At 31.2% G+C, this 71,933-nt stretch overlaps 8 protein-coding genes, 1 long non-coding RNA gene, 1 other non-coding gene and 1 pseudogene across 12 annotated transcripts in view; 9 read left to right on the forward strand and 2 right to left on the reverse strand.

Annotated features, from left to right (window-relative positions):
- Positions 1-3,255, forward strand: part of LOC125860505 (5'-adenylylsulfate reductase 3, chloroplastic-like) — a 3,395-nt gene extending 140 nt beyond the window's left edge. Inside the window, exons 1-5 of the mRNA XM_049540482.1 lie at positions 1-28; positions 446-571; positions 667-793; positions 1,903-2,707; positions 2,972-3,255. The exon at positions 1-28 is cut by the window's left edge and continues 140 nt beyond it. Of these exons, the coding sequence (XP_049396439.1) occupies positions 1-28; positions 446-571; positions 667-793; positions 1,903-2,707; positions 2,972-3,202 (1,317 nt within the window). The 3' untranslated portion in view covers positions 3,203-3,255. The remainder of the gene's footprint in view (positions 29-445; positions 572-666; positions 794-1,902; positions 2,708-2,971) is intronic.
- A 4,439-nt stretch (positions 3,256-7,694) lies between these two features.
- Positions 7,695-12,178, forward strand: LOC125860528 (peroxisomal membrane protein PMP22-like). The gene is made up of 7 exons (XM_049540510.1): positions 7,695-7,856; positions 8,665-8,763; positions 10,314-10,415; positions 10,709-10,784; positions 11,482-11,552; positions 11,644-11,729; positions 11,841-12,178. Exons 1-7 carry the CDS (start codon positions 7,785-7,787, stop codon positions 11,890-11,892), a joined length of 558 nt encoding a protein of 185 aa, XP_049396467.1. The 5' UTR covers positions 7,695-7,784; the 3' UTR covers positions 11,893-12,178.
- Positions 12,179-24,294: 12,116 nt separating this feature from the next.
- Positions 24,295-26,328, forward strand: LOC125860512 (S-type anion channel SLAH1-like). Its single transcript, XM_049540491.1, has 2 exons — positions 24,295-25,164; positions 26,065-26,328. The coding sequence occupies exons 1-2, from the start codon at positions 24,295-24,297 to the stop codon at positions 26,326-26,328; spliced, it is 1,134 nt and encodes a 377-aa protein (XP_049396448.1).
- A 4,721-nt stretch (positions 26,329-31,049) lies between these two features.
- On the forward strand, positions 31,050-32,972 carry LOC125859156 (cytochrome b561 and DOMON domain-containing protein At5g35735-like; annotated as a pseudogene).
- Positions 32,973-34,960: 1,988 nt separating this feature from the next.
- Positions 34,961-36,278, forward strand: LOC125860524 (NDR1/HIN1-like protein 26). Its single transcript, XM_049540506.1, has one exon. The coding sequence runs from the start codon at positions 35,177-35,179 to the stop codon at positions 35,858-35,860; it is 684 nt and encodes a 227-aa protein (XP_049396463.1). The 5' UTR covers positions 34,961-35,176; the 3' UTR covers positions 35,861-36,278.
- LOC125860518 (probable UDP-3-O-acylglucosamine N-acyltransferase 2, mitochondrial) lies at positions 35,237-41,278 on the reverse strand. 3 transcript variants are annotated; one of them, XM_049540499.1, is made up of 11 exons: positions 41,018-41,276; positions 40,020-40,260; positions 39,625-39,701; positions 39,230-39,279; positions 38,588-38,652; positions 38,453-38,504; positions 38,312-38,382; positions 38,076-38,142; positions 36,837-36,908; positions 36,679-36,731; positions 35,237-35,450 (listed from the first exon to the last, which is right to left on the reverse strand). In XM_049540499.1, exons 1-11 carry the CDS (start codon positions 41,202-41,204, stop codon positions 35,423-35,425), a joined length of 963 nt encoding a protein of 320 aa, XP_049396456.1. In that variant the 5' UTR covers positions 41,205-41,276; the 3' UTR covers positions 35,237-35,422. The 3 variants fall into 3 exon arrangements, with proteins under 3 accessions (XP_049396456.1, XP_049396455.1, XP_049396457.1); XM_049540498.1 differs by having other exon boundaries at positions 40,020-40,269; positions 41,018-41,275; XM_049540500.1 differs by lacking the exon at positions 35,237-35,450 and having other exon boundaries at positions 36,679-36,758; positions 40,020-40,269; positions 41,018-41,278.
- Positions 41,279-45,603: 4,325 nt separating this feature from the next.
- Positions 45,604-49,275, forward strand: LOC125859157 (cysteine-rich receptor-like protein kinase 10). Its single transcript, XM_049538866.1, has 7 exons — positions 45,604-46,402; positions 46,866-47,003; positions 47,138-47,259; positions 47,581-47,791; positions 47,971-48,208; positions 48,299-48,449; positions 48,640-49,275. The coding sequence occupies exons 1-7, from the start codon at positions 45,604-45,606 to the stop codon at positions 48,964-48,966; spliced, it is 1,986 nt and encodes a 661-aa protein (XP_049394823.1). The 3' UTR covers positions 48,967-49,275.
- Positions 49,276-49,559: 284 nt separating this feature from the next.
- On the reverse strand, positions 49,560-49,631 carry TRNAH-GUG (transfer RNA histidin (anticodon GUG)). The gene has a single exon. It is a non-coding gene; the product is annotated as a tRNA-His (tRNA).
- Positions 49,632-52,636: 3,005 nt separating this feature from the next.
- Positions 52,637-57,452, forward strand: LOC125860504 (sulfite exporter TauE/SafE family protein 2-like). Its single transcript, XM_049540481.1, has 5 exons — positions 52,637-53,020; positions 53,738-54,157; positions 55,289-55,423; positions 55,857-56,009; positions 56,834-57,452. The coding sequence occupies exons 1-5, from the start codon at positions 52,670-52,672 to the stop codon at positions 57,140-57,142; spliced, it is 1,368 nt and encodes a 455-aa protein (XP_049396438.1). The 5' UTR covers positions 52,637-52,669; the 3' UTR covers positions 57,143-57,452.
- A 4,689-nt stretch (positions 57,453-62,141) lies between these two features.
- Positions 62,142-62,892, forward strand: LOC125860540 (uncharacterized). Its single transcript, XR_007445863.1, has 2 exons — positions 62,142-62,243; positions 62,399-62,892. It is a non-coding gene; the product is annotated as an uncharacterized LOC125860540 (long non-coding RNA).
- A 2,631-nt stretch (positions 62,893-65,523) lies between these two features.
- Positions 65,524-66,163, forward strand: LOC125860538 (uncharacterized). Its single transcript, XM_049540523.1, has 2 exons — positions 65,524-65,584; positions 65,942-66,163. Exons 1-2 carry the CDS (start codon positions 65,530-65,532, stop codon positions 66,145-66,147), a joined length of 261 nt encoding a protein of 86 aa, XP_049396480.1. The 5' UTR covers positions 65,524-65,529; the 3' UTR covers positions 66,148-66,163.
- Positions 66,164-71,933: the final 5,770 nt, after the last annotated feature.

A 71,933-nucleotide genomic window follows, 5' to 3' on the forward strand; every position in this document is an offset into this window, starting at 1 on the left:
TCTTCATATGAACAACAACAACCTAAAGGTTACCCATTGCTCTTTTTCTCTCCATTTTTCAGTTTTTGCATTTAATTCTGTAAATGTGGTAGGGAATTTTCTCATCTGGGTTTTTTTTTTTTGTTGCTTTGGTTCTCAAACTTTCAATTTTCACACTTAAACTGTAAATGTAATTAAGATCAGAGAAGTTTAACATCTGGGTTTGTTATATCTTTGTTTTCTTTTTGTTTGGGTTCTTAAAGTTTCAATTTTTACACTTAAAAGTGTTAATGTGATGAAGATCAGAGAATTTTAACATCTGGGTTTGTTATTTCTTTGTTTTTTTTTTGTTTGAGTTCTTAAAGTTTCAATTTTTACACTTAAAAGTGTTAATGTGATAAAGATAAAAGGGAATTTATCATCTGGGTTTCGTTTTTTTGGTCTAATTTGCTGTTTTTTTTTACAGTTTCACAAATGGGTATCACTCAGCCAATGGATCGGTCTCGAATTCCATTGAAAGCAGTGAATTTTACTCAGAGGAGTTTGGCTATGAAGCCATTAGTTCCATTAGCAGCAACTATTGTTGCTCCTGGTGAGTTAATTAGATTTTTAGTAATTTGTGTGATTTACTGCTAATTTTTGTAATGGAAATGATTTTTTATTTTTGTAATTTTTTGTGGGGTTTAGAGGTGGAAGAGAAAGCAGAGACAGATGATTATGAGAAATTGGCAAAGGAGCTAACAAATGCTTCTCCTTTGAAGATTATGGATAAAGCCCTTGAGAAATTTGGAAGTGAAATTGCCATTGCTTTCAGGTATACTTTGTTTTTTGGATTAGGGGTGTGTCCCTTTCCCGAACCCTGCTAATGCGGGATGCATTGTGCACCGGATTACCTATTGGTGTTGATTTTTCTTATGCTGAAGATGCTTGTACTATTTTGTATCCAAATTGATTTAGCCTCTACTGGTAGTAAATAGTTTTGCGTCTTGTCTCTCCTGCTAGTAATACTCGTATGTCTCATTCGTACTATTGCTTATGTCTCCATAAATGTTGTGTTTTTGCTTTTCTTGAGTTGATGGTCTATCAGAAACAATCTCTCTATGGTAGGGATATACTCAAGCCTCCCTAGACCCCACTTGTGGGACTGTTGGTGTTCTTTGGCCAAAGTATTGTCAAATAGAAGACCTATAATTATGTAAAACAACTTTAATTTGGGAAACTAATGTAAAAGAGAAGCAGTAGCTACTTATAATTGGAAATGAGGAATGAGAAAAGCCTAAGGAAGAATGAGTGAGTAGTAGAAGTTTAGCATTGAAACCGAAAATAACAATTTGGGAACTCCAAATTTCAAGATTTTGGTGAAGAAAAATGGTCTGGTTCTGAATAGCTAATCAATAATTTCTTAGTTGCTATAAAATTTGTATGTTTCGAGGCTCTTTTATTGATGAATTACACTGGTTCAGGAATATCTTCGACTGTGATGAATGCTTGAAGAGAATGAAATTTAAGCATGAAAAAATATTATCATGTTTATTTAGTTTATAAAAATTGGTTCATGTTTGTTCCATAGGAGCTACTCAAGGTGGAGTATCATAACTCCTAAATGTGTATGAACATTGCCAACTAGTTTCATTAATATGTTTCTCAATAAAGATAACTTGTGTTGCATTGTAATTTGTTAATTTTACCAAATCAATCATCAGTTAATGCTTTGTGTGATGCAAATGCGATGTGGATTTTAGAGGGTCATCATGCTATTTCGTTTTTTTGGTCATTTAGGATGTTGAGTATTATCCTGATACATCTGCTGTTCTACTTGTTTATCAGAAATGTTGGTTTCCTTTTAGATGTCTCTCTCAAATGAATTTCCAGATTGGTTATCTCGCTTTGGTACATCTCCTAAATGATATCCTTATTTTGCAGTGGTGCTGAAGATGTTGCTTTGCTAGAGTATGCTCGTTTAACTGGTCGTCCATTTAGAGTATTCAGCCTTGATACTGGGAGGTTGAATCCAGAAACCTACCAATTATTTGATGCAGTGGAGAAGCACTATGGGATTCGTATTGAATATATGTTCCCTGATGCTGTTGAAGTTCAGGCTTTAGTAAGGAACAAGGGTCTCTACTCTTTCTATGAAGATGGCCACCAAGAATGCTGCCGCATAAGGAAAGTTAGGCCCTTGAGGAGAGCCCTGAAAGGTTTACGTGCCTGGATCACAGGGCAACGTAAAGATCAGTCCCCTGGTACTCGATCTGAAATTCCCATTGTTCAGGTAGACCCTTCGTTCGAGGGTTTAGATGGTGGAGTAGGCAGCTTGGTGAAGTGGAATCCTGTTGCCAATGTGGATGGCAATGATATTTGGAATTTCTTGCGAGCCATGAATGTTCCAGTGAATTCATTGCATTCACAAGGTTATGTTTCCATCGGATGTGAACCTTGCACACGAGCTGTCCTACCTGGCCAACATGAGCGAGAAGGAAGGTGGTGGTGGGAGGATTCCAATGCCAAGGAGTGTGGCTTACATAAGGCCAACATCAAGGACGAAAGCATGAACGGTAATGGAAAGGGCACTGTCCATGCAAATGGTAGTGCTGCTGTTGCTGATATTTTCGACACCAACGACATTGTAAGCTTGAGTAGGCCTGGAATCGAGAACCTATTGAAGTTGGAAAATCGTAGAGAGCCTTGGATTGTTGTTCTTTATGCACCTTGGTGCCAGTTTTGCCAGGTAATTAATCTTCTCATCAACAACTTTTTCTTTCTCCACCGAGGCATATCCAAGATTTGGATGTGACTAGTTCAACCTTTAAGGTTCTTAGCACCGAGCATAACATACTTTTGACATTATTGTTTAGAATTTAATGAGCCATGGTTCGAAAATACTGGATTCAGTTGAGCCATTGAATATAGGCTGCTGCATATTCGCCTCTACTTCTCCAGGCGGATGATATTAGGGGATCATCTTAAAGATCTTTTTTCTGATTTTGTACAGGCAATGGAAGGATCCTACGTTGAATTGGCGGAGAAGTTGGCGAGTTCAGGTGTGAAAGTAGCAAAATTCAGGGGAGATGGTGAGCAGAAAGCATTTGCACAAAAAGAATTGCAGCTTGGTAGCTTCCCTACAATACTCTTCTTCCCTAGACATACTTCACAGCCCATTAAGTACCCGTCGGAGAAGAGGGATGTAGACTCCTTGCTAGCTTTTGTGAATGCCCTCAGGTGAAAGACATATAATGTGTTTACATATCTTGATGAGAAGCTATTCCGCAATACAAAGTTGCGTGCAAGTTGGCTTGGACACTATGGACTTATACTGTCCTCTTAGTCCTCTCCATTTTTTTTTCCTTTTTAACTCTACTTTTTATATATCCATCTTTGGTGAGAGCTTGATTTCTAGGGATTCAATTTTTTGAAATCAATATAAAGAGCTTGATTATTTTTTGGTTGCTCATTGTATTGTGCTCACTTTTCCTTAAGTGGATAATATTGACTGCAAATTGTCAAATCAATTAAGCCCATGAGTTGTTTCTCTGGATATTTGTTGGCTAGGCTAGCCTACCTTTCGACGTTACCTCCTTGAAAATGGGCAAAAATACTGTTGAATTATTGGAAATTGAGCACTTGTATCCTTGGTCATCTTTTGATATCAAAATTACATGCGCAAGCTGGCACGGACACAATTGATATTCTTCTAGTGAGGATGGACAAGTGCGGTCCTATTTTTAGATGGCAAGGGTACTTTTCATACATAACAGAGGACAATATGCTCGTTTCTAATAATTTAAGGATATTTTGACCTTTCTCTATTTATTTTAATCTTTATTAATGACTCGAAAAAAGGAAATTGGAGAAGAAGAATTGAACATCAAATAAAAATAGTTATTAATTTTTGTAAAATAGAATTAGGTTGATCATGAAGTTGAGATTAATCTTTGAAATTAAGGACTTGTAGTAGGAATTATATAGTTGATAACATGCAATGCATGATCAAGAACTTAACATCTTCCTTACTTTCAACATAATTACAATTCTTAACATCTATATATAATTTCAAATCCCAAAACAAAATTCTCACACACTCCAAAAATACAAATAACAAAACACTAATTTTTGTCTTAATTCAACTCATAAAAAATGGCAACAAAGTTTATTTTCCTCCTCCTTATTGCTAGTACACTTGTTGTTGTATCCACAAATGCTAGAAGCATTGTGGCAAAATCAAGTGATGAAATCTATCCATATTATCCACTCCCTAGACCATTTGGTTTAAGTTTTGGTACTAATTTTGGAAATGGCAATGCTAATGATGAAAGTGTGTTAATTGGTAGTGGAAAAGTTGAAGTAAATGATGGAGCACTTGGACGTCATTAGTGTTAATTACAAACTCTTTTACCTAATGATGGAGTCAGAATTTCTATTAAGAAGTTGTAAAAATAAATCAAGAGAATTTAATAATATTATTTTTTGCTGAAGGGATTCATTATGATACAAATTATGATACTAGTAAAATGTAATGTGTGAATCGAACGACTTCTAATTAAGTGTATGTCTATTATGATTTTCATGTTAAACATAAAAAAAAAAACATTTCTATGCATTATATTACTCATCACAATTTGTCACAATGAATAGTTGAATACTGGAAATTCGCTAATTTTCGACATATAAGATGGAATGAGAAATTTCAATCTTTTATTTGATGTTTGAGTTAGAATCTTGAAAAAAATATTTTTTAATGAGCTCTACACTGTGTGAATTGAATTAGTTGTCACTTGTAAGTATTAACTACTGGATGGTTAAAACAAACAAAAAGTATTTACGTAAAACATATATAGTAGTGCTCCGCCACCTTTAAATCTAGAATCCACCTCTACATTATATATTTTAAGAAATTTCAATCATTTTAAAAAAATTAACTTGATAACATAATTTTATCAAACACTCAAACAACTCATTATCAATTTCAACCACTTCTAGCCGAACACTTTGATAATTAATACTATTAATTATTAGCTATTTTTAATCTGCTAATCCAATCAGGCTCTTAAAAATAACCTTTTCATATGAATTTTCTCAAATAAATAAATAAATATATTGCTATATATGAAAACCAGCCTACAATTACTTATAGTCAAAATAATAAAAAAGAAGAAAACATATCCCAACTAATATAACTATTTCCTCGATCTCAATTTATATGATTCACTTCTCTTTTTAGTCTGTAAAAAAAAAAGATATATTTTATATTTAATAATAATTTAATTTTAAAATATTATTTTACACTTAATTAAATAATTTATAACCACATAAATATTTATTATTTATTTTATACATAAATTTTAAAGATTATTTTTTCTCGTATCAAATCAAATTACATAATCATTCAACTCAATCACAAAAATTTAGGACACCTGAAAATATTCCATTACAAATCATAATGGACAATAAGGGAAAAACATATTCTTAAGCTCCCCAAAGATATATTTACCCAATCATAATCCCAAAATGGAATATTATTTTTTTACCTAATAAAAGTTTAAACACATAAACCGAATGGGTCCCACATGTCATAGTTTATTTTCTCCATTTCAATTTGATTTTTGATAACTTCTTAATTTTAATTTTATTGTTTATGACTATAAAATTTGAAAATATTTTTTACTTTTAAAGTTTGATGCAAAATTGAAATTAGAAAAACAAATTAAATCAACAAGATAAATAAATAATCTGGTAAAAATAATAGCTAACATATTAGGCTTAATATGTAAACATAATCCTTAATTTGACGCCAACTATCAACTATGACCTTTAATTCTAGGTGTACACAAGTAAACACTTAAATTTGTATAAAATTGAACAAACGGACACATTCGTCCTACATGACATCTTATGTGTATTATGCCATGTAGGACACATGCATTTACTTGTTCAATTTTATATAAATTTAAGTGTCTACTTATGCACACTCAAAGTTGGAGGGCCTAGTAGTCCATTGAAACTAAGTTAAGGGTCATACTTATGTATTATGCCAATATATTATCATAGATATAAATTAATAATTTTAGTAAAATTTCTCTACGACAGTCATCGTCTATAACAACGTTTATTTTATTGTAATAACCATGTCTTTTACAATATCGATCTGTCACGTTATGCTCTCTATAACATAATTTTGTTACAATAATTAAAAAAGCATATACATAAATATATCTTTTTTAATTTAACTTCAACTAATATTAAACTCTTTAACTTTGAATACGTATAAATAGACATTTAAACTTATATGAAGTTGCACAAATAAACATGTCATGAATTGCAATTTGTGTGAGACACACTCAAACTGATTTGTATTATGCTATGTAGGTTATAGTTCAATTTTATAAAGTTTAATTCTACTTATGCCCATCTAAAATTAGATGATATAAATATTAACCGAAATTAAATTAAAGGCTTAAGTCATCTGCGGACCCTTAAAGTTATCCGCATATTTCACTTGAACACTTCAACAGAGACTTGTACCTATTGAACACCTCTACGAGTTTGAATTGATACCGCTTGAACACGTTTTGCCTACATGGCACTTTAAGTGTGATTCACCGCTGTTGAGCGCGTGAAAACAGATAATTAGACATTTTCTAAATTTTTTAAAAAAAGTCTCTTTCTTCTTCCTTGGGTTAGTTACCATTACTTTCTCCGGCAGCTGTCATCGCCGCCATCATACACTTTTTTTCTTTCATTTTTTTCTCTAGCCACTTCACTTTCTTTTCCATCGCGATCATTTTATTTTTTCAGATTTTTCATTATCGCCGCCTGCACATTCGTCTGTTCCTCCTCATTTAAGCAGCCACTATTATCTATGCCATTAACGCCGCTGCTTAGTCGTTGTTTTCTCTTCAGATCTAGAATAGCTTGGTCGTGTTTTCTTCTCCAGATTTAGGATGACTTGATCGTGTTTTTTATTCTTTAAATCTAGGACTGAATTAATCTACAGAACATTATTTTACTCTCAAAATTTTATTTCTTTTTTTAAAATAATATTTTTGAATGTAAAACTTCCATGTTGATTTAAGTTAAAGAACAAGGAAAAAAAAAGAATGAGAAAAATGTCGTTGGTGGTCGTCGGCGATTCGATGGGTAGCAGGAAAAGAATTTGAGTGGCTGAAATGTACAACAATGTTTATTTGAATCACAATAAGCAACATTGTTCAATCCAAAGAAGAACAAGAAAATTAGAGAGCAAGAAATAATAGGGTGGATGGTTCCAATGAGCAGCAGCAGGGGAAGAGTGTTTGGTGGGTGGGTGAGTGAGTTGTATAAGGGCTCACATAATAATTATTTTTTAATTTTAAAATATCTTTTTTCTTTTCCTTATTTTTTTAATAATATTTTTGACCCACATGACATATGTCATAATTTAATTTGTTATTGTGCCATGTCATCGAGAGTGTATCTCACTCATTTAATATTTGGGGTTGATTATTAAAAAAATGTCAAATAGGTATCAATCTGAAGTACTAGAGGTGTTCAATAGATACAAGTCTCAGTTGAGGTGTTCAAGTAAAATATGCGGACAGCTTTAAGTGGCTGCATGACTCAAGCCTAAATTAAAAGACACGTTTATTTTTAGGTCTTAAAAGATAAATAACATGGTCCCCAAATAGGTCCTACATGCTATTTAGTGTAGATATTTAGATGTAAACCAGACAGCACAAGACTGAAATTCATCATCATTCATAAGAAGAGTCAACAATTGATGAACTGAAGAAGAAGAAGACGAAAAAGAAGAAGAGCAAAAAAGAACAAAAATGGGATCAATAGCTAAAAAGGGGTTGCAGAATTACTTGATACAACTTCAACAACACCCTTTAAGAACAAAGGTCTCGCCTTTTTCTCACTTTCTTTGATTTTTTCTGTTTTTTTTGACTAATTTTTCTTTCTGTGCTTCAATTTTGTCTGATTTGTGAAGTGGTGTTTGGTTATTTCGAGCTGTTAAGTTCAATTTATGATGTGGGTGTTGCAATTTAAGAACTGAGATCTCATCTCCATTTTTTGAGTTTCATACTTGAACTAACGTGAACTATCACTTATTATTTATCAAAATACACCTCAACAGTCAGTTGTTCACTTTTTTTTTTCTACCTGATATATCACCGAGGTAGGAAAAGGGATCAATTAATTATTGAGTTGTGTTTTGACTTTTAATAGTTGGCGATAGTTTAGTTATAAAACTCGAAAAAAATACTTTAGGTGTGATTTTGACCCTTCCACTCTACTAAAGATATGTAAAACATACAAAAATGTCCATTAATTTTGTTGTGTCAAACATATAATGTGGAAAGTTGAAATTAAACCGTTGTCAAAAAAGAAAGAGACATTCTTTTTGAACGAACTATAAAGGAATGATATGGACTATAACGGAAAGTAAGACTAACAAAATGAAACGGAGGGATTAGTGCGTAGTGAGTAAAGAGGTTTATCACATCTCCATCTGTGTGTGGGGATATTAATGGACTTGAATAGAACAGAATGAATGTAGAAGATTTGTATAGTTGAATTTAATTAGTTTAATCTTGAGACGTAGTTGATCAAGTTGATGGTTCAGGTTGTGTTTAAAGACTTCATTAGCTTGATTGGTATTGTGATTTTATTTTTTTCGTTTCTAAATTTTACAATTTATAATTGCAGGCGATAACAGCTGCAGTTTTATCGGCGATCAGTGATATAGTGGCTCAGAAGATCACTGGCATTAAGAGACTTCAAATGAGACGCCTTCTTCTGAAAGTGGTAACTGTTTGAATTCCTTCCTTGTTTCCCTTCCTTTTGTGTTTATACAGTGAAGTGTAGCTGTCTTTGAGAAATCTGTTTGACTTTACCAACTTCATTGCGCCATAATCTTCTCATACTATGTTGCTCAGACTCTTTAAAGATGCTGATGGATGTGTGTTGGATCATCCCAAAGTGGTGTTGTTTTGGAGGATCTGACACGGGTGCGGCAACATTTTTGGAGAGTCTGAGCAACATAGTTCTCATATGAGCATGGACATAATATGCATACAATATATCACTTTGATGAATCTAAATGAGTTTCCTTTTATCAAATATCTTTAAACACATGATAGTTTGATAACGTCTCTCATTAGTAAGGGCAGTTTCTGGAGTTAGACGGTCCTGCATCAGTTCAACATTTTCTTCTTATTCTGCATCCTCTTTCTTGAAGCAACGCAAAGTGCTACCAGAAGAATACTTTTTTGATTCTGTCCTGATCTTATTCACAAGTTCTTGGTATTCTGATTAATTTGATTAAGATTATCCTGATTCTGTAGCGCACTGTCCTAGTCCCTTATGCTGTATTGTCTGCTATAGATCACTTGTAGCCTAAGTTGTGTGGACTCTTCACTTTCGATGCCGCACCTGTGTTGAATTCTCCAAAAATACTCTACTTTTAGAGAATATGATATGCACCCATTGACATTTTTGAAAAGACCGAGTAACATAGGTTTTAGCCTCTATGTACTTTTTCATTAAAGACATGTAGTAAAGTCCAACTAAGAAAACAAACCTTCTTAGCGTGCTGTTTACCTTTAGTCTAGCCCGCAGTACTCTCATCCAAGCTCATTTTGATAAAGCATTTTCTTGTTCGTATTTCTGGTGGAAACCTCGTCTATAAGAAGTATACTAAAATGTGGAAAACCATCAATCGTATGATTCTTTACAAAGACATTCATTCAATCTTTATACTAATAGGACTGCCATCAATGGTCATCTCATAATTTACTCAAATTTTCTGTAGACTGTCTGAAATTTTTTAACTAAACACAAACTTTCTAGTATGTCTCGGCAAGATGGGATTGTAAAAGCTGGATAACTTCCTTCGCCACACTTAAACTATGTTGGGATCTGGAAAACTGCCGGGTGTGTGTTGGATCATCCAAAATCTATCCAGTTTTGGAGGGTACGACATGGTCGTGACAACATTTTGGAGTGTCCGAGAAACATAGCTTAGGAGTGCACTGTATAAATAAATCAGAAGGATAGGAAAAGGTAACTGAAAGTGATATGAAATGATGCTTGAAAACACTTTCATATATCTTTAGCTGCTCTGAAGTTCTGTTTACGAAAACAGAATAAACAACAGCCAATAAGCATATATTAGGATTTTTCACTTCCGAGACTTAGTCCAGTTGTAGTGCTTTGTCAGGTTTACTTCCATCTCAAGATTCATTTTTGATACGGCACTTATTATCTGAATCATGCATCCTTTGTATGTAATTTCGAGTTGCGCATATAAGTTGCTATCTGGGATTGTTATTGACTTTTAACATAACTACATACAGCTTTTTGGCTTTGCCTATCTTGGACCATTTGGGCATTTTCTTCACTTATTACTGGACAAGCTTTTCAAGGGGAAGAAAGACACAGCAACTGTTGCAAAAAAGGTACCGAAAACCCTTCTTCTTTGGATAATTTACGGTAAGTATCTGAAAAAAAAAGGTTCCAGTTCATCTTGTACTTATTGGCTCTCATAACATCCTTTTGTGTCACATTACACTTCACTCTTTTTTTTTTTTTTCCAGTTAAAAGATTATTTTCAGCATTGATTTATAATGATAGAATTCCTTCGCTATATTACCATTTGGTCAAACTGTATTTCCAGTTGGAGAAAACTCTAAACGAACGAGTAGATTAGTTGTTCATTTTGATAATTCGAGTGGCATTGTAATTGTTTCAGGTGGTTCTGGAACAAGTGACATCTTCTCCTTGGAATAACCTGCTTTTCATGATTTACTATGGATTAGTTATTGAAAGTAAGTTTTTGCCAAGCTACAACTCATCTTTGCAACTTAACTATGTCACAGATTAGATGATGCTTTCACAACTTAGCACGCGAATAGATAGATTGAATTTACAAAAATTCTAACCTAAATTTCTGACTCAGACAGCATAATCATTCCCATCTAACTGTAGTTATAGGAAATAGATGATCAATAATACTGTTGAGAACCATGAGGCCTCAGGTTCAAATCAAATCCCAATGATTCCTCTATCCATTACCCTTCTTTTCACCTTCAAACCAAACATTGCACCAGTTATGGAAGCATACACAAGTTTGACATCATTTCATCGCTAATCGGTATTGTTCTGGTAAAGTGAAGCGGTATTTGTGCAAAACAGATCTATTTTTAGGAACCCATAAAGTACATGTTTAAGTCTTCTTTCCTTCCCTTCTTCAGTTTGAAAAAAAGTACATTACCTAGAGGTATAATTATAAGGTCTCAGGTTCTAATCCTAATAGAAACAAAAAACACTAGGTGATCATATCTGTGTAAGCCTTGGTGGTCAGAGTTATACGGTTATTTGTGTTAGTTGGGGGTAGCAGGTATGTGGAGGGATAGTTGAGGTGTGGACAAGCTGACCTGGATACCACTATCATGAAAAAAAGAGAGTATAATCATATCTTCACACAACAAAGCTTTGGGCTGATGGAACCTTTATTATGTACAGGTAGACCCTGGATCCAGGTGAAGTCTAATATTAAGAGGGAATATCCAAAAGTGCAGTATACGTCTTGGACGGTTTGTCAAATCCCCGCTCCTTCGAGTTAAAAACTGATTTTTTCTGTTCTATAGTGAATTCTAACTGAATTTATCATTCAAAACTACACAGTTTTGGCCCGTCGTGGGTTGGATTAATCACCAGTATGTGCCACTTCAGTTCCGAGTCATCTTTCACAGCATTGTGGCATGTGGATGGTATGCTACATTTACCTATACTTGTTACTGGTTCCAATATGTTCAACTTCATTCCCACCTCAATGATTTCACAATATCATTGATATATCCTTTCTCATTTTCGATTTGTAGGGGGATTTTCTTAAATCTACGTGCAAGATCGATGGCATTAAAGAAAGCTTGAAAGTCTCAAAGTTGCAAACCGGACATGGCAACATGTTCATATGTAGTAAACGTTGCTCGTTCTCTCAGCTACTAGTGGCTTATGTAGTGGTCGGCATTTCCTATGTACCTACTAGTGGCTTGTTGTATTTTTATTTTTTTGGTTATGGTTTTCTTGAATAGTAGAGCTCTTTTATCAAAAAGATAGGTAGTCATAGAACTCCATTTTAGTTGATGATTGGCATATTATGACTACAAAGCTTATTATAAGGGATAATATAATTTATTTCATGTGGCAATTAATGTTGGCTATTTGTCTTGAGTTTCTTATCATGAATGAGTTTTCTTTTTCCTAAAAGGAAAACGTAAAGTCTTCATATTTGGCTAGTCCTTTTCTTGTTGAAAATTGTTAGGACTCTATAAATAGAGGCTCGTTTCTTCTAACTTAATCGGCACTCACAATGTAGTCCTATAGATTTTGAGAGTTTTTTGTTGGACACAAGTGATACGTTGAACCTCTTTGTATTCTCAGTGAATTAGGTAGATTATTTCTCTCTATATGTTATATAGTGAATTGTTCATCTCCTTTGTGGATGTATGTCGGTTGACCGAATCACGTTAAATTTTTGTGTCTTTTGGTATATTTCTCGTTTTTCTTCTTACTCATGGTCTATCGAGGATTGTTTTGCTAGTTTCCGCATGACACCTAATTATTTTGATCTCAACAATTAACATTCTTTGTAATTATGCCTAAAACTTATAGTGATATTGGATTCAATGACAATTAACTAATGCAGACAAAGACTTTACCACTTTTTGTTAAGTTGTTGCTCGATTTGATTTGTGTAACAACGTCCATTAATCAAGTCTTGTTGTTCTTGAATTGATCTTCCTTTTTTGAAAGACGTTGATGATGAAAATGTGGTTGATTGATTCAAGAAAGTTTGAAGATTGAAAAGTTGTCATTGTTTTAGAATGAAAATGTGGTTTTTTTTAAAAGAAAAATGTGTTTGTTTATAGGATTTGAATGTGTTTGTGATTATGAGAAAAGAGGTTGAGTATATGATTTGAATGTGTGTGATTATGGTCTTTCCACGTGAAGTTATGATCATAACTTATAAAACACTATTTGAATACAATTTTTTTTTAGAAATTCATACTTAAAATTTACTATGTACATAACATCAATGATAAATATCATAATATTATACGTAATATATTTTTTACAAAATACTAACTACCAAATGACCCTTTATTTTACGTGACACTTATTTTTTGAAGAGTTAAAGAAGTATTTATTTTATATATAATTTTTAAATATTTTAAATTATTAATTATTATGACTTATTTATAATACTTTTTAATAATCTATATTTTAAAACTAATCCTAAATCCCCCCACCCCACAGCAAATATTGTTCATGTGAAGTGACTCACTTAAGTAGGTCTTTGTCACTTGTTAACCAATGAGATTAGAGAGCTTAAGCAAAGTTTAGCTGTAAAGCTAATCTCCTTTACCATGAGTCTATTCTTTGTGCTTTTTAATATTATTTTATGTTTAGGTGTGTAAGTAAATTTTTATGATTTCATAATCCGATATTCGATAATTATAATGCGATTCAATAGAATTAATTTAAGTACCTAGCACTCTACTACACTTCTTTAAGATTAGTGTTTAGTATATATCACTTTGTTCTTAGGTGAATGTCTTATACAATTAAGGTGATTAAGTTAGTTACAAGTCAATTTTGATGTCAAATATTAAATAATATATTAGGTAAAAATAAAAAAAATGTTATTACATGCTAAACTCTATTAATAGTTTCTTTAAAAATGTACAAACATATATATATATATAGTGGCGGACCCAGGATTTTCGTTCAGGGGGTTCGAAAAATAAAAGTATAAGCGTGTATATATAAGCCAACAAAACAAAATTTCAAGAAAGTAGTAGTATTTAGTTTTAGTGGCGGACCCTTGAATTTTTTTGGGTTTAAAACCACACTTTTAGCATGTTTTATAAAATAAAAAACTAAAAAAAACGTGAAAACGGAAATAAAACGCTAATGTAGGGATACGAATCCTCAACATGAGACTTAATTTTCAAGGAACCTGCCACTAGGCTATCTCTTTCTCCTTGTCATTGAGGGGGTTCAACATATATATATATATCCACATAAATACAGAAAATTACCTTCTATATACAGTGTAATTTTTTGCTGAGTTCGGGTGAACCCCCTGGAACCAACGTGGGTCCGCCCCTATATATATATATTAAAATTCATTATTTTATCATCCATTTGGAATTAGTCTTTTCCCCCCTATTAAGTAATCGCCCTCTTTGACTTTTGAAATATATAATTGCTGAAAGAAGTATTAGATATAAAATATCAGCCACCAATAAGAGTCATATATGGTAATAGAGAACTATTTCTTCATTATTAATTAAAAATTTCAAAATCAAGCTCTATANTATAGTAATATATAAATTAAAATTCATTATTTTATCATCCATTTGGAATTAGTCTTTCCCCCCCCTATTAAGTAATCGCCCTCTTTGACTTTTGAAATATATAATTGCTGAAAGAAGTATTAGATATAAAATCTCAGCCACCAATAAGAGTCATATATGGTAATAGAGAACTATTTCTTCATTATTAATTAAAAATTTCAAAATCAAGCTCTATATATAATTTATTGTCTTCGTTAAGAATTACTTTACCCTTAATATGAAACTTTCAAACTTTAAAATTACATGCATTAAATGCACTAAGACCTGCACTAAGACCTAAGTCATAACAATTAATAATCAAAATGTTTAAGAAGTGTGTAGGTTCTTAATCATTATCAAAGGTTTTAAATTCAAATTTTGCTTAACAAGTTATCTTCTTTATTAGTCCTTATTAGTGAGTGTTTTATCTCTTCAATTTACAAATTTCTAACACAACTTTAAATTAATCAAGCCTTAGTAAAATATTAAACACTCAATGGAAAAAAATAATCTCTGTCAATTAGAGTCGATTCTCCAGCTTGTGAATAGGTGGTGCAAATCTTAACGCATAGAAAAACTATATTGAGGATTAAGGAAAGAGCTAGGAACAATGGAAATAATATTCTTTGTATGATAAAATCATAATATTAATCAAATCATACATAGTGGGCAACTCAAAAAGTAGAGTCGTCAATATGGGTTAAGCCCGTTATGCCGGTCTGGCTTAATCCATGATTTGATAGGGTTTGTGCTAAGATATTTGGAGTCCATTTTGAAAAAGAGTTTTTAATCCGGTCTGAATAAGCCTACTGATTTGTGGGACTTGAGAAATATGGATAGAACCAGCCCGTCGGTCAAATAAAAATTAATAAAAAAATAAAATAAAATAGAGTATTAAAAATAACAAGAAACCAAACCAAAATCTAAAAAAAAATAATCTTAAATATTAAAATTTAAATACAAATTATGTTTATAAAATATGTACTACATAAAATAAAAATTCCCTAAAATTTCTAGAAAATCACTATGTACGTAGGCCGTAGCCTATGGAATATTGTCATATTTTTGTGTTTTATTATGATCATTGGAAAACAATTAAGTTAATATTTCTATTTAGCTATTTATACTTTTACTTGAAATCAAACTTAATAAATATTATAAAGATAATTTTTTTTTGGATTTGATCAACAAGTAGTAACACTCACACCATGTAATATGTCTTGTCGATATTTATGATAATATTTTTAAATTATAATTTGATCTAAAAGATTATAAAAAAATATACTTTTAAAAAAGTTGGGCTAGCCCGGCACAACCCGTACTTGTGGGTTGAACTGACCGTTTTTTGCCCCCAAAAAAATGGGTTAGCCCGACCTGATTCATCAAATTTTAAAATCTATATAAAATAAGCCAGATAGAATAGATCAACTTATATTGACAGCTCTATAAATATATATATATATATACTTAGCTTTCTTCGACTTTACCTTTTCCACTAACATCATGATCCATTTTAATTTTAAAAAATTGGGTATACATAAAATTTTAATAATTAATATAATTACATACTATAGCAAACATTAGGTTATAGCAAATGAGATTAGAGAGTTTAAACAAAGTTTATTTGTACGTAAAGCTAATCTCCTTTTACCAAATGAGTCTATTCTTTGTGCTTCTTAATATTGTTTTTTGACATTTTTCCGATTTCATATAATAATTTGATATTTGATATTTATGATGTGGTTCAATTAAATTTAATTCGAGACGGAAAGTATCAGATAGGAGTAAAGTGCTTCTTATGAAAGATGATGTCGTATTTAGCATTCCACTACATACAATTCTTGACGGTTCTTGTTTGGTATATATATCAGTTTGATGGCATATATATTTTAATTAAGTGAATGTCTTATATAATTAAGGTGATTAAATTAATTACATGTAATTAACTCTTTTTTCCCCTCTTAAGTGATCGTCCTTTTTGACTTGTCAAACAGTAATATTTCCACATAATTTCTAAAAGAAGTGTTGGCTATAAAATCTCATCTATCAATAAAGTTATGATAAAGTGATAAGTTCTTCTACATTTTTTAAGTTTGAATTTAGGTTCTGGATATAAAATTGATATCTTTATTAAAGATTATTTTATCTCTAATGTAAAATTTTTGGACTTGAAAATTACATGCATAAAATGCACTAAAGTCATAACAATAGTACTACTAATCAAAATAAGTAGGCAAAAATAATTTCTTTTGACCCTCCAAATACTAAATATTGCCACAGAAATTACCAAAGGAAGCATAGAATATTTATAATAAATAAAATCTTAGTCGATTATAAATATTTATATTCATTATTGTTATCGTAAACTTTTTTATGTCGTACCGATAGTAGTAATATTCTTTGTATGATAAATTCATGGATAATGTTAATCATCATATACAGTGGGTGACTCAAAAAGATATATCCTTATTTTAAAAAAAAAAAACTTTAGGTTCTTTTCCACTAAAAATATCATATGGTCCACTTTAATATTTTGTTTTTGGGTATACATACCATTTTAATAATTAATTACTATAGCAAACATCAGGTTATTAGGTTTGAATTAGGTTGTTGTCATTATCATTCTTTGTTTGTAACATTGTAGTACACAAGGGCCCTCAATTGGTTTTTGTACTTGCCAATTTTTAAATTTTTTTAACTCATTGTAAAATTTGTAGAAATCTCAGTAAGTACGAAGAAATCAAGGATCGTATTGATAAAAATAATATTGAGTTACAAGCTCCTTATATAGGAGAAAAGTCTTATTCTAGTTATTCTAGTAATCCTACTACAACACAATTATTTACATGAGTAGTATTGTATTATAACTCTAATACCTTATCCTCAGGGGCAGATCTATTAAGGCCCATGAGGGTGCTACGCCACCCACAAACGTCGACGGAAACTCTATAGTAGACATATATACTACATACATATATATTGTAAACTTGCCACCCAATGAACCAAATCACTTCGTGGTGCTGGTGGCAGAGGGCCATCATTCCTATGAGGAGGTTACGGGATCGAATCCCGCTGATTGACTTTTTTTTAAAAAAAAATTGCACGAGAGTCGAGACAATACAGTTAGACACCGTCAGCACTAACAAAGAAACCTTTTTTTGTTGTTTTTAATTGTTATTGATTTATTATTAAGTTTTAATAAACAATTATTTTTGACTAATTTAATTTACTAATCATTGACTTTTCTTTTATTTTTTATTAGTTACTTAATATTTATTTAAATATTTAAAAGTTAAAAATACTTTTTTTGTTCTTTCTCTTTAAATTGAAAATTATGTCCGTCTTCTTCTCCAAATATCAACCTCCCTTGCCCAATCGCTCCGATTCATCTATTTTCTTTGTCTATATTTGAGTTATCAACTCGATACTTTCATAATTCACTAAATTTTTTAACTTTGTTCACTTCATGCTCCCAATCGAATGTGGGGTGCAAATTTGTAGTATATATGTATAAATACATAACTGTCATCTTATTACTGTTCATATTTTGTTTTTTGGTTTGTCATATAGACCGACAAGACAAATAATTTAATTCAATATCTAAATTAATTTGCTCGAGAATTTACTTGGCACCCAGAGACTCTAAATCCTGAATCCGCCTCTGCTTATCCTAGTCATGTATCCCAAATACATGTGAATCCACATGGATACAATGTATCTAGAACAAATTCCACCTAATTTTAACCCATGTATTTCTTGGGTTCGAAAGAATCAGGTCGTCATGCGGAAACTTACAATTACAAATAATATAACGATAAATTAGACGACACATAAAACTTCACTAAAAGAAACATATATTATAATATGGTCAATTGATCTATATAATTAAAAACTAATACTTATTAAACATAGAAATGTAGAGAGAAAAATCTTTCCATAAACAAAACTCTTAAATGTGTACATTGCGTGGATGATATTATATATGTTCTTGCTATGAGGAAAAAAATTTTCAATTTACAGAGTTTCAAAATTTTCCATTAAGAAAAGAATAAAATAAATATGGAAGAAAATTATAATTTTTTTCAGAAAAAAGTACAAATAATTATGGTATTACTTTGACTTTCCTTTGGTAAGATAATTAGAACAAAACCCTAATAGTATCCCGAGATACATGTATACTGGACATACAAAAATTTGATAAAATACACAATGTTACAAACTAAAATATATATAAATAATTAACTCCTAAACTAGTACCGAAATTAATGTATCTTCCCCATAGCTAAACTTTGTATTTATAATGTCTGCCAAACCCTAACCAATAACTAAAGATAATGTACAAAACCTATTGAATCAACAAAATTATTGCTTTATATAGAAAAAAATAGGGCAACTCCGATGATCTTTTGACTCTCCGGCCAGTGTTCGATATTAATTTTGAAGCTCAATTAATTAAATTTATGCCAAAAAACCCTATCATACATGGTAAAAATACTCCCTATTAATTTTTTTAAAAAAAAATACTCCCTATCAAAATTGACTATTTACGAATAAAGAAATACATAAATATCACTTTATCACAACTTTTGATGATCGAATAAACTACATAAATAAAATAAGATTATAATGACAACGTCATGGACAATGTTCAAGAAAACTAGGATACGCAGGACATATTTATCAGAAACAAATACACGAGTCACTTATATAGGTGGCTGTTAATTAATGTTATAACAATAATTAGGTAGCAAATAAATTAAAACAAATTAAATATTTATGTGGCCTAGCTAATTCATAACATCATTTTTATAATCATTTATTGTTGAGAATTTCATATTCTCGAAATTCTTTGCAAACCTAATTTACTTATAGGGTAATTGAAACTAATTAACCATTTGTTCTAGCTTAATTTTTGGGGGTAAGAAGGGTAAAAATAAACAATAAATAAATTATTTATTGATAAGAAAGTACAAGTAATGTTATAAAAAAGGGAGTAATGTTTAAGTCCTGCTAGACATTGTCTTCCAAATTATTTAAATAACGTGAGCTGTTATTTCAGAATTACACAAATCTTCTCTATAAGAAAAACAGAAATAACAAAATTTAAATAATGCGAAATTAGCAAGTCAAAAAGAGGGTAAGTATGATGAGTCGATGATTAGACTAAGCTCTTCTAATCTTTTCATGGTTCATAAAATTATTAATCCATTTTATAGTCTTATTCCTAGTTCATTATTTTTCATCATTTAGTTAATGTACACATAATTATTTGATAGTACTAAAATTGTTTATATCCCACAATTTGGGGCTAATAAAGTTGCTAGACCAATTATTTGACCCTTTGGTATCACCTAGGATCATATATTATATTTTCACCATAACTTGAAGAAAGAAAATTAATTAACTTTTTTTTTTNGGGGGTGGGGGTCAAGAAAATGAATCAATAAACATAACAAAGTTGAGTAATTTCTTAATGCTTTTAATGGTTTGACTTTATATATAAAAAAATAACTACAAAGTGAAAATGCTTTTTGTGAAATACGTCGATAGTCACTTGCATTTGATCCATAAGTAAATAATTACACTATTTTATCGGAGAAATTAATTAAACCTCAATAGTTAGGGTGATCTTAAATACAACAATTACCAACCCAAACCGGAATTTATTGTACAAAAAGTTTAAAGTTTGATATTTACTTTTAATCATTCATTATCAAAATTGAATTTTGAAAAAATTGAATTAAATACCGAACATCCAACTTCACATAAATTGTTTTAACATATATATGAGAAGAATTAACAAGTGATTGAGATCTATATCTTAATTGACTTGTACGTCAAAATCATAATGTTAAGATTTGAGAGTGAAAATTCAATCAACTTTATATGTAATTTTCGAAAAGATAATTGTTTATGAACATATTTTGTCAAAATATTTTTTTCCTTCCATACATAATTATCGAATTACCATATAAGAATTTATATCAAAATTTAATTTCTCATAGCAAAGCAAACTTTGAAAATTCAATATTTAATATTTCAATTACCTATTACCAAAACCAAAATTTCAAAAGTATCAAAATCCCACCCACCCACTCACCACCACCACACACAAAAGTAACTCAAGATGTATAATTAGTGGTTGCTCACTTAGAGAGGATGCCAAAAGGAAATTATGCAAGATTAAACAATACATTGCCACTTGTTTTTAGCATGCACTACACAATATTAAACAATTAGAGAAATAGTTTTAAGGGAATTAAAGTAAGATTATCAATTCTAATAAAGATTAATTATATCTTTTTTTTGTTCTTAATTTTATCATCACAAATTAAAGTGTGATCTTGTTTGGTCTTTAACATGGGTGTCTAGCAGATTTCCAATGAGCTACAAGTGTAGATTAGGTAGTGAGTACTACTAAGTGAAGATTGATTTATTAATAATAGGAAAATTGCACATCTGATCAGTTAAAATAATTATATTCGATAGTTAAATTAAAAAATTTATTATTTTGTATAATTAATGTATATTTTATATATATCATACATTAATATATATAGCAAATATATATTTGCTAACTATTATTTTGATGGGCGACTATTTACACTAATTCCTCTAAAATATAATTAAGTACCTAATCATATATAATGAAAGTAGTCTTTTGCTCAGCTTAGACATGCAGTCGCTTAAATAAATAAAATATCCTGAATAAAAGAATATCTTTATCCTTCTATTGATAGTTTATTAAGGTAGTGAGTGAACTATTCTAGGACACTATAAATCCCTTTTGAGACTCTTATATTGTTGGGTGTGTGAACAAAGTTCATGTAAATATGACAATAATAATGATATATTTGGTGAAATCTCATAAAGTGAGATTCGAGAGGATAGAGTATACGCAGACCTTATCACTACGTCGTAGAGGTAGAGAGATTGTTTTTGAAAAGACCTCCGGTTCAAGTGTATCAAACTCAAGTAAAAGAAGAAGAAACCACTGGAGAAAGCATATATAGTGGTTTAATTTAAAAGAAAAGTAATGTAAAGTCTACAAGACAGAAACAATAACAACAATAATCGAAAAGCAATAAACAACATATGACAAGAACTATAAGGACATGACTAGTCCTATGATAGGCACTAAACCTTCACATGCAATACAATACTCTACTAGCCTTCTACCCTAATACTCGACCTCCACTCCTTCTTCATATCCTCGGTAATATGAAGTTGTGTCATGTCTTATCTAATCAACTCTATCCCCAATACTTTTTTGACCTACCCCTACCCTTCCGTGTATCTCTACTTACAACCTCTCACACCTCCTCACAGGGGCATCTAGACACCTCCTCTGCACATGTTCAAACCATCTCAATTTTATTTCCCCCATCTTGTCCACCACAAACCCCACTCCTACCTTCTCTCCAATAACCTCATTCCTAATCTTGTCACCCCTAGTATGCCCACACATCTATCTCTACATCCTCATCTCTGCAATATGCATCTTCTAAACATATGAGTTCTTGAATGACCAACACTCCACCCCATATAAGGACGGTTTAACCACCAGTTTGTAACAAAATATACGCTGATAGTTGAAAAGAAATATATTTTATTTATAAGATGTTAGATACTCTTAATGACTTTGTGGGGTCGTTTGAAGGAAATTGAGCAGGCTTAACTCGACACAAATAATATATATTACACCCTATTAAGAGTGTCTTTGGGCTATTTAACCAAACATATGCTCTGACATGTTTCGTAGATTATCTCATCTAAAAGTTTAAACTTTTAAATAAGATATATACTCCACACACTATAAAATGGTTAAAAAAGAAGATGTACAAAGTCATATTAGTACATTCAATTAGAGAATTATATTGTTATATAATATAATTCTTATTTATTATTTCCATTTTCAAGATCGACTTCCATAATAACCTTTCTAGGTTTATTCAATAACTAACATAACCATGTAGTGCAAAGCTAATTAAGAGTCTCCAAAACCAAACAATTATATGCTTTAGTTGAGTTCATGCATGTATACATAAAATAGTAACATAATATACATATTATAGTTTTGCCCCATCTTTCTTTTAGTACGCCTTTTAAATATGAGTATCAAATTTTAAAATATTTGTACCTAATTCAAGTTGTGTTGTATAATATTGTTAAAACGACAACGTTGTGGCTGATCGAGAAGCATAAAAACATAATCAATTTGACATAATTAAAGAAGACCATACAATTGGGTTAAAGCATTAAACTATGTTATAAGAACAGTTATATTATGGATTTGTGTCAACACTTATAATGAATTTATAGTATTAATTACATTTTAATTCTTCGGTTAATGCAAAAAATTAGGCTAAGTATGAAGTGGCTGAGCACCTTTTCGTCTTATATTATATAGGACAAGAGGTTTAAAAGTTTTTTCTTTTTACCTTCTTTTGTGGTTCATTTTGCTTTCCTTTTGTTTGGAGGTGGGGGTGGGGGTGGAGGTGTCATTATAAGTCTTCAAGAAATGCATATTGATGTCAAAAGAGTTTTAATTTACATATATCATGTTAACGGAAGGGATAAATATGCATTATTTATTAGACGATGATGGTAATATATATGCATATCACTTTTTAAAACAAGAGGTATATTAAGTCTAAATTGCAAAATTAAGGGATATATTTTGGTAATTTTACACAAATTCATAGTGTTAAGAGCTAATTACATCATATTCCTACTCTTTTCCAAATTACAAAAATTCATAAAAATTTAAGGACTTTGGATACATCACTCTCAACGTCCTGATACATCCTGTCTCAGTTTCGAATACATCACTCCACGTCTGATACCTCGCATCCCTATACATTACCTTTGTTTATACAAGACAGTACACCTGTCTCGATATGTCGCTCAACGTTTCTGATACATCAAGTTCCGATACATTAACTTTGTTGATACAAGACATACTTGTCCTGATACATCGCGTCCCAATACATCGCTCTGATACATCGCGTCCCAATACATCGCTCTGATACATTGTGTAAGAGTGATGTGTCCAAAAATAAAATTTTTTATAAAATTTTCAAATAGTAGAGAATTTTAGAGAATATGATCAAATAAGTTGTGTATTTAAGTAATTTTTTCATATATTTTTTCCATCTTTTTTATGTCTGAATGATTTCTAGACTCTATACTAGATTTGATAGTTCAAATCAATCAAAAACAAAGTAATTTTAAGAGAATTTTAATAAAAAAGCATTTATACCATGCAATATGTATAAAGATAGCTAAAGTAATGTTTTATATTAAGTCAAACTACATTAATAGTGTAAAGAATATTTATACCATGCAATATGTATAACTTAAATCTTTATAATAAAATGCACGATAATACAGCTAAGTGACCTAACAAAGGATGTTTACTTTATATCCCCCATGAATGATCCTGACTGATCACACACTACATCTTGCTTTACTAATTTAATTTTACTAATCTTGGATTATATGAGTGCACTTTTAATCTCCAAGTCATCTATACACGGCAGCGGAGTTAGAAATTTTAATAAGGAGATTTAAAATATAAAAAAGATAAATACACAAGAAATAAAAGAAATTCAACATCTACTCTACATACATAAAAATTATAATTTTGACCTTATATATATAATGTAATTTTTTGACGAATCAAAGAAGGTAACGACATAACCACATGTAATGCAGAGTGGACAGTTGAACACCCTTTTTCAAAATTATACTATAGGTCAGAAATTATTTTTCATACATATATATTAAATTTTGAACACTTTTTTTCACTTCGCCACTTGATGAACCCCTTACGATATCCTGGCTCTTATATATAGCCCTAAATAAGCATTACAAATGTAGACCATATTCTCCTACAAGAGTCAATTGGTATTTTACATAACATTTTTTTTCAATGGGGGAACAAGTTTTTGAATCAACAATCAAAGTCACAATAAGTGATGATGATGAAAATATTATTCATGACTCTACTAAAGATCATGTTACCAAGAAATCAATTTCTTCTAATATTTCCCCATTGACTAAACTTCATGCAGGCTATTTTAGAATTAGCCTTTCTCTAGGTGGTCAAACTTTGTTATGGAAAGTACTAACTCAACATTTGGACAAATCACAAACACTTCAACACAAATTTCATTCACTCCCTTCAACTACTTTCCTCTTACTATGGTGGATATCACTTTGTACACTTATGTTACTCTCTTTTCTTTACATCTTAAGGTGCATTTTTCACTTCAAGTTAGTGAAATCTGAGTTTTTGCATCCTATTGGTGTTAACTACCTCTTTGCACCATGGATTTCTTATCTTTTATTGCTTCAATCAGTACCATTCACAATCCCAAATCTTGATTCTTGTCAATTTCTATGGTGGATATTCGTCGTACCTGTGGTGATTCTTGATGTGAAAATTTATGGACAATGGTTCACTACTGAAAAGAGGTTTTTGTCAATGGTTGCAAATCCAACAAGCCAACTTTCTGTTTTGGGAAATTTGGTTGGTGCTTGGATAGCTAGCAAGATGGAATGGAAAGAGAGTGCAATTTGTATATTTACACTTGGATTAACACACTATTTAGTTGTGTTTATAACACTTTATCAACGATTATCGGGTAGTAATGGCCTTCCTGCCATGCTTAGACCTTCATTTTTCTTGTTTGTGGCTGCACCTAGCATGGCTAGCTTAGCGTGGGCTTCTATTTCTGGGGATTTTGATATGCCATGCAGGATGCTCTTTTTTCTTTCACTATTTCTCTTCACATCTTTGGTAAGTCTTTTTTCTTTACTACCTTCAATTAAATATACTATATATATGCATTATACTACTCTCAGGGTCGTTTGGTGGGATGTATTAGAGAATCTAATATATGCATTAGTTGTTTGGTAGGATTTTCACACTATGTATATATATATATATATGATGTACGACTAATACATGGTTTAATGGTAGAATTGTTTGTAATACACTTAACCAAATAGTGGACAAGAAATAATCTCAGCATAATTAATTTTAATCCAACTTTACTTATACACACTATTTAGTATTATTCTCATATAATCTATCAAATGACCTCTTAAGGCCCATATCTAGTAGTCTTGATCCCACTGTATATTCTCTTTACATAATACTTAATACTCCAACTGTTTTAATTTGTGTGAACCTATTTGACTAGATAGAGTTTAAGAAAAAAAAAGATTTTTGAAACTAATAGTATTAAACATGTCATAGTATTCACGTGGCTATAAAATTGTTGAAAGTTACGGTGTTAAATATGCATGTCATAACTTTTATGTGGGTATAAACGCTTCTCATTAAGAATCAAATGAGAAGTTTATATTAAATTATTTCCAAGTTTAGAAACCAATAATTATTTTTGGAATATAGGGTCACATATATAAACCATAGACATCTATATGTGATTAGAGGCGCAGATCCACAATATAACATGTGGGTTTACATAAACTCGGTAATTTTTTTCTCCATTAAATATCTATAAATATTTAATTGTGAACTCAATATATGCACTAACTTAAGTTCGTTATAGAAACGCATATATATTGACATCGCTTATGAAAAATTCTGCGTACAACCTATATATAATAACATGTCACACTTACCATAGACATCTATCTAATAACTTTCTTGTTTTTGTCATGATTTAATTAGGTTTGTAGGCCAACTCTATTCAAGAAATCAATGAGAAAGTTCAATGTTGCATGGTGGGCTTACTCATTTCCCCTAACATTCCTTGCCTTAGCTTCTGCACAATATGCACATCAAGTGGAAGGTCATGTTGCTAATGGGCTAATGTTGCTTCTATCTGCCCTCTCTGTTCTTGTTTTTGTTGGCTTGACAGTCTCCACAGCACTCAATCTTGACATGCTCTTGAGTGATCATGATAGATATTTAAACTTCACTAAAAGCACTTAATTATATCTATATATATTTCTATATTTCAAAGTAGTTGAGGGTCTATCGGAGACAAGCTTTCCACCTTTTAAGGTAGGAGTAAGGCATGCGTACACACTTTCCTCGATCTCCAGATCTTATTTGTGGGATTACACTGGGCTTGTTTTGTTGTTATAATTATTATGATTATGTCTAGTGCTAATATTCCTAATGTGATAATTTCTAATGCTTTGAGGATTCCTGTTACTAATATAGAAGTGTGTCAATCTTTTTGGAACGAACTACTATGAAAATACTATCACATAAATGTGCTTTTTTCCGTAATAACTTACATTTTTTGATTAAATGATCACACATTTAAATATAGTATCGGACTAATTAAATACTTCAATTGAATTTGAGTCTCACCACAACATATTATCAAAGAAAATTTTAATGTGATCAACTCATGAAAAAGAAATAAAAACATAAATAGAACATATTGAGATATGATTAAATAAAAATGTAATGAATCAAATGGATCACATAAATCAATAGGAAATATAAAATGTCTAATACCTTCTTAGGGTTAACATGATTCTTCACTCGATCTTTTATTTTTATGGATTAAAAAATAAAAAGTCATTTTTATTTGAATTAGTAAGGATTGCTATGGTGATTTTGAATACTAAAACCTAATTTCAAGTGACGATTGTACGACCTTATTTCTCTTTATGTGATTTGGAGTGTCTTTGATATACCGAAAGTCAATTTTTTGTTGAAAATGTTATCTATATAAAGTATGTGCCTAACATATGTAATATACAAAACATTAATCTAAATGAATATGAAACTTTTAGTTGTTGTACATGGGGGAGATAGTATGAAGTAAATTCCCAAATTAAAAGAAAGTCAATAACATTAGAACAAATAATGGAGAAATATCTAAAAGATTTTTAGCTAGTGCTATAGGTACTGTAAAGAGCAATAATTTTATTAATAGAATGAGAAAATCAACAACAGACTACTTTAACTTATTACACAATCAATGAATTAATTAATCTTTCGAGTAGAATACTAATGAATCAAAGTATTATTGTTTTTTGTATCTTTAAAAAAATATTATGGTGTCCAGTACTTGCATGTGGCCCAATTAACTAGGATTCACGTCACGTAAGACACGTTAAAGGAAGAATCATTATCTATCAGGATTTTTTCCCATTCACAAGGCTCGAGGGATACTGTCCATCCCACTGCAACCCTCGATGATATTAATTAGCATAGCTACACATTCCATAGGCACAAGAACTTCCTTCTTGACACTTGTTGTTGCAACCCCCACAATGTCTCTTATTAAACAAAGTATTGACACATTGTCCTTTACAACAAGTTTCATTATACTTACATTTATTCCCACAAAATCCACAATTTTGTTTGTTCATCAACACATTTACACACGTTTTGTTGCAACAAAATGGGCCTGGGCTATCCTTGGCCCAACATATCATAGGGTTCTTATTGCATGTCATTTGTGTAAACATATCTTTGATTTTTAACTTGTGATCATCATCATAAGATGGTATTTGTGGTTGAAAATGACCAATTCTTGGAAGAGGTAATGTTGGATTATTGTAATGAGGTTCATTGAATGAAAATGATGTTGTAATTGGTATGGTTAATGCCATAATTATGGCTAAAATTAAAAGGAATTTCATGATTTTATGGCTATTTGTGAAAGGATGAGAAAATTATGAAATGAGAGAGATGAAAGGGAGGATACTTTAGAAGGAAGAAATTATAGAGTATATATAGGGAGAAATTAATTAAGTTGAATTTAACTTGGAGGAGTTTTGACTTTTGTTTTGCTAGTGGAATGGTCTATATTCACAACTAATTAATTAGACGTAAATTCAAATAATTAACCTAAATTAGGTGCTTTAACACAATATCATTTGTTCTAATTAAGTCTTATCTCTTTGCCCTATATATCATCTATAATATATAAACAAGACTCTTAACTTGGCTTCAGTCAGCAGTTATGACCTTTAAATTTAGATGTGCACAAGTAGACACTTAAATTTGTATAAATTTGAACAAATAGATACATTCGTCCTACATGAAAAATTTATGTCCTACATGGCGTCCAATGTGTATTATGCTACGTAGGACACATGTTTTTACTTGTTCAATTTAATACAAGTTTAAGTGCCTACTTGTGCACACCCAAAATTGGAGGACATATATGTCAGTTGAAGTCAAGTTAAAAAACATATTATGTATTATGCCAAAAAGTTTATCATCTACTTATTTTGTTTTATTTTATACGAGGTATCACTATTTGACTAAACACAAAATTAAGGGGAAAAAAATTAAAACTTCACATTTATATACCTGAAGTACCCCTAAGTTACAACTTGAGCTCTCAAAGATGCAACCATGACATTTTTATGACAGTAAGAACATGTTATTAAGAGAATTTTAAAAAAAAATTAATGGTAGATGAAGAAACAAGTCACTATTAGGGAGAAAAATTGCATTTGAAGCTAACTAATAAATGGGAATATAACCTATTGGAACAATCGATTTACAACTAATGTATAAATTTCATCAACATAATAATGACCAAACAACTTCAATTTTAATGGCCCTGAGAATTTTTCTTTTTTAGTTTTCAGAATAATTAGTTTTCCTTTATTTCAAAATCAGTGTTTAATCATGAAAATTCCAAATCTTGTTGCCAAAATTTAGGCAGATGTTCAGTTAATAACCAATTAACTGAATTACTATAAAAATTCAGAAAGTTTTTGTTAAGAAAGTGTTTATTTGTTCAATTTTAACTCCCTCTGTCCAAGAATAGTTGTTCGCTATACTATTTTGGGATGACCAACAATATTTGTCCAATTTATGAAATCAATGGATAATTCTACACTTATTTTCTAATTTACCCTTATCATTAATTATATTCATATCTTTATTACATTTTTCAAGACATTGTATTTATTATATTCAAAGGGTAATGTAGTTGGTTTGGAGGGTGGTTATCCACACAGATGATTCGGGATCGATCCCCCATCAATGCCTTCTGAGTCGAGCCTGTCGCATAGGGCATACATAGTGTTGTTTACATCCCCTGTGTGGTTTGCAGGCTATTACATAGTGGGGAGTTTATCTAGTGCGCACAAAATGGTCACCACAGAGTGCTCACCCGAAGGATCTTAGCCAACGCCTCAAAACGGTCCGAAAATGGAATAAGGAGTCTGAAGTGGGTAGAGGCTGTGGCAGAGGTTGTAGCGGCTGCGCGTTATCCTGAGGTTCCAAAAAAAAATGGTAATATAGTAAAATTACTCTTCTATTTATATTAAAGTGTGCAAAGTCAATAGTGTACAAGTATTGTTGGACAAAGGGAATACAAATTTAAATGTCTACTTATGCACATTTTAGGTCGGAGGGTATAGATGTTAACTGAAGTCAAGTTAAATGACGCTTTATGTATTATGTCATTCAAATTTGGTCTTAGCTGATAAATAAACAATCTAATATTGACTTATCCTCAACTCATCATATCAATTGAACACTCTAACTTACAAAATAATCATTTAAACACCTCTACGAGACATAGTAAAAACAAATTGAATTGTTTAAAATATTATCAATCAAATTAAAATATCTAAATATACATTTTCAAAATTCCTCGTAAAAACAAATTGAATTGTTTAAAATATTATCAATCTAATTAAAATATCTAAATATACATTTTCAAAATTCCTCGTATAAACAAATTAAATTGTTTAAAATATTATCAATCTAATTAAAATATCTAAATATATATTTTCAAAATTCAAATACTTACGTATTAGCTAAAATTAAATTTAACTGTCTGTTTATATATTGGGTCTAAATTAAACAATGACTTTAGTCCATGGAACTTCAAAAGTGGTGTAGAAAATGACAGAAAGATGCTGAAGCTTAGAATAAAATCATAGTATAAAGTTTTTGACAGATTTGACGCTACTGTCATAAGTAAAGAATATATTCCGACCAAAAAAAAAAAGTATAGTTCGGCGCTAAACATATATTGTCGCCTCTACGTGACACACTTTTCTTTTTTTAACGATCCACAATTGAGATTTAGAGAGCATAAGATATATATATATATAGATTTTATTACTATCGTAGACTTTCCTTTTTTTGTAAATTTATATAAAAAGGAAGACATATTTATTTCAAAAAATAAAATTTATACTTCTTAATTTACTTTTAATCAGATGATTTATTGTTATACAAACATTTATAACTTATTTTAAGCCACAAGTTTAAAAGAAAAATAACCAAAATCAACTCCTATTCATACAATATCACATAAATTGGAATACCAATTTCTGCAATTTTGACATGCATTATTTAATGAAAATTGTGTTTCTTCGATTATCACACTATTTTATTATCATTATTGTTTCTTTCTTGTAGACCTTCCAATGTTTTTCTTATTAACTGTTAATATGCTTTATTCATTGTTTTCTTCTTCTACTTGGGTTTGATGCACTCGTGCCAAGGCCCGAGGGTCTTTCGAAAACAATCTCTCTACCTTCACGAAATAGTGATAAGGCCTGCACACGCTCTACCTTTATCAAACCCCACTTAATTAGTGGATTTCATTGAATACATTATTATTGTTATTTAACGAAAATTATTAGAGTAAAATAAAGTACGAAGATACAAAAAGTTAGATTTCTGGAAGTTATAAATACAAGTTGTTGTTTTTCATGTCTTGGACTTTAACTTTCTGTGTACATACAATATATTCCATATGCACAATATTATAATTATTATTAGCATGAGTTTCATAATTCTTTGTACTATAATTTTTTTCTTAGACTTAACATATGCTCACTCTAATTCGAATTTGATGAAAAGAAAGGCTATTTTTGTTCATGAAAATCTTTATTCCCATGGTGGCCACCACAAACATCATCACAATTCTCTTGATAGATCAAATGATACACAAGTGAATACAGATTTCAAGTCATGGTATTTTAGACCTACACATGAACATCATCATCCTCGACTTCGAGTTGTAAGAACCTCGTTTTTCGCACCTTTTTTTTTTTTTTAATTCTGCAGAGACGGATTCAAGATTTTAATTTTAGAGGGTCGGAGTTCAATCTTTATGATGTTACCGCTAAACCAATTGCATGTTTCTACGTAAGTGACACCTCTCACTGATTGTCTCTTCTCCACCCTAACACATTCCACCTCCATCCTACCCCCGATAGTGCGTATCATAAGTGAATCTAGGATTTGAAGTTTATGCATTTCAATAACGACCTTGAGTTAATGTATTAAGTTGATTTCTTAATAAGAAAACAAAAGGTTGAGCAAAAACTATTGGGTTCACATGAACACATAGCTATAAGTTGGCTAGATCCACCCCTGACCCCCACAACTCAAGTTCTCGTATAGTGTTTACCTAGATTATACACAAATATCTCTGGAGCAATATTTTCTTCTTATATACGTCAAACACAAAAAAAAAATCTTATTTTTCAGAAAAATATTTTTCGTCGTACCAAACATACCCTATGTCATAAATAACCTCATTTCTTACATCTTATGATAGGTACATGGGGTTGTAAACATTTTTGGATGGGGAATCCTCTTACCTATAGGTGTAATAATTGCAAGATATTACAAAAGACATCCATTAAAATGTGAGGAATGGTATTCACTTCATGTACTTTCAAAAGTAGCAGGATTTGTTTTGGGCACAATTGGATGGGGTCTTGGCATGTCAATGATGAAAAATTCACCCAAAGATCAACACGCTATGATGAGTACTCATGGAATTATTGGCACCATAATTTTCACTTTCACTACTATCCAAGTAAGATACAAATAGTACTCTTTGATTTGATTTAATTTTTAGAGACGAATTCAGAATATAAATTTAGCTTGCGCGCTAGTTCATCATGTACCACTTAATATATACGCATGTATATTTTATGTTTTTCTTGTTACGAATATACATATGTATGTACTTTGAATTTAAGATATGTACATTTATATTATTGTTTATATATTGCACAACCTCTACTTCTACTACAATAAAACAAAACATTTATTGCCGCATAAATATTTAATTGTAATTGAATTAATGTCATTGCATCTAGAGTCACTAAAGCCTTTAGTGACTAGCGGTAATTATATTGTTGTCGCTAAATCCTTTATTTGTTGTAGTGTTCTATTAAACATTTGTATATAGACATATTTGTAAAAAGTTTGAAGAATCTATATACATATACTTAGTTTGACATGATAATAAGTTTAAGAAATAAAGAAAAAATTTAAAATTTATCCGTCATTAATTTCTATTTTTTTTATAGTGCTTTTAAAACTTATTATAGTCAACATGTCATAACATTTGTGTGATCAATCATTTTTAGGTTTTGGCGATATGTTTGCAGCCAGATGAAGAAAGTGTATACAGGAAATATTGGGCGATATACCATAATATTTTAGGTTATGCTTTGTTAATCCTAACAATTGTAAATATATTTCAAGGAATTGACAAGGTAGAAGCAAGTCATAGATGGAAATGGTCTTATGTTGTAATTGTAAGTGTTTTGGGATTGATCGCTCTTGTTTTGGAACTTCTTCCATGTTTTAATATGATTAAAAATAAATTTTAGAGTAGTATTTAATTTTTTCCCTCAAATTTGACGGTCTTTCATTTTTGTACTTCAAGCACATTAAGTCAAATATTAAGTGGACGAAAATATTCGTGACACCAATTTTCAATCGAAATAAATTTATATTTTGGTATCATAACATAACACAAGTTAGGTCACTTAATTCTTACAAAGTTTATGACGGTAGAGGCAAAAGTTCATTTCAGAAGTCACAAGTTATGTGGTAAAAGACATAACTTAGTTCCTACATCACTTATGTTGATAGAGGCAAAACTTTAGTTTCAAAACCCACAGTTATGTCATAAAAGACGTAACTTCATTCCTACACAACTTATGTCAAGCAAGAAAAATTCTCTAAACTTATGTCAAGCTAATTAGATACTACATAACTTATATTGAATAATTTAATTCTATTGTAACTTATGCCAGACGAGGCAAAACTCCTCTGAACTTGTGTCAAGCAAATTTAGGTGATAGATAAAGATACTTTGGCCCACAATTTTCCTGGGATAATACATATATTGGACCTTAAACTTAGCTTCAAATTTTAACTTTGACCTCCAACTTTCATAGTGCACAAACAGACACTTTAACTATCCAACCTTTTAATAAATAAACACGCGTGTCTTACCTGGCAAAACGCGTGATGTGCACGTATTTTGCGCGAGTTAGGAGTAATTTTCGAGGCCTACAACAGTAAAAAAAAATGCTGAAATGACAACTCTACCCTTAATTAATTTTTATTTTTTTTAGTTCTAAAATGGACGTGTAAAGTATTTAATTAGTTGGCAGCCATTGAGTGGCTCACTAATACACGTGGAAGCGTTTGCATTTCACGCTCTTGGCTCCAAAAATCGCGTGTTTATTTATTAAAAGGTTGGATAGTTATAGTGCTTGTTTGTGCACTATGAAAGTTGGAGGTCAAAGTTAAAATTTGAAGCCAAGTTTAAGGTCCAATATATGTATTATACCTTTCCTTTAAATGACCAAAATACCCCAATAGTCTCTCAAACCCTTTTTCTACTAAATAAGGTGGAGGGTATTTTTTAAAAATAAATAACTTCTTAGAAATTATGTAATGCATATTATTTTTAATACAACAAATCAAACGGTCAATAACAAATAATACAAAAATGACTAATCTCAACATAGACTTACACACTAAATATTTGAGATGCTTCACTTGGCGATGGTCTATCAGAAATAGCGTCGCCGTCTATATAAGGTAGGAGTAAGATTTACTTACACTTTACTCACATCAAACCTCATTTTTAGGATTATGTTGATATGGTGTTGTACACATTAAATATTGGCATAATACATAAATATGTCATTTAACTAGGCTTCAAATCACATTTATGTCCTTCAACTTTGAGTGTGCACAAATACACACATGTCCTACATGGAATCCTACATGGTGTCCTACGTGTATTGTGCCACATTGGACTCATGTGTCTATTTGTTCAACTTTATACAAATTTAAGTGTCTATTTGTGTATACCCAAAGTTGGAGGGCATAAATGTGAAATAAGGCCAAATTAAATGGCTTATTTATGTATTATGCCTTAAATATTTGGGGAAAATGAAAGGTATGAAGTTAGAGGAACAAAATTAAGTCAGGGAGATAGAGACGTGTGAGTTATGTATGTGAAATTTTTTAATATAAAAAAGGAAAAAGGGAGAGCAAGAAAGCAAAAAAAGAGTATGTTTAGGTATGAAACTCACAAAAAGTTAATAGTTTAGTAGGATTTTAACTTATTCAATCAAAAACTTAAACAAAGAGAAAAAGAAAAATTATATATATTCGACAAGTTTTTTTCTTAACCCCTCCTTAGGAGTTTCCACCTGTTTGCTCCCTTACTCGAACCCACGACCTTAAAGTTATAGGTAAAAATATGTTTTATCACCCGAGCAACCCCTCTTGTCATATTCAACAAGAATACTCTCTATGAGAAGGAATAAACATGTGTACAGAACAAAGTATACTTGCCCCTAACTTCAAGAATCCAATAACACTACTTCTCAAGAAAGTATATTTAATTATATACTAAGATCACATAACCAGTTCTTCTTTTGTTCTTTTCTTTCCTAAAAAGTTCTCAACAATACTATGACATCCAAAGATTTGCATTATATAATAATGTACTCTAAAAACTGTTCATGATCAACCACAATTCCATTCACTTGAAAAAACAAACAAAAAAATGCAGCATTCTAGGCCAGAATTACCAGTTAATCGTCGCAATCAAGATCGCCCTGTAAGTCGACACCATAGTGCTAGCTACTATGCCCACTGGGTTAAAGAAAGTTTAACCACAAGAGTGTCAAAGCTCATATGTTCTATATTCTTAGGCCTTCTTGCAATTGTTGGACTCATCACATTCATTTTATGGCTAAGCCTTCGTCCCCATCGTCCACATATTTTCCTCAATGACTTCTCTATTCCTGCTTTAGGCCACGGAGATGGTGGTGGTGGACCTGAAAATGCACACATAAGCTTCAGAGTTACAGCAAGGAATTCAAATCAAGGTATTGGAATCTACTATGATGCAAGTCAAGTGATGGTGTATTATCGAGAAAAGAGCGTTGGAGGGTACCAAGTGTCGACAACATTCTATCAACAGCCTAAGAATAGCACCCTGTTTGCTAGTACGCTTAGTGGTTCATCATTGACATTGACAGAGTCACAGTGGAAGCAAATGCTGCATGATCGGTCGAGGGGGGCAGTAATTTTTCGTGTTGAATTAGTTTCGACTATAAGATTTAAGATTTCGTCGTGGAGCAGTAAACACCATAGGTTTCATGCTAATTGTCCTGCTGGACTAGGACAAGATGGCAAGCTGTTGCCTATTTATATGGACAAGAGGTGTTCTTTTTATTTCTATTGATGAATTAGGAAGGGGAACATTTATTTATGATATTTTCCATTTGTTGTCCTATTCTTATCACAACAATAACATACCTAGTGTAATCCCACAAGTGGGTCTAATTAGGGTAATGTGTATGCACACCTTACTGATTCTAATAGACCATAGAAGGTAGAGTGGTTGTTTCCGATAGACCCTTGTTGTCCTATTCTTGTTGATTTTTCATTTTTAGGCTTGTATTCGACTACAAAATTGAAGTGCATTATTTCTGAACTAAAGAAATTCTGTTGAACCAACTAACAAAGAGATGATAAATAGCAGAGTAGACAACAACAAAGGAACACAAAAAGGTATTCTGTTTTTACATGCAACAAGGCCTTAAATAGAAGCTCAAAGTGTTTTTCGATTTGCTAGTTCTGTTCTTTGATAATCTCAGGGAGGTACTCAATAATCGTTAACTGACATTGAGAATATGACAGAAGCTATTGACAGATTCTAAATAGCCCAGTTAATTAACATCGGGCGTGCAGCATTAAGACTAATTTAAAGATATGAAATTACCTCTCAATCTAAACATAAGTTCTTTGCTTTCAAGGAGCATGTAATGTCATAAAGGCAAGAGGAACAACAAGTTCAGGTACAAATTCATTTTCTAGTCTATGTCCAAGATAACGTTGCTCAGCAATAAATATGATCAAAAGAATGCAAGTGATATGGAATCAATAGGTCCTCAGATGGTCCCACTGGGTGGCGGGTGAACATCAAATGACATGCATAGTCAAATAAATGTTCAAATCATGGATTTCTGTATAGGATTGGCATTCAAGCAGAATTCTTACTTCAAGATTTGACGATGTTTAGCAATTTGTCTTCGCCAATCACGTATAGGAATCTGCAGTTAGCCACAGCAATTATCAAACTATCATAAAGAAAAAACAAGTTCAGAATTTTTTCAGAAGAGACTAGATGACACCATGAACAACGGTAGAGTCCTTACAGCAGGAAAGCCACCATAATCTCCGGGCACACTAATATCCTTGGTGACGCAGCTATTAGCTGCTAACCTAACCTGTAGCATCAAAACACTATTATATAGTTTCATTGTTAATTATGTATACATACTATACATAATATCTTCCGAAAAGCCGCATAGAATGTTCATAATCAACAGAAAAAGTAGGTAGTATGCAGTGAGAAATTTAGTATCTAGATTCATGATAAATTAACCAAGTTGAACTACTTTATGGTTCACAGCATCCCTCAGTGTCTTGGAAAAGATTTTACAATAAAATAAAGTAATATCCTTTTAATAAAATAGAATCCTCCCATCGCTACAAAGAGATTGCCTTGTTTCTACTTTTTGGTTTCTCCCAAAATGGTATCTGCTATCTTTGACGGAACCTTTCCCTCACAGATTAATTATTTTATAATGTTAGTACTTCAAGAGCTTTATGGAGCCTGCTTTTAATTCCTTAATGTCTAGTCTTTTTACTCAAAATTCCTATATCTCAAACCTATCGAAAAGTATCCTTTATCCCGAGTGAGAGGCACGTAAACTAGGACAGATATACTGCCATTGGCAGTAGAAATAAAGAGATATACTGACTTCATGAACAGCCAACATGCGACAGGAATCCCATAACCATCATAGAATGTACAATAACATTCTAGTTCTCTTTTGAAAAAGCGTAATAACATTCTGATTCTGATTTAGGCTAGAAGAAGGTAAGAGGATAATAGCATCATCATCCAACAAACTAAAATAAGTTCTATGACTACAGAATGTTACACATGTGGTTTACTCCAATTTCTTGTCTTTTATCCTACAATATCCATTAGCTCAAGACACATACGGAAAAGGAGGACGAACTTGAGGCAAGAGAACAGGTACACAAAAATGCAACTTTCTTTTCATTGTGACAATCAACTCATTCGTGACATTTCTGGCTTCTCAACTTTGTCCATTAAGATCAATACTAGGCAATGAATTAACATGATAATGTCAAGGTAAAGCATTGCCAAATAGAACTTGTGATGCATATAGTGGTAAGTGGTAACATATGATCTCTTCTTGCTTGGAGTACAGTGTTCTAGCATTTCCATTTCCCCACGCAATATAATATAAAAAATCTATTAAACATAATTACATGTATGTTATGGAGTAATCATTCCACATAGAATGACACTAAATGGTGCTAGTCAAGGAACAGATCATTAGTTAAATAGAAAATTATACCTTCGAGGCAATGTTGACATGATCACGGATCCCAACTCTTCCTCCTAAAGTTACATAGTCACCTATACTAAGAAAACAGAAGGACGGATGTTTAGATTAATCTAAAATAAGAACAAATGTATATTCCTGAAAGTTAAAAGTTCACTGAACTAGAAAGTTAAATAAATTGCTGATCAAATCCAAAAAAGATGTTTACTTCCATTTTTTATCAAAGCAGGGTTAAAAAGGAAACATACGTCACTGATCCTGCAACCCCGACTTGTCCACAAATGAGGCAGCTTCTCCCAATCACTACATTGTGACCTATCTGTATTGCGAATCATAAGAACCGTCTCGAAACCGAGCATTTCGTCAAAACTTCAGAAGTAGGAAAGTACCTGAACTAAATTATCTATCTTTGTATGTTCTCCAACCACTGTATCCCTCCAACTGCATGGCCTCCAAATGAAGTGGCATATGATTAAGCTCAGAAACATTAGCAATAAAGAATTCAAAAACAGCATCGATCTCACCTGCCCCTATCGATACATGTATTTGCACCTATTTCTACATGGCTTTCTATTCTCGCCTTCAGGGTCTGCAAATGAAAGTAATAAAAAAAGATAAATAGGCTTGAAAGACTATAAAAGGCTGTAGCTCATAATACCTCAAGTATATGAAAAAACATTCACTATAAGCTTATATAGTTAATCTGCTATCAACTTCTTTTAAAAGAGAATTAACTTTTATAGGTAGTTGATCTGGCATCAAACAACGAAAGACAGATCTAGGTTCGGACCAACTACTGTTAGCTCAAGCTCAGTCGGGCCTGATTTCATTGAGAGAAAAGTCAACCTTGAGCATAGGTCGAACAACAAAGTTAGGCTCAAGTACTTACTGAGATTTAGTGCAAACAATGAGCTATTAGCACAAACGATCAAGGACCAAACTCGAGGACATGGGCTAAGATAACAATGAGGTTGAAATCGAGCACAAAAGTTGACACTACGTGTGTGAAATATCTTTCTAAAATATAACACCAATCAACATAAAAATAAAGAATATTAAAATTATTTTCATTAAAATTCTAATAAAGCACATGTGCATGTAAAACATATGATTACAAGGATCACAGGTAGCAGTTATATCTCTTAGATTAATAGTATTTGACTAACTTGAGGCTTTTTCTTCATATTTCCTTGCTCATCTACATAAAATCCAAAACCTGTTACAAGAAGAGAACTTTTTATTTAAATCCTAACACTAGAAGTAATATGTAAAACAAAAGTATGTCAGCGACAGGTAACCTGACACATGTACCAGAAAGAGAATAGTCTTGGTTTTCTTTTGGCATAATAGATAATTGTGCCCTTTAACTTGGCTTCATCTAGTATCTTTTTTTTGAGCGTCTACTTATTAATTTTATACAAATTTAAGTGTCTACTTGTGCACATCCAAAGTTGGAGGGCATAGATGCTAGCTGAGGCCAAGTTAAAGGGCATATTTATGTATTATGCCTTTTCTTTTTAATGAACTGAAACAGATAATTTCACATTAGATTCAGCCTTACCATCTTGACCAATGCAGACCCCACTGTGGATAGCGCAAAAGTCACCAACTATGCAATTAGCCAGTGCAACATTGTAGCTGAAGATAACTTGCGGATAATTCATAGACCAAAAGTCATTTGTAAGAAATGGTGCAAAAAATAAATCAGGCTGCAAAAATAAGTACAAGTGAGACTGCCAAGGGCCTAGAAAGTAAATGGATCATCTAGCTTTTTTCGTAGCATTTATATCTAAGTTTTGTTTCCCCTCTACCGCACCCCACCCACCCTTTTCAATTCTAAACAGTTGGATTTCTTTCTTTAGGAGAATCCAACACAAAACTCAAACATCCAAACTAATTGAGAAAAGGCTTAAGGCTCAGGCAATTATCATGAAAGAAAGCCTAATGAGATTTTACCCTATTTTCGTTGATTGGCCTATTGTAACAGTAGGTCCAATGACTGCTCCGGAGCGAATGTGACAATCTGCACCCACTGCACATTCTGAATGTACTACAGCGCCAACTTCTACAAAGGCCGAGGGATCAATGAGGGCCGACTTGTGAAAAGTCCCACCGCCATTGCCCCATCTCCCGTAACCTTGTTGATCATCCTCACCATCATTCTCAAGTCTTGAATTCAAAGCACATTCAAGGTGCACTGTAGTACCTGATGGAACCAAGAAAATGTCATCTTGACAGCAAAATTACTTTTAAATGTTAAATCACCAACGAGCACTCAGAACATAAACTCATTTCATTCCGCAAGGGAAACAGAACAAAGCAGTATTCAACATGTGATTGATGCACAAGATTATCCACAACCAACACTGCAACAACAACAACAACTACTACGCCTCAGTTTCAAGGCGGCTGTATGAATGAATATTCACTGTTCCATCCACAATCAATACTATGAAGGAAGACATTCTCCATGGAAAATGTCTAATCTTGAATATCACCTTTCGATCACTTCCCATAATTGCTTTTGTGTATAAGTAGGTAACATAGAGTAATCATAATAAACGGACCGTAACAAATTAGGAGAGTGTTCTTATGATATTTCTGACTATAAAAGATTAATAAAAATGACCAAGTGTCCATCCAAGCAACTAATATAAAGTAAAAGCTAGGATTACTACAAAGGAAATCGACATTTCCCCTATAAGTCACCATACCCTTTCCCCCCTTTCCTTCAGGAGAAAACATTTTCAATAAAATCAACATACCCACATAAAAAGATAAAAACTTTTCTCTATCCAAGCCTCAGTGGACAGAGTAACAGTACCAAACATATTAGTCATGAAAAAGAATAAACCCCACTTGAAAAAAACAACTAACAAAGTCTTTGTGGCATTTCCACAAACACCTGAGCTGCACAAATGCTCAAATAAAAACAACATAACCAACAAACTTACCCTGCTCAGTAGAACTGTGATTTGAAGCTCTTTGGCCTGTAGAGAACCAATTGGAAGAAATAATTGCTGATACGAGTCTTGGGGCTGACAAATTTTCAATCTTTCTTGTTTGAGTTATGCTAAACACCATTCTTGATACAGAGGAAAGTGAATGAATAGAAGCTAATCTTTTTAGGCGAAAAGCCATAATGTAAAGAAGCTAATGATGAGTTTAATCTTAATTTACCGGCAAATAAGTTTGTATTAGTTAAGGAAAGTCACAATTTTGCAATTAACACTTGCTTACAGGTGTTATAAGGGAATTATTATTATACTAGTATATGATGCCTTATGAAACAATATGGAAAAATGGTTTGGGCTTGGATTATTTGTACCAAAAACGTTTAGAATAATGAGCAAATAATGTATATCTCACTATTAGTTATATGCCTTGACTTGAGTTTTCCAAATTTGTGTACCATAATTACTTGGTTAGATGCATGTATCTGGCTTATTTTCGATACATACGACTCAAATTAAGTGTAATTTGTTAAAGATACATTACATTCAAGCATGATTCACATGCATCTGGATATACTAACTCTCTCGATCTCCTGATCTCTTATCTCACTCGCCTTTATCCCTTTTTAGCTCGGCTATCTTTCTCTATATGTATTTGTATTTCAGATACATAGAGCTCGCCTCTTTTACTCTATGTATTTGTATTTCAGAATGTATCTGGTATCAATATTATATGTATCTAGTGTGATTGTATGTATTTGGGATACACCAACTTTCTCGGTTGCCTCTCTTTTTATGTGACTGTATTTTAGAATGTATCTTTGTATCTAGCAGTTTTGATACACGTGTCTGACTTGAAATTTGAAGAAGTGGTATATCTGACTTGAAATCTGGTACACGATCATTAATTAGTGAGACAATATGTAATTATTTTAAATTATAGAGTGAAACTGTATTTATAGTAGAAATATGGAATAAGGCCCAAGTACCCCTAGACTGACCGAAATCTGAGAGACATACCTTAACTAAACTAAGGCATTATTACCCCCTTGAGCTCATTTTTTTTTTGTAATCTTGTACATACAATTTTTGACTTACGTGGTACACTCTGTGACTCCACTTAATAGAGAAGTGTGGGAGATGTTTGGAGGCCACGTAGGCTAAAAGGGTGTACAAAATTACAAAAGAATGGGTTCGAGGGGGTGATACGATCTTAATTCATTTAATGTGTGTCTCTGAAATTTCGGTCATAGTCTAGGGGTACTTTTTTTTTCAAGCAAATTTATACCAATAGACAGTGATCTAATGACTTTTTATTAATAATAGACATAAAAAAAAATCTCAATAGGAATAAGTACAAGCAAGGGAGGCTAGGTCTTACTTTACCAATCCTAATGAGGTACCTAACCTCTACTAATTGACAACCATGAAGAAAATGCGAGTTAGAGAGAACTAGATATTCTATGATCGTTAAATAAAGTTTATAATACACTTTATGATGATATTACAAGTGAGGATTCTAAAGTAATGAAAAATCATAAAAGTCAACGAGAAAGTTGAGTTATCAACCTCAAACTTCCTTTTACAAATGTATGGACTAAAAAAGATATACTGACCTTCTAAAGGAACCTGAAGTATGTTTCTCTTGTCTTCTTCAAATCTGTCCAATAATACTTGATAGTTCATCACTTCTTGGCTTTATTGGATCTTGTTGAAGTTGTTGACACTATCATATGATTCTGCTTCGCCAGTCGCATAGGTAGGTCCCTTCAAACAAACTTCTCTGTCACTTTACCATCTCAACTATGCTTACTTTCATGCTTCGTTTTGTTGTTACGTTGTTGCTTAGGAGAAATATCAGCATTCCTAGTTGCATTTGCAAAACAATTATCCAACGTTTCCTCTTCCTCTTCCTCACCTTCCTCAAAAATGTCCTCATCATCTAGGTTAGCAAATTTATTTGAGAACAAAGTCTAGGGGTACTTGTGTCTCATCCCTAATATTTGTGTATTAGATAGTTTTTTTTTTCTAGATTAATTTATAATTCTCTAATAATTATTAAAGATATACCATCACTTTTAAATTGGTTTGGGAAAAGTTCCAAATTCGCCCCTAAATTTTGTGAAATGGTTTACTAATGAAATAAACTTAACCGACACGTAGACATTTTTTACAAGAAAAAAATATTGAATTTACTCTTGAACTATGCGAAATGATCCAAATTTGCTACTGAACTTTGAAGAAGGAGATCATTTGATTTGGTGAGCCAACATCATATTCTTCAACACTCGAAACCTCTAATGATGAAGTCTCTTTCGCCAAGTACAAATTAACCTAAAGATCAAACAAGAAAAGAGCTTATGTTCATAATATTTAGCTTCTAAATCATTTATAACCTATAGAAGTTAAAACTCTAGAACAACGATTGAATTTCACGATTTAGAATTAACTATCTAATCTAAAAAAAAAATTCTAGTTATTGTGGTTGTTTTGATTCACACTTGGCTAAATGATAATTATGATATTTGAAAACCCTTGATTAATGGAAACAAATTCCATATTGATTTCATAAGATAGAAAGGAAAGAAAGGAAATAATTTTATCAAAGAGGAAATACGTGTTGTTGAATTAAATTTCATGTCCTTAATTAATTTGACAATTGAATGGACTGATTTGATTAATGACTTGAAATTTGGAAATTATTCAGACGTGTACGCTTAAAATTTCATTAACATTTCCAACCTACCAAAAGACCACGTTTTGAAGGGTTTAGCAAAAAATGATTTAGTTAATTATATAGACGAAAAATATATTTTTAAAAAATAAAGTTAATGATAAAAAACATATTTGAAAATATATTTTTTCTTTAGTTTCACACTTTAACTAATGATAAAGCATAGGGAAACATCATGCTCTAATATCTCGAGTTTCAAATTTTCCTCACTCTTTTTCCATCATGATTTCTCTTCGAGAACACTCGCCTCGTCGATTTTAAAGCTCGCTTACTTTAAGTATACTATCACTGGGGACATTAATTATCATTTCATAAAAATAAAATTAAATTAAATTATGGTCATCATATAAGTGATATGAATACCTGAGATTCCTCCACTTTTAATTAGAGGTTTCAGGCTTGAACACGTCAGAATGGAAAATTTTCTATGACACAACAATTTCCTCCTTATAGAACCTTACACATTACGAAATTAGATTAGTCGGATCGTTATTATATTTCGTATACCAAAATGATTAAAAAAAATCTTCTTTTCCAATTTTCTTTCATTCCTTTTTTTGTTTTCTATATGGTAAAAGTCATCAAAGGTGTGAATTTAATGATGAAAATTGAAAATTGACTAGGTGTAGAAAAGTACAAGGGAAAATTCCAAGTTATGTATGATCACCATCTCACTCAAGTCATCGTCAATACGTATGCATGGACCTAGCCTTTTAAGATATGAATTCAATAAAATTCAATAATGGCAGTCTAAATTGATATGTCACGTCAGCATCGGATTGTTCACGAATCATAGTGAGAACGAGTTGGAGTGTTTAGTTGTCAACCACCAAATTAAAGTGTCTAGATATACACTCACAAAATTAAAAAGGTTACTTATCAGCTATAGCCAAAATTTAAGTGTCTGTTTATATATTACATGCCGAATTTTGAAAGTTTGACCAAACACGTTAATCGAGATCAAATTAAAGTGTCTAGATATGCACTCCAAAATTAAAAAGGTTACTTGTCAATAGGGGTGTGCATTCGGTTTTTTGGTTTAGTTTTGCACTATTCGATTTGGATTTTCGGTTTTTAGTTTTGTAAAAGTGTAACCAATCCGGTCCAAAATAAATTTGGTTTGGTTTGGTTTGGTTTTCCTCTATTCGGTTCGGCTTTTTTCGGTTTGGTTATTCGATTATGTCAATAATTAATAACATATATAACCAAAGTAATAATATTTAATCCCTTAAATATTCTTTCTAACATAAATCATAAGTAAAACTTAAAACACAATACTTATAAGTATATCTATTATAGATGTAATTCAAACATAAAATATAAACGTAATCATCATGAAAGGCAATAACCAAAAAGGGACAAAAGTGGTTAACTCCAACTTAATTCTAAACCTAAACATTATATATATATATATATATATATATATATATATATATATATAAAATTCGGTTTTTATTTTTTAAAATCCAAAACCAAACCAAAAAACCAAACAAAGTATTAATCTAAAACCAATCCGAAAATCCAAAAAATCAATCCAAATAAAAATTCGNGGTTTGATTTGGTTTGGTTATTCGGTTTAATCCGAATAGTGCACACCCCTACTTGTCAACTACAATCAAATTTAAGTGTATGCTTATGTATTACATGCCGAATTTTGAAAGTTTGACCAAACACGCTCGAAACAAAACATCAGCTGCCTCATAAAGCCTAAGCAAGTCTTCATAATACTTTTCTCTTAACACCATCAACTTTGTCAAAGTCTTCATAATACTTTTCTCTTACACCATCAACTTTGTCAATACTATATATATATATATATATATCTTCACATATCACTCTGTTAAATAACAAAATGTTGAACTACTTCAATATTTTGTTATGTTATTGTATAATAATTTTCATTTTCCAAGTTATAAATTGTCAAGATAATTCTTCTCCTCCTGCATTTTACTGCCCAAACACAACTTACACTCCCAATAGCACTTATAGCTTCAATCTCAAAGCCCTTCTATCATCTCTAGCCTCGAATTCTTCGAGGCCTAACGGATTTTACAACACAACATCTGGTAACACAGGGTCCGATATAGTTTATGGCATGTTTTTATGCAGGGGAGACGTTTCCCCTGACGTTTGTCAAAATTGTGTGTCAACAGCTGTTGAAGATGTAACCTCGGAAAGTTATTGTCCTAATGGAAAAATTGCTGTCCTTTGGTTTGACGAATGCCTTATACGTTACTCAGATCAACCTTTATTTGGTACTGCGACGAGATATGGTTTTTTAAATACACAAAATGTTAGTGAACCACAAAGGTTCTTAGCAGTTCTTGGAAATGTGATCAATGAATTAATAGCAAGTGTGGCTGCAAATGGAAATAATCGATCGGGGAAAATATATGCTTCGAAAGAAGCAAATTTTACGTCACTCGAAAGAGTTTATACATTTGCACAATGCATACCTGATGTGTCTAGTTCTTCTTGTGAGAATTGCCTGAGGACTGCTATCGGAAATTTACCAAGTGATGGGAAGAGAGGTGGGAGAGTTTTGCTTCCGAGTTGTAACATTAGGTATGAGTTGTACCCTTTTTACAACGTTACTGCATCAACGCCACCACCTACGCCTCCTTCTTCATCGCCTACAAGCAACGATAGAGGTAACTTCTTCACACAAGTTTGGTACACTTGATTGAACTCAATTTGCTCTTCCTGTGATGAACTGATGATACAATACTAAATATATAAATATGTCATTCTTTTTAATCTGATTAAAGAAGGAAAGAATGTCAGATAAATTGGAACAAAGGTAGTACATTTAATGATCATAAAGTGTTTTTTACTTTTTAAAACTTCGTGTCAGGTCAAATCTAGACAAACAAAATGAGACAGAGGGAGTATTCTCCATTTGTGTTACAAAATTTAGTTTTATGACTATAATGACGTTTAGTTGAATGACCATCTGTGATATTGAACCTGATCAACTCGTTCATTCGATATATCTGGTGACTGTCTCCATTTAAAATGTTCATTTATATTTCGTTCCATTTTAGTCAATATAAACAAACAGATTACTGTCTTAAGTTTAAATGTTTGAACAAAAAAATTGTCTAACTGATGCAGGAAAAGGGGGAATTGCATCTGGTGTAATCGTTGCCATAGCTGTTCCAATTGCTGTTTCGATTCTACTCTTCATATTAGGTTTCTGTTGGATAAGAAGTAGAACATCGCGAGAATTCAATGTTGTAGAAGAGATCACAGGTAAAGTGAATAGTTCTTTGATTAGTTATACTCCCTCTGTTTCAATATGTTTGTTTGGTTTTGACTTGACACGAAGTTTAAGAAAGTAAAAGAAGACTTTTTAACTAGACATTTTCTTTTTTGCTTGTGTATAGATGAAGATGAAATTTCAGCTGCTGAGTCTTTGCAATATCACTTGAACACTATTCGAGTTGCCACGACTAACTTCTCAATCGACAACAAAATTGGTGAAGGAGGATTTGGCGTTGTGTACAAGGTGAAGTCGGTTTTTAGGTCACGAGGGGTGTGTTTGATATGCCACGATAAATTCATTTTCTAGTGTTTGGTTACCGGATCAAAAGGGGGAAATGACTTCCCTCATCTTACTCGTCATACTTTAGACGTTATTATTAATCTTTAGAACTCAAAACATTAAAAGACTCGCAAAAATATTTTCCACTCACCAAGTATCAGAAACATTTTCTAGGGAAAACATTTTCCATGGAAAATGACGTCCTGGTATCAAACACACCCCTTATGTTCAGTCCATCTTCCCTTGTATTGTTAACTTCGCTTTGATATCCTATTATACTCTCAGGGTAAACTTCCCGATGGACAAGAGATAGCTGTGAAGAGGCTATCAAGAAGCTCAGGGCAAGGCATAGAAGAATTTAAGAATGAGATCATATTGATCGCGAAGCTTCAACATAGAAATTTAGTGAGACTATTGGGATATTGCTTGGAAGGAGATGAAAAGATACTCGTCTATGAATTCGTCCCCAATAAAAGCCTCGATTATTTCCTATTTGGTTGGTTTCCATCTTATAACATTCATTTTTGTATATTCTTCTTATTGCTATAGTCGTCTGTGTAGAAACAACCTCTTGCAGAAATAAGACACGTACATAGACCAAATGTGGTGTGGTCGTTAAAGAGTGATTTCAATAGATCTTTAAGAAAAAACTCTGTTTCTGATCAAATTTTGTAGATCCTGAAAAGCAGCAGCTACTAGATTGGTCGAGACGTTACAAGATTATAGGAGGGATTGCACGTGGACTACTTTACCTACACGAGGATTCTCGTTTAAGAATTATACATCGCGATCTCAAAGCAAGCAATATACTGTTAGATGCAGAAATGAACCCGAAAATATCAGATTTTGGAATGGCAAGAATATTTGGAATTGATCAAAGTGAAGAAATAACAAGTAGAATTGTTGGGACATAGTAAGTTTTAAAGACTTCCGTTTTCCTTTAAGATTACGTGTTTTTTCTAGCTAACCATCGTGTTTGTTTGTGTGTTTGTTTGTTGTATAGTGGTTACATGTCACCGGAGTATGCTATGCACGGGCAATACTCTGTTAAATCAGATGTTTTCAGCTTCGGTGTTCTGCTTTTGGAGATCATAAGTGGAAAAAAGAATAGCGCGTTTTACCAATCAGATGGTGGTGAAGATCTTCTTAGCTATGTAAGTCTTCCGTTTACCTTTCTATCCGTAAGAGATCAAGATTTCATCTCGTATACCCCTCCCTCTTAACGGCTATCCAACTTGACTATGATATTATCCATGGTTGAGCCACGTAGAACAATAAAGGCATGATACATTAAACTTGACATCAGCTGACATCTATGACCTCCAACTCGGATACATCTTGTAGGTTTGGAAAAATTGGAGAGACGGAACGCCATTGAACATAATGGATCCAATATTCGCGGAATCATACTCAAGAAATGAAGTGATACAATGTATACACATTGGCTTGTTGTGCGTTCAAGAAGATGTTAATGGAAGACCTACAATGGACTCTGTGGTGCTCATGCTTAATAGTTACTCTATTACTACGCAAGCGCCTAAACAACCTGCATTCTTTTTTCGTAGTCAATCAGAGATGTTCTCAAAGGGCATGGAGTCAGATCAATCTACAAGCAAGTCAATGCCATTGTCCATCAATGAAGTATCCATTACAGAAATGGAGCCAAGATAGATTGATACAACTATGAACAATTACTTGAGATGTTGTTCGCGATAAACGTAACTTACCTGATGGTGTAAAATATCTTATAATACATGTTATTGAACAAGCCTTAAACTCTATATGTAATGGAGGAATAAAGTGAAGCGAGAACGCTGAGCCCCTAAGGGAAGGGAGGGTGAGTATAACACCTCACACACCACAAGTGGTTGAATATCATGATAAGCAACAAAAAGTTGAATTCAGTATCTGTTGTTGAGACGTCTTTCTATGTAAATGTCCAAGGAGACAAAAATGTGAGACTTTAAATGTCAAGTCAAAGCAGACAATACCTTAATAGTTGGGCCTTTAAGCTATTACACCTTGTCCATTGAATCACTCTATATAGTCACACTTGCAACTTCTACATAGAATATGAAAGATATTAAATTTATCATTTTTCGCGATAACCTGACAATGTAGTTTAAAAGAACACATCATGTTTTATGAGTCAACTTAACCTGATGGTGTAAAAAAATCTATATTCCGTCTTAAAACTCTATATAGGTTAACGAATAAGCTCGAAAGAGAAAACAAAAGGTATGAAATTAAAAAAAAAATAGTAATGTGGCTGCTGGGATTCGAGCCCAGGTCTCCACGGCCACAACGTGGAATTCTCACCACTAAACTACAGCCACTTTGTTGCTTTGTTAAACTAAAACAAATATTAAATAATAAATAATAATCACAGCAAAAAAAAAAAAAAAACCAACAAACTAATTTAAAATTTTATGGCTCAATTTATGTAATGGTTTTATTAGATAGTGGAGTTTAAGAAAAAAGAAAGATTTTTTTTGGAATTTATAAGCTTAAATATTTATATGATTATAAAATATTTCTTTAAAATAAAATAAATTTATTTACTTATAGTATATAATCTCTCCTTTTCATTTTTACTTGTCATAATTTGCTTCACAAGAGTCAATTTGATTAATTTATTGAGCCAAATTTTATATTAGATGTTCAATAATTGTATAAAAATATTATAAGTTATAATTTTTCTCATATTAATAAAATTAAAATATAGATCTTACAATATTGATCAAATTTTATCAGACAATTTTACTCTTAAAAAACAAAATGTGACAAGTAAAAAGTTACGATAAAGTAAAACTCAAATGTGCTCAATCATGCATACAGGTAAATGTGTACCAAGAATGAAGTCATAAAGTAACTTCAAATATACCAACTATTGGACTCATGTGACCTACTAGTATCTTTAAATATAATAAAAAGAGATAATACTTGAAAATACATCTGAATTATTATTGGGTTTTATATTTTAATTATTAAGTTTTTTTTTATTTGAATCATCATCAGTTAGTATTATTTTTGTTTGAATTATTACTATTTATGTATTAAAACATACCTAGTTAAGTAAATGGTGATATTTCAGATAGAATAATTAAGAAATCAACTGATATTGAATCAAAATGTATCTTTATAAAGATAAATAATTTAAGTAGGTTTATATGTCTCAAAAAAGTGAAAAATTCCAACCAAAAAAAAAGATCAATCCAATCCTAGCAGGACAAGCTGCCACATATAGTCACTTTAGCAACTCACTTTAGTTGAAAAATAAATAAATAAATAAATGTGATATCTCAAAAGAAAGTCTCCAAATTCATTTTTCCTAAAATAAAGTCTAAATTCATTTGTCCAAATTCATTCTTATAAAAATACTACTCCCTCAGTCCCAATTTATATGACTTACTTTCCTTTTTAGTCAGTCCCAAAAAGAATGACACATTTCTATTTTAAGTAACAATTCAGCTATAAAATGTCTATTTTACCCTTAATGAAATGATTTACAGCCACACAAATTTCTATCATTCATTTTGGACCACAAGTTTTAAAAGTCTTCCTTCCTTTCTTAAACTTCGTGCCGAGTCAAAGTACCTCATATAAAATGGGACAGAGGGAGTAAGTACTATCTAAATCCGTTGTCTTATAAAAATGGGATTCTAACAAATGGATTGTTTATTTTATTTTTTATTATTATTTCATAAATCTAATTTTTATCTCACAATTTGACAACTTGTCATTGATTTATTTTTATCTCACAATTTGATCAACTTATCATTTTTATATATGTGCGTAGCATATCCTATCTTGATTTTTTTTGGGTGGAGCAAAGATAACAATTTATTCAGATAAGATATTTATATTAAATCATACAAATAACATGTTAAATATTTATTAAAAAAATAAGAAAAACAAAGAGAAAAAATCGAAAATAATTAAATTCACTATGAGCAAGGTTGGAATTTTGAAAAGCACAAGTCATTTACATATAAATGAAGTTAAAATTCTAGTTATGAGTTTTGACATAAAACTCAAGTTATTTTCATCAAAATCCTATATCATTGTGTAATTAATTATTAACAAAATTCCTCTATATAAATATAGTTATCCAATTAAATATGGATGTTAAACAAAGCCACAAGGTATTTTAATACTATATGTTATTTTTGTGTACCCCTTACTCTCAAACCAAATTGTCCCTTGGTTTCTACGAAAAATATATATGATTGATTCAATGTTTTACTAAGTTCTTGTCAATTATTAAGCTTTTATATTTGCTTTTTTAATGGCTTGCTATTGACATCAAGATAATGTTGCATAAAGTATTAGCATTATTTTTCCCATTTAAGAACTTTTTAATTTAAATAACTAGCCCTAGTCACTATTAAGTTGAAGTGGACAATGGTTGAAAGATATATATATATGAATATTGTTAAAAAGCAAGCGTGCTTGGATGTTGGCATGTACAATGGTTGAAAGTATATAAAGCGACTGGACTGAATTTGGATGGATTAAAATAAATCAAATTAGTAAATGGACTGACTTTGGATGGATTAAAATAAATCAAATTAGTAAATGAGTAGGTCATTCTATGAGATAGATCAAGATAGGTTAAATAATAGATTATTAATCTAAAATCATTAAATTATTGCTTCCTTAATTTCAAAATAAGTGAATTGTTGGGGTGTTGCACTTCCTTTGAGAAAAGAATATTAAGACATTAATTAGGCATTATTTTTCATTTTTACCTTTTTTTAATTATTGTTAAATTACTCTTTAGAATGACTAAAATTGATCATGATAATTGTTCTCAATACTAAGCAAAGAAAGTTTCTCGAACTCATCACATAGAAAAATTTAAATGAAGGGTAAAAATGGAAGAAAAAAATATAAAATTATTCTGAACAATTAAGTTAATTTAAACTATAAAAATTGCTTCAACAATTAACTTATTTTGAAATGGATAAAGTAGTAGTGCGCGTTCATATAGTTTCTTGATATTCCATCGCTAAATAAAATTAGCGATAAATTTTGTTGTTTAATTACAACATTTATCCGTCGTTAATTCCTTTTTTCAATAATGCTAATGAAGTTCTATATTTATAACAACAATAACATATCCAGTGTAAATCACATAAGTAGGGTCTTGAGAGAGTTATGTATATTCAGTCTTACCTTTACTTTGAAAAAATAGAGAAATTGTTTACGATAACTTCTCAGCTCAAATACAACACATCAACATCAAGTATTAAAAAAAAGCCTCATATTTTTTAAATAATATTTTTCTTCCTCCCCCTTCAACTTGACCATATTACACATACATATATATATGTCCTCTCCAAAATCACATTGTATCTATAGTTTCAACAAAATGAATATTCACAAAACCTACCTACAATGTTTGTTCTTTCTTATTATTATTCTAACCGCTTGTGGATTTTCTTTAGCAAAACAAACAAACCCCAGCTCAAAAAACCTCAATTTTGGTAAATTCTTGAATTCAATTTATGAATGGAGAATTCAACAACAAAAAAACTTTGGAGATTCCAATAATAATAATCTAAAAATTGGAGCCCCTACTGTGTTAGCTGGAATTTTTTGTTTTATTGCAGCTTCTATTTCTAGTGCTGGTGGAATTGGAGGTGGTGGATTATATGTACCAATTTTAATAATTGTTGCTGGTGTTGATCTCAAAACAGCCTCAAGTTTCTCTGCTTTTATGGTAATGTTATGACTATTTCATTTAATCTGTTTAGAGGGCGTAATTTTGTTTACTTAATTATATTATGTCTCAATATGTCTGCTCACGTGTTGGTTGATTCTTATTCATATGTCAAAGTCGTCGAAATATCTTATCCTTTTTTTTTTGGATAGCTAGCGATGAGATTTATTGTCTGTTTGGCTAAGTTTCTGAACCAAAATACTTAAGAAAAGTTGAGATATTTGATCAAACTTTTAGAAAAAAAAAGAAACATTTTTTATTAATAGGTCAAAACTGTTTTTCAAATTGATTATCCACATACAAACTATTACCCTTTGAAAGAAAAAAAAATAGTCGATCAAAATACACTTCTTTTGCATAAGTAGATTTTGGAAGTTTAATCAAAACATCTAAACTCGACATTTCTTGCATTATCCCTGATATCATGTTGTTTGATCATCTTATTTAAAAGTTTGATCTGTTTTGAAGAGCACAATTATATTTACTTAATTATATTATATTTCAACATGTCCCTTCACTTGAGGCATGATTCCTTTTCAAAACCCAAAGGCGCGTTATAATGTACTTCTTCTTTATAGCAATGAGATTTGAATCGAGTATTTATTTTATTTGTTCTGATATCACGTTAAAGTGTATTATCATCTCATGTAAAATTTTATATTGTTATAGATATATTATAATTTTTAATTTATTTAATTATATATTATGTCTTAACAGGTAACCGGAGGCTCGATAGCCAATGTTGTTTGTAGCATGTTCTTACCTAGTGCCAAACATGGTGGAAAAATATTGGTTGATTTTGACATAGCTTTACTCTCACAACCATGTATTCTATTGGGAGTTAGTATTGGAGTAATTTGCAATCTTGTTTTCCCAGAATGGCTTATTACTATTCTGTTTGCAATATTTCTTGCTTGGTGCACTTTCAAGACATTTAAATCAGGAATTTATTATTGGAAAATTGAATCTGAAGAAGTTATGAGGAGAAATGAGAATTTTGAGGAAATTGAGGGACCTTTATTGAAAAAAGAAGAAAAAGGAATAAAAAATATTCCATGGATGAAAATGGGAGTATTAATAATGATTTGGTTTTCTTTCTTTTTCCTTTATCTTCTTCGTGGAAATCGATATGGACAAGTATGTTTCCTTCCTCTTTTGTCTTTTAATTACTTGGATTTTATTTCGTTGACGTAATTGGTAAACTTGTTAGTTATGTGATTAAGAATTTATTGATTCGAGCAGTGAAAAATTGTAAAATAAGACATTTATGATCTAATTTTTCTCTGAATTTCATGCATAGTGAGAACTTAGTGCATTGATCTGTTTCTAATTTGGATTTTTCATACTATTATGGATTATTTAGTTAGAGGGATATGAGATAATAATTTTGAAAAAAAATATGAAATTAGTTTATATCCCTTGTCTAGTTATGAATATAATTAGTCTTTTATTCAATATTTTATACTAAAATAATGCGATTAATTATCTTATATAAAACTTAACATAGTTAATTAACTTTGTGAGATATTTTAACCCATACAATATTCTTGTTTATTTTATATATATATATATATATGTTGCTAGCCAAATGACTTGGTGAATCTTGAAATATTCTAAAATTATTAATTCAATGAGATGAGTAATATATTAACTAATCATTAATCAAGCAAGAGAAATTTTATATACACAATACATAATATGCCTTTATTAGTTTGTTACAAATATTTAATCATACAAATAAATTTGTACATGATTTTACAAGAACGAATTAACAAAATTAATTAATGGTCTAAATCTAAATTTTAATAAGTGGCTTTAAACTTATTTATTGAAATTCATATTTTATTTTTATTTATTTACAACTTATGGATAAGTATGGATCCTTTCTTTTTTTGTCTGTACATGCTTTTTACTTTAATATTATTACTTTACCTTAACTTATTTTAGTGAGTCATGTGATCCTATCTCCACTTTCGAGTGAGTCTGAATGAGATTTGAATCTTGATGAAAAACTTGGGTAGTTACGTCAAATCATATTAATTTATTATGATTCAATGAATTTAATAAGATGAGATCGAAGACATATTAATCTATCGCAAAATACCTATACCTAGAATGAATTTTTATATTAATTTGTTATTAAATAAGATTAGTGAGAATTTTTTTTATTGGTTAGCTATGAAAATTATCAGTTGTTAATTCCTATTTTTTTTTAAAAAAAATTATTGTTGTGATATTCTTATTTTTACTGTTCATAATATTATGTAGGGCATAATTCATATGAAGGCATGTGGAGTGGTATATTGGATTATCTCATCAGTTCAATTTCCTCTAGCAATAATTTTTACATCATGGATCTTATACAAGAGAGAAAATCACCAAAATTTACCTTCCAAGAAACAGGTATATATTAAGTAGCAAAATAATATTTTAATATTAATCACTGACGTTTTCAATTTATGTGACATACTTTAAATCTATACGAAATTCGATTAAAAATGAAGATCATAACTTGTAGACCTTAAAACCTTCTCGTTAAGGGGTCATTTGGTTTAAAATAGGGATTATATCCTGAATAACTTATCCCACCGTACTATTGTCGAAATTTAAATATTGACATTATCTAATACATCCAATCAAACATGCATGAAATTTAATTTAATCTCAAATCCTAAACTGGAATAATCCACCTAATGATCCTTATCCCCAACCAAAGATTTATAAAAAGATATTGTCACATAAACTGAAACGGATAGAGTATTTGAAGTTAGTTAACTTGTGCAATTTTGTTTGATTAATTTGTTGATTAACATTTAAATTTGTCTTATTTATGTAGGAAATAACATGTGAAACAAAGAATAATGGACCTTCAAGAATGTTCATTTTTCCCTTAATGGCACTTCTAGCAGGAGTATTGGGTGGTGTATTTGGAATCGGTGGAGGAATGCTTATTAGTCCCCTTTTAATTCAAGTTGGAATAACACCTGAAGTAATTCTCTATTACTCTTCTATTGTTGTTAATTTTTTTCAATTTTAGAATCTCTATTTATTTCATATTAAAGTTTGTTTGGTCTGACAGAAGTCATTTTAAAAAAGTAATATATTTTTCTGAGTAAGTCATTTTATTTGGAGTTTACTTTTACTTTATTACATTAAAGTCACTAAGCTAACTGAAAGTTCACTCAATTTTGCCTAAGTATCGTTGGAAGTTATTAAATTGTTATTTTTATATATAAAGAGAAAAAAACTGAACTTTGCCTAAGGTATCACATGAAGTCACTGGGCAATTTTTTGCAATCAAAATATCATTCAATTTTGCAGAAATATCATATAAAATGTCTCTTTTCTTTTAGTGACTTTTTGTAATACCTACAATAAAATTGAATGACTTTTTAGTTATAAAAAATAGTTTAGTGAGTTTAGTAATACTTAGGTAAAGTTAGCTTTTATTATAAAGAATAGTTTAGTAATTATAGTGTAATAAAGTAGAAGTTAGTATCCATCCATATAGTTAACCATATATGATTATACGCTATTATACACAAAATATATATGATTTATATATCTGCCGGCTACTTTTAGTTTAAGCAGTTGAATGAACGGCTATTGAAGCGAGAGTCTATAGGAAACAACCTCTCTACTTCACAAAAGTAGAGGATAAGGTCCACGTATATCTTACCCGGCCTCTTCAAACCTCACTTGTGAGATTACACTGGATATATTATTGTTATTGTTGTTGTTGTGGATGACTATTTAGGTTAATTCTTTTTTCTTTGCTTAGTAGGACTAATAATGACATTCTTTTTTAAACAGATTACCGCGGCAACTTGTTCATTCATGGTATTTTTCTCCTCTACCATGTCAGCTGTACAATACTTATTTCTAGGAATGGAACATGTCAATACGGCCCTCATTTTTGCTATTGTTTGTTTAATTGCTTCACTTATTGGATTAGTTGTGGTACAAAGAGCCATTGAACATCATGGGAGAGCATCACTTATTGTTTTTTCAGTTGGAATAGTCATGGCATTAAGTACTGTTCTTATAACAAGTTTTGGAGCTGTTGATGTTTGGAGGGATTACACAAGTGGGAAGTACATGGGGTTCAAACCACCTTGTTGAGAATTAATAAGAAAGGGAAATATATTGAGAGTTGTACTCGTTTGAAGCGTGCTCCGAGTTTTTTGTGCTGATTATTAACGAATATCAATAATCGATATTAGGTGGATATGTACTTTTGGTTGAATTGTAAATGAGTATTTGGAGGTACTTCTGAGTGTGTTTGAATGTTGACGATTTTCTATAGGGAAAAAAGTTTATAAGAAATTGAAGATTTGTAAGTGTGAGAGTTGTGCTAGTTTGAAGCGTGCTCTGAATTTTGCATATTTGTACTCTAATTAATTATGAATATCAATAGTCGATATTTGGATGATATTTTTGGTTGAATTGAAAAGGAGTATTTGGAGGTACTTCTAAGTGTGTTTGGATGTTCACGATTTTCACTAGGAAAAAGAGTGTATAGAAATTGAAGATTTGTAATTAAGTGTGAGAGTTGTGCTAGTTAGAAGCGTGCTCTGAATTGTACATATTTGTACTCTGATTAATTATGAATATCAATAGTCGACATTTGGAAGATATTTTTGGTTGAATTGAAAGGGAGTATTTGGAGGTACTTCTAAGTGTGTTTGAATGTTCACGATTTTCACTAGGAAAAAGAGTATAAAATTTGAAAATTTGTAAGTGTGAGAGTTGTACTAGTTAGAAGTGTGCTCTGAATTGTACATAGTTGTACTCTGATTAATTATGAATATCAATACTCGACATTTGGAAGATATTTTTGGTTGAATTGAAAGGGACTATTTGGAGGTACTTCTAAGTGTGTTTGAATGTTCACGATTTTCACTAAGAAAAAGAGTGTATAGAATTTGAAGATTTGTAAGTGTGAGAGTTGTTCTAGTTAGAAGAAGCGTGCTCTGAATTGTACATATTTGTACTCTGATTAATTATGAATATCAATACTCAATATTTGGAAGATATTTTTGGTTGAATTGAAAAGGAGTATTTGAAGGTACTTTTGAGTGTTTTTTTTTTTAATATCATAAAATAAAGTTAAAGATGTTTTTAATCTAATAAATAAAATGAGGATATGATTTAGCAAAATTCTTTCGATAGAGAAGGACAATTATACCCCTAGTCTTGTGGTGTGTTAACTTTAGCTGCTAGTCCAAAACTTTATGAAAATGAATTGATATTGGTTTTGATACTCACACTTGCTTTTCAACACTGTATCGCTATACTATTTGTTACACAACGAGGATATACATACACTACTCTCAAAAATGAATATATCCATTCTAAATCATAAAATTGAGTAATATTTATTTTTTCCCTTTAATAAACTAGACATAGTTTTCATACTTTTTAGGATTCTTTACATAAAATTTCAAAAAGAGACTAAAGAAAGTTGGATAGATGTCACTGCAAAGATAACTACACCTAACAATTATGACTTATGAAGAAAGAACTAAAGTTGCTTTGAGCATTAGTGGTGATACAATTACAGAAAAGGTAAAATAAGGATCAAACATTTTAGACACATGGAGTTCATCCATTTCGTATTGAAACTTTGTTAATAATCATAAAAAAATAAAAAGAAAATACTAGATGGTTTGATATGACATGAGTCCAGATGGATCAAAAAGTATAACAAATGACTTAATTGAATATTCTATATACTATAAGGGCATATTGAAGAATAGTTTTTTACTAAGAACTAAAATTATATATATTGATATACTATCAGTTCAAGTTAACTCGTATTAAGAAGTGATTATTTTATTTCAAGTTATCATATCAGTCATAATATAAATGATTATTTGTTATTTCAGAGTAACTGCAAAAACTTTGCATTTCCAAATGTGAGTTCACTTCTAAAAGAAAGAAAGAATTAGGAATGGTAAATTATGTATAGCTAAACAATAAAAATTCGTTGTTGATCCTATTTAAGGACGGATATCAAAAAGTCCTATTATCTATGAAGTTCGAGTATTTGATTTATTTTTTTAATAGTTCTTGTTAAATCCTTATATTTTTTCATTGTTCTCGCAAAATCTAATAACTAGAGCTTGCTAAATATTTGGCATAGATCAAATGTGCTCACTTTTGCAAATGTAAAGGACAAAACTGTTCAAAAATATACTTAAGTGACCATTTTGTCATTTTCTTACAAGTCTCAATACTGATTAATTTAGGCCTATAAATACAAGCCTTCCATAAAGGAAGCAAAGCATCAATATTTTACAAAAAAAAAATAATTAAGATGGCCTCATTTAAGCAAGCTTTTCTCTTCATTGCTCTCTTTGTTGCAATTTTAGGTTCTAAACTTTTACCACTCTTCTCCCATTTAATTAGTATAAGTTTCTTTCGATGTTTTATTTTTTTTTTTAGTCTGTTATAAATACTTAGACAATTGATATCCTTATACAGAATATCAATGTATATATATTAATAGTATAATTATTGTTACGTTTAAAATGTGCAGTTAATCCTCCAAATAAGATGCAAGTGATGGCACTACGAGACTTACCCGTTAATGTTGTGGAGATGAAAGGAAAATTACTTGGACTTGGTGATATTACTACTTGTGGGATGAATTGCAGGGACCGTAATGATTGCAAAGAAGGCTTTATGTGTTCAAATTGTGTTAAAGTTGGGTCGTTATTTGCTCAATGCATATAACATAAGCAAACTATTAATTAATTGTTTGATATGTCTTCGTGTTTATTCAAGCATTTTAAATAATGTTGTGTTTGCAAAGTTTGTGCAAAGATAATAAATATGTAACCTTATAAGTTTCCTATTTATTGGGAGATCATTACCTACTCTAATATTAGGCTACATTTAAATATATGTATATGTTGGTCGCTTGTCTTTATCCTACATGTGAAATTCATTATTTATTGAAGATAAAGTCAAAATAATATATTTGAACTATTATTTTTTAACTGAGTTTTACATCCTAATCATCAATTATTTCTTTTTTCATTTAAAGGTTTCTCATTTAGCCTCTTCACAACTGATGGTTGACCTAGTTAGTTTCGAGATGTGTTGTAATACATAGATTATGAATATTTAGATAGAAAAAAGGACAATAGATGGTTTAAATGTACAATTTGCAAAAGAAGTGATAATATATAAAAGGTAATACACAAATATGAGCTAAATCGGATAACCAACTCAAAATATGAACTACGTGGCGTAAATATTTTTTCCAAATAAATTTCGAGTATAATTTTCTCAATTTTTCCTGCTTATTTCTTTACACTTTATGTGGTGACGTGGACCAAACAGGAGAGCACCTCCTTCAAGCACATAGGAACCTAACCAGGAAACTAATACTAAATGGCCAAGTGCATGTCAATCTCAAAGTTGATTTTCAAGAGGTCTTCATATAGCCTTTCGCCTCTGAAAGTGTCCTTCTTTCTCAAAGTCTAGACATCAAGCTCAAATTTCTAACTACAACATCAAATCAACACTATTACGAAACCCCAACAATTAATTTGACAATTAAAAAAAAATGAAATATTTTTTTAAAAATAATGAAATATAATAATTTTGAAAAAAATGAAATTACACATGGCAATGTGTGCATTTCAATCGAGAATTTAATTTTCTATTCACGTCGCACTTAAAGTGATATTTATATTTTTAATCAGATAATTAACAACTCATATATATATATATATATATATATAGTTTAGGGATACTTATCCCTTTTTCCTTTTAATTCTATCATTCTACAAAATTCGAAAAAAAGGAGCTATGATGTAAAGATGACAACTTTGATAATTTCACCACCAAAGTGAAAAATATACATATTTAAAATTGTTATTTTCCACATACACCATATTATTTTGATTCTGACAAATGAGACACTACCAACTATATATAAAAGGAATATACAATATTTTAAATGAATATTTGTGGAAGAAGAAATAAATCAGGGTGGGGTTTAATATATAATTAATAATTAGGGTCTGAATTGGATAAGCTAATTCACATTGAATTATCCCAAGGACCAACATGACTTTGTTTAAAGCCCCATCTAATAAATAGTTAAATTTTAGGGGCATTTTTAGATAAAAATATAATGTTAAACATATTTTTAATTCAATAAGTAAAAACAAAATATTTTTTAGCCAAATTTAATCGGTTAATGATATTTTGGCACTTTTTTTTTTTTTTATATTTTGTACATAAACATTTAAAGAGAGACACAAGAAAGTTGGATAGTAAAATGACTCAATATAGAAAACTGTCACCTCAAAGAAAACTACTCCTAACAATTAAGACTTATGAAGAAAACACTAACATTACTTTGAGCATTAGTGGTGATACAATTACAAAAAAAGGTAAAATTTGGATCGAACATGTTAGACATATGGACTCGTTTCGTATCGAAATTCTATTAATAACAAATATAAAATTACTAGATGGTTCAATATGACACGGGTATGAATGTACCAAAAATGTGACGAATGATTGAATTGAGTAATTCTATATATTATAGGTTCATATTTAAAATATTTCTTATGAAGAATTTGAATTATATATACTAATATTATATTATATGTTTAATATATCTAGTATTAAGAAGTGATGATTTTTTTTCAAGTTATCACATCAGTCGTGATACAAGGAGTTATCTGTTACTTTAGATTTTAATTGTAAAAACTTGCATCCCCAAATGTAAGTTCACTACTTTAAAAAATAGGGATTAGCAATAGAAAATTATGTAGCTAAACAACAATAAAAAATGCATCGTTAATCCTATTTAGAGACGGATTATCAAAAAGTTCTTTAAGGTACGAAGTTCATAGTTAGTTTTATTTTTTTAGTAGTACTCGTTAAACTCTAAATTCGTTTTATTTATTCTCACAAACTCTAATAATCAGAGCTTGTTAAATATTTGGCGTAGACCAAATGTGCTCACTTTTGCAAATGTAAAAGACAAAATTGTTCAAAAATATATTCAAGGGACCATTTTGTCATTTTCTCACAAGTTTCAATTCTGGCTAATTTAGGCCTATAAATACAATCTGCCATGAAGGAAGGAAAACATCAATATTTACACATTAATTCTTCAATATATTTTACAAATTAATTAAGATGGCCTCATTTAAGCAAACTTTTCTCTTTATTGCTCTCTTTGTTGCAATTTTAGGTTCTAATCTTTTACCACTCTTCTCCCATTTAATTAGTCTATAGTTCTTCGATGTTCTATTTTCTTTTTTAGTCCATTATAAACATTTAGACAATTGACGTGTGTGTATATATTATTACTCTAATCATTGTTATATGTTTGCAATATATGTGCAGTTAATCTCTCTTGGGCTCCAAATAAGATGCAAGTGATGGCATTTCGAGATTTGCCTATTGAATTTGCTGCAATGAAAGGAAAATTACTTCGACTTGGTGATATTTCTAATTGCGGGAGTCCTTGCAAGAGTCGTAGCGATTGCAAAGAAGGTGTTATTTGTTCAAATTGTGTTTCACTTGGGGCTCTATTTTCTCAATGCATGTAATATAAGCGCACTATTACTGGTGAAATATCCTTGAGCGTGCAATGGATGAACTATTAATTGCTTAATATATGTCTTTATATTAATTCAAGCATTTTAAATAATGTTGTATTTTTAAAGTTTGTGTAAGAAAATAAATATGTAACCTTATTAGTTTTCCATATATTGGGAAACTACCTACTCGAATAGGTTGGGACTTAAATACATGTATATGTTGGTCGTTTGTCTTTATTTTATGTGCAATTCATTATTTATTGAGGTAATAATAAAAATTATAGCATACTTTAGTTATTACTTTTTTGAAAAAAAATAAATACATAATATAGCAAACATAACTATTATATATGCATAATCTTGCAATATTTTCAACCAATTATATAACATAGCTACACTTAAAGATTTTGTAGCAAATATTTCCTCTCTTGCTCGCCACTCTCCTCCCTCTCTCCTTTCTCTCTCTCCCTCGCTCTCTCTTGCTTTCATTTCTCCTCTCATGTTCTCTTATTGTCCTCTCTACAATTTATTGCATGAATCTTTCTTCTTCTCCCTGCATGTTTTTTTATAAGGGAAAAGACTCAAATATGTTATCGAACTTTGAGAAAAGGTTCATCTATGTCATCTATTAAAAGTTTGGCTCATTTATGTTATTTTCGTTTGAGAAAAGGTCCATCCATGTCATTATTTGCTGACTGAAAATAATTTTGATTTTGCGATATCATTATTTATTATGATTCGGCCACGTCATTAATTAAAGAGAAAAGTCTCAAATATGCAATCGAACTTTGAGAAAAGACTCATTTATGTCATCCGTTAAAAGTTTGACTCATATATATGTCATTTCCATTTGAGTAATTAAAGACTCATCAATGCCGCTATTTGTTAACGGAAATGACATAGATGAGACAAAGTTTTAATGGATGATATAGATGAGTCTTTTCAACCAAAAAATATGGTAATTAATTTTCTAAAATAAATAACTTGTACTATTAATATTAAAAACAACCAATATTATTACGAAAAACACCAAAACTACTTCTCAACTCAATTCTCCTACTACACAATGCATTATTCTACATTCTATGCATTTACATATGGCATAAAAATAAAATATATAGTCTTCAAACTCCTCCTTGATCGATGTCATTTGTGATTTTTCAAAAACTATGAAGAAGAAACACAAAATCATTCTTATAATCTAAAGCTAAAAATCAGTGAATACCTTTAGAGCGATATTTTAGGATTTTGTGGCGACTTTTGTCGTCGCTAAAGGTGGTTTGTAATTGAGGGTATTCGTGGTCTCTTGGAATAACGACATCGACAATTTTTTTATCCCAAAAGGTAATGGAAGGTTTAAGTGATCTATTTCGCATAGTTCAGGGGCAATTTTGACCCTCTTCTGTTCTACTTTTCTCTTGAAGGAAAGAACAAAAGTATATAAATAGCATGATTTATGACTAATAAATTTTGGAGTTAATCAACAAAATCCATCGCTTATTTTATTTAATGATGAATTAGCAATATTTTTTTGTTAACTACTAGCGATATAGACTATAGTGATGGATTAGCAACGGAGTTCCAGCTAATTCCATCTTTTTAGTAGTATTACCATAATTGATTTTACTTTTCTTAAAAAGGAAATGCGTCTGATAAACCCTTAATTAAATTTTAGGGATATTTTCAAATAAAAATATAATGTTAAAGAGATTTTTAATCTAATAAATAAATATAAGATATTTTTGACCAAATTAATAGGTAAAAGTTTTTTTTTCTTTTTTCTTTTTTCTTTTTTACACTTTTCCATATTTTGTACATAAACATTCATTAAGAAAAAGAGACTCAAGAAAGTTGGATAGTAGAATGATCCAATATAGAAAGATGTCACTGTTAAAAGAAACCTACTCCCAACAATTTATGACTTATGAAGAAAAAAACTAACATTGCTTTGAGCAATAGTGGTGATACAATTACAAAAATGGTAAAATATGGATGGAACATTTTAGAATTTAGACATATGGAGTTCACTCGTTTCGTATTGAAACTCTGTTAATGACGAATAGAAAAAAGACTAGATTATTCAATATGACACGAATTAATGTGGATAGACCAAAAGTGTAACGAATGACTAAATTGAGTAATTCTATATAATATATAGGGTCATATTTAAAAATATTTCTTATGAATAATTTGAATTATATATTGATAATTATATTATCAGTTCAATTTGAACAAATATTAAGAGGTGATCATTTTATTTCAAGCAGCATATCAAGCATAATATAAAGCACACATTAGTTTAAATTTTGAAATATTCATGAGATTCTTTCTTAAAAGAATTTAATGTTTGCAAGGGAGTGAGTTTGATTTTTGGTAGATTCAAGCTATTTATTATCCTAAGAAGAAAGAAGAAAGTGTAACACATTAAGAAAGAAGAAAGTGTAACACATTAAGAAAGAAGAAAGTGTAACACGTATCATCGATTCATTGGTCACTTTTTGTTTTTACTCAAAATTCATTATATGTAAGAATTATTCTGGACATAAATAACAAATGTCGTAATTGAAGTCCTCACTTTACACGTTATTTGTGAGTGTAATACACATATTATATGTTTTGGTTGTTAGTAAAAAAAGTGTTAATGACACAATGAACCATGAGATGAAGTGTTTAAAATGAACAATCTCTAGTAAAGATATTTAAATGAAAGTTGGTGTCAACTTTCGATAACCATCGATAAATTCTACCTTAAATATATGGTGTAGACCAAATGTGCTCACTTTTGCAAATGTAAAGGACAAAACTATTAAAAAATATACTTAAGTGACCATTTTGTCATTTTCTTACAAGTCTCAATACTGGTTAATTTAGGCTTATAAATACAAGCCTTCCATAAAGGAAACAAAGCATCAATATTTTACAAAATTAATTAAGATGGCCTCATTTAAGCAAGCTTTTCTCTTCATTGCTCTCTTTGTTGCAATTTTGGGTTGAAACTTTTACCACTCTTCTCCCATTTTATTAGTATATATTTCTTAGATATTTAACCTTTTTTTTAGTTTGTTATAAATATCTAAATCAGTAGCATAGTTAGAATTTTCATTAAAAAGGTTCAAGTTATAAAGAAATAAGCACATGAAAGAGTCAAACGGGGTTCAATATCTACTATATATAATATAATTCTTCATTATGTATAAATAGTGTAATTGTCTATCTAAAGAAGTTCAACTGAACCCCTAAACCCTTACAAGCTCAATTTCTGACTTAGTCAATTGATATCCTTATATAGGATATCAACGTGTGTATATATTATTAGTCTAATCATTGTTGCATCTACAATGTGCAGTTAATCTCTCTTGGGCTCCGAATAAGATGAAAGTCATGGCATTACGAGACTTATCCGTTGATGTTGAAGAGATGAAAGGGAAATTACTTCAACTTGATGATATTACTACTTGTGGGAGACGTTGCAAGGTCCATGGTGATTGCCAAGAAGGTGTAATTTGTTCAACTTGTCTTATACTTGGGTCTACGATTTTTCATTGCATATAACACAAGCGCACTATTACTGATGAAATATCCTTGGATCGCAAATTATTATTGCGTGCAATGAGTGAACTATTAATTGCTTGATATGTCTTCGTGTTTATTCAAGCATTTTAAATAATGTTGTGTTTTCAAAGTTTGTGTAAGAAAATAAATATGTAACCTTATAAGTTTTCCATATATTGGGAAACTACCTACTCTTATAGGTTACTAACTTAAATATATGTATATGTTGGTCGCTTGTCTTTATCCTATATGAAATTCAATTTTAATGAGATAAAAGTGAAAATAATATACCTGATTCTTTATATTTTGTGAATTTCACATCTCAAATACTAATTTATTTATTTAAAATCTAAACGCTATATATTACCATTAATATATTAAAACACACCTAATTGAGTATGGTGATATATAGTCCAAATAGAAAAATGGAACAACTGATATAAAGCTTGACTAGTTAATTAGTATTGATCATGTCAAGACACAAAAATTGAGTGTGATGACACCTGTCTTATTCCACCAAGATAGGTTAGCCTAAAACCTAACCAAAAAAGTAAATGTGGAAATAAAACAGAATAAAAGACTAGCATAACATTAACATTGCAGATAAATATAACATAACTTGATATACCCCCACCTCCTCCCCACCCAGCCTGAAAAAGTCATTTGTATAAGCCTCTAGTATTACAATAGATTTCAAAGGATATACAAGTATGCATGTTATTGTGTCTATAACAGAACAAGAACATAATGAAAAAGTAAGAGGTGTCTGTTGAGATGAAAAAAGTAGCTACCTCACAAACCTCCAACAGTAAGCCTCAGACGGAGATGAGAAGAGGTGATCAAGACGATCCGAGCTTGTAACCTACACAAGTGTAGAAAGAAAGGGAGTAAGTATCAAGCAACAACGGTACTCAACAAGCAACCCTAATTAACCCTAGGTAAGACAATACTGAACACAAGTACTCTAACACACCATTCGAACCACCACAAAACTACAACATGCATAGAATAAATCAACCCAATCTAACAGTTCCCACTCAATAACAACAAAGCACATATAGAACATCACAACTTGCACCTCAACACATATAGAAATATCATCACAGTTTTTCATAATTCAACAACCACAATAACATATCATCACTCATGAATAGCAAGAAACAAGGATGAAGTGTAATGCAATGTAGTGCAATGTCATATATGGTGATGCATGTCTGTCCAAATGATACACACATGATAAATCTCAATTCGGGACTCATGGGGTACTTATCAGTCTATAAATCTACCACACCGCGTGGAACATCCCCTTATTCTCAATAAAAATCAACCATGTCATGTGACACGTCCCTTTTTCCTCAATATTAATCAAGCACGACGTGTGGCGCGTCCCCTTTTTCTCAATATTTTCACAAAGCTCATCACCATAGTATTATAGCACCAATACAAATATATGTATGCAAATGCTCAATGAGAGAATAGTAACCTTCGCAACAACAACCCAATACATATAATTTTGGCACAACATCAAGAGTGAATCAGCACAACCACTCAACCATTCATGGCACATCATATATCACAATACCTTCAAGATTCTTCTTTTACCCCACATTATCATCACAAGAACTTATTCATCATTTAACAATACACAAAATATATGAAATCCTTCACTAATTCTCATTATTCCCAATCACACAATGGCATACAAGGTTCAATACACTTGACGAAGGGTCAAGAGGTTCACTTGCCTTAAAAAGTAACAAAATCAACTCGACACTTGAGTCTTCCCTTCATGTCGAGCCACAAAATTCACACCAACTAATCAAATATAGAATACCCGTAAGAAAATACGAATAACGACACTCACAATGCTGGTTTTAGAAATCGGATTCAAAATGACCCAAAAAGTCAATTCCGAAGGCTAAGGGTAAATCTAGAATTTTTATAAAAAAACATGATACCCAAATATTTTGGAACTCACAAGTGAAATCTTAACGAAAAATAAGTAGAAATCATGCTCAAAACTCTAATTACCTCAAAACACAAGTTCATGAGAAAAACCTCAAATACTCGTGTCCAAAACTTTGAGTCAAATCAGAAATATTTCTTGAAAAATATATTACCCATGCTTAGGAAAGTTCAAATATGAAATTTCATCAAAAACTAAGTTAAGATCGACCTAGAAATCTTTAATCTATCAAATTTTAACTTTACGACATAGACCATCGTGGTCACCTACACTAAAACAACCTAGTGGGAGAACCAAAGGCTAACCCAAATTAATCCAATACCAATTAAAAGAAACCAATCTCATCATAAATAAGGCAAAATAGTTTAGTTGACTAGAGAATTAATCCCCCATAAACTTAACTTATAGCCACAATAGAAATAAATACTAAAGTTTATGTCTGAAAATATGGACAAGAAATACAGGAGAATCCACGACAGCTCGAAAAATGTAGCTCACCTTTGAATTCAGATTAGGTGTCTTTCGACTGAGGTCTCGGATCAGTCGCTAAAAGATTTTTTGCACTCAACAAGAAAGGAAATAAGTGCAGATCTGTATACAAACGACTTTGGTCAGTTCAAGATATGAATGTAAACAGTTTACCACAAATATTGACACAAGATAATGCACAATAAAACAATAACTATTAACCACATATAGACTCTCAGTCACATGTCATGAAACAAAAATATTTGAATCAACCAATGCATGGAATATTTCCTACATGGTTATAAATACAAATGCACGTTCCTTTTATGGAATCAAAATCTCATACCTGGTCTTTTCACGGAACCCAAATGAAATTGTTAATGTCATATTAGGCGTGGTATCCGAGTCAACCATATATAATCATACCAGGCATGATATCTTATCCATCCATATATTATGTACCAGCGTGCAACCCAAATCAATCAACAATCACAACTAGTCATGCACAATCACATAGCACAATGAACAAGATCACTAGAAAATCACAAGTCACAATCACAAGTTCATTGCATAAAATTAGCTACATGATGTCATTTTCTATATCTCCCTACCTGCATTGCACAAATGGTACTGCAAAGCAGTATACATGCGTACATACATAAACCAGAAGTATATAACCATCACCTACCTTGAATCAAGTCTCGTGGAAACTCTACGTAACCCGAGCTTTCCCCTTGCGAAATATCTCAGCTTGTTCTTGGACTAAAATAAGCAATACAAACAACACTCAATCACTAATGGCCTATTAATTTACTTGAAGTATCAACAAATCCTAAACCTAACCAAAATATGATCATCTTTCCCAATATAGGGCTATTTCCCCGTGGTATCATGCAAAAACCTTCCCCAAATAGCAATAACCTAGTTTCTAAGTCTTAAGAAACTATTTACAAGATTGGAGAGTAGAATTCTTTACTGATGAATTTTGTGAGGAAAATGATGCAGACAATCCAAAATTGCCCCTTTTAGTATCAAGAACTCAAAGTGCAGAAAATAGGAATTTTAGACTTTTTAATATAAAATCTTGATATTGTCCCTTTAGCACTCATAATCTCTCTATAGAAGAGCTGCTATAATGATAACTTACCCCGATATAGCGGTTTGAGCGTCGCTATAGCGGGACATTGTTCTCTATAGCGAGATCGATGAGGGATATGTAGCTCAACATCTAAAAAAGGCTTTTTTACAACACAACTCCTTTCCTTGGCGTCCCGACACATACCTTTAACACCAAGTTTAATTCTGAGAGTTTTGCTTAGTTGAATTCAATTTCGAAAGACCTTATGGACTCCTTAATGTCTTGGTTACAAGTATATATTAGTCAAATCTCAAAAAAAGATATATATCCCTTCTCGGATGACCCTAGACCTTACCTAGCCTAGATTCCGTCTTAGGTTGGCCTAGCCAAGAATTTTTAAGTTATTATTGTAACACCTAGAACGTGTAAATGTTAGTTGGGAGCTGGAAAATTGCAAAAAATTTGATGGTGTAGTGTTTCACGAGGGAATAGTACATACCGTGGATGGATGTTCAGCTTGTGGAGACGTCTCATGGTTGACACTTACATTGGGAGAATATTGGTTTAGATTTTACGAGTTGGTTTTTACAATCTGTGGTAAAGTATACGGGTCGTGGATAAAAGACCTGAAAGTTGGAAGATGTTAAGTCTTAAACTCAGTTGTACGAATCAAAAGTACGGCCCATGGTCAGAAATACGAGCCATGGTTGGGCTTATGGTTGTGATCTTCAAAAGTTGGTAAATTTAATACTTTGATTCTATGAAAGCTAAGTACGGGCCGTACAATGGTCTATGGCTCGTGGATGGTGTATTGGTGGTTAGTCTTCAGAAAATTGGGTTGTAGAGATTGGGCCCTACAACCTAACAGTACGGTTCGTTTAAGGTTCTATGTCCTGTAAGTCAGGGTTATGGTCCAAGAATCTGAGCCCCATAATTTTCATCCATCAAATGGTCTACGAATTGTAGATGGTGATTGTGGTTATTCTTCAGAAACTTGAATTCCACTAATGAGATCTATGGTTGAACAGTACTGTTCGTAAAAATCTGCATGGACCGTAGATGTGCTCTCTTAGACAGTTCCGTCAGCTTTTGAGTGGGGTTATTCTAGTCATTTCTCACCCCTTCTAAGTCTGAATTTCGATGATTTTACATCTAATTGAGCTTTTTTTTCCAGTTTAGTCAACCCTAACACTCTCATAATAATTCTCAAGACTTAAAATAAGAATTCAAGAGGAGAAATTTATGGTTTCAAGCACTTTTTTCACGTTTGTTCAAGAACCTTGATCTTCTAGGTATGTAAGGCTATCGATAGTGATTGACTAAGTTCATCCTCACGCCCTACATCTAAATTCATTCAGTATGAGTTAAATCCAGGGTCTTAACCAAAGTTTTCTATGAATTCTAAACTTGGTTTTTATTTCTTATTATAAGTTCTGATTTCTTATTATTAAGACTATGATATTTTATGTATATTGATTCTTGGGTTGTTGTTCGTACATATTTTATCACATGAACCTTATTTAATGAGAATTGTTGAAAGCCTTTGTGCAACTATTTTCATGCATTGATTTCAGAATTAAAGTGAGTCCAAGTATATTAAGTTGTGATTTGAGAAGAGTTTTCATGGAACATTAATGGCTCCAAATGTATTATTTTGCATTGAGAAAAGTATTGATATTTTATCAAGAGCATAAATAGTTTTCAGATGAAATTTCAGTCTATAAAGTAAAGATAAGATCAGTTTTCCCTAAAGAGTGTCTTTTGAGTATTAACTCTGCATAGATATTATATGAGCATTATTGCATGTTTTGGGAGAAGTATTGAGCACCGATTTGGGCAAAGAGTTAAGATAACTCAAATCCCATAAAATGTGTCGATGGCATACATAAGATCGTACCGTTAATTTAGGTGACTTCTCACTAGCCTCGTTGAGGCTTCTTAGATAGATCCATAAGTTGAGTTTTTGTCTTATGCTCCGACAAGGTACATGACAATTCTGACAACGTGGGAAGATAGATATTGTATCATCACGAGGCTCATAATCATGGTTGTCGGTTCGAGAAACTCCCCAAGAAGAGTAAAGTAAGTATTTTGATATTACAACATATCTCATTGTAAAGCTTTAATGATTTCATTTCATGTTCATGCTTTACTTTTATCTTATCTATTCAGTCCAGTTATTTACTTCATTCAGCCTTATTACATACTGTACATTCTATGTACTGACGTCATTTGATGCTACATAATTTTATTATGCATATACAGGTGTTCAGG

Source organism: Solanum stenotomum, chromosome 3 (genome assembly GCF_019186545.1).
Source record: "Solanum stenotomum isolate F172 chromosome 3, ASM1918654v1, whole genome shotgun sequence".
In the NCBI taxonomy this organism is placed as follows: domain Eukaryota; kingdom Viridiplantae; phylum Streptophyta; class Magnoliopsida; order Solanales; family Solanaceae; genus Solanum; species Solanum stenotomum.

Bases quoted from the DNA above. Each gene is read 5' to 3' on its own strand.
- LOC125860528 (XM_049540510.1), top strand. From the start codon at position 7,785: ATGGGATCAATAGCTAAAAAGGGGTTGCAGAATTACTTGATACAACTT. The intron at 8,764-10,313 runs GTAACTGTTTGA...AACTACATACAG, and splicing joins GACGCCTTCTTCTGAAAGTG to CTTTTTGGCTTTGCCTATCT. The intron at 10,785-11,481 runs GTAAGTTTTTGC...TATTATGTACAG, and splicing joins CTATGGATTAGTTATTGAAA to GTAGACCCTGGATCCAGGTG.
- LOC125860512 (XM_049540491.1), top strand. From the start codon at position 24,295: ATGGGGGAACAAGTTTTTGAATCAACAATCAAAGTCACAATAAGTGAT. The intron at 25,165-26,064 runs GTAAGTCTTTTT...TGATTTAATTAG, and splicing joins TATTTCTCTTCACATCTTTG to GTTTGTAGGCCAACTCTATT.
- LOC125860524 (XM_049540506.1), top strand. From the start codon at position 35,177: ATGCAGCATTCTAGGCCAGAATTACCAGTTAATCGTCGCAATCAAGAT.
- LOC125860518 (XM_049540498.1), bottom strand. From the start codon at position 41,204: ATGGCTTTTCGCCTAAAAAGATTAGCTTCTATTCATTCACTTTCCTCT. The intron at 40,270-41,017 runs GTAAGTTTGTTG...TGGTTCCATCAG, and splicing joins TCACAGTTCTACTGAGCAGG to GTACTACAGTGCACCTTGAA. The intron at 38,143-38,311 runs GTATGTTTCCTT...CTGTTTTCTTAG, and splicing joins GGGGTTGCAGGATCAGTGAC to TATAGGTGACTATGTAACTT.
- LOC125859157 (XM_049538866.1), top strand. From the start codon at position 45,604: ATGTTGAACTACTTCAATATTTTGTTATGTTATTGTATAATAATTTTC. The intron at 47,004-47,137 runs GTAAAGTGAATA...GCTTGTGTATAG, and splicing joins TGTTGTAGAAGAGATCACAG to ATGAAGATGAAATTTCAGCT. The intron at 47,260-47,580 runs GTGAAGTCGGTT...TTATACTCTCAG, and splicing joins GATTTGGCGTTGTGTACAAG to GGTAAACTTCCCGATGGACA.
- LOC125860504 (XM_049540481.1), top strand. From the start codon at position 52,670: ATGAATATTCACAAAACCTACCTACAATGTTTGTTCTTTCTTATTATT. The intron at 54,158-55,288 runs GTATGTTTCCTT...AATATTATGTAG, and splicing joins GTGGAAATCGATATGGACAA to GGCATAATTCATATGAAGGC. The intron at 56,010-56,833 runs GTAATTCTCTAT...TTTTTTAAACAG, and splicing joins AAGTTGGAATAACACCTGAA to ATTACCGCGGCAACTTGTTC.
- LOC125860538 (XM_049540523.1), top strand. From the start codon at position 65,530: ATGGCCTCATTTAAGCAAGCTTTTCTCTTCATTGCTCTCTTTGTTGCA. The intron at 65,585-65,941 runs GTTGAAACTTTT...TACAATGTGCAG, and splicing joins TCTCTTTGTTGCAATTTTGG to TTAATCTCTCTTGGGCTCCG.